Source organism: Notamacropus eugenii, chromosome 1, assembly GCF_028372415.1.
Source record: "Notamacropus eugenii isolate mMacEug1 chromosome 1, mMacEug1.pri_v2, whole genome shotgun sequence".
In the NCBI taxonomy this organism is placed as follows: Eukaryota; Metazoa; Chordata; class Mammalia; order Diprotodontia; family Macropodidae; genus Notamacropus; species Notamacropus eugenii.
The window spans coordinates 17,410,905-17,482,993 of NC_092872.1; the positions used below are offsets into that span (position 1 = coordinate 17,410,905).

Sequence of the window (72,089 nt, forward strand, 5' to 3'; positions counted from 1 at the left end):
GGCTAATTTTTCCACAAACTTATTCAACATGCTTGGTCAGAGGAGTCAAACTAGCTTTTAGCCTTGGGCACTTAATGCTTTATGAAACTAATTCTCTAGGGGAATCTTAATGAATATTTTTCCGACTTAAAATGCAGTTCACTTTAATCACAGTGTGCATATAAACATGAACATCAAAAATTATAACATTGTCAGTGGAAGGCTCTAAAATTCTTCTCTTTGCCACTAACATCTAATTCTTTTTTTGAAAAATCATACAGGTGGATCCTGCTTACTAGAGATCCCTGGGCTCTGGAATTTGTTTTCCTGATTAGTGTGTCCCTCTCTGCATGATAGTTACATGCAAATTCAAACATGAAATTCAATACTTCAGGCAATTATCAATCACTGATAACATTAATTATAATTTTGGAAAATTCTGGCTGTACAGGACACTCAGGTCAGTACACATATCTATCTATATCTATCTAAATGTAGATAGAGAAAAAATATTGACCAGAGTGTGTAGTACAGCCAGAATTTTCAAAATTTATATAGCGTGTGTATATATCTGTATCTATCTCTCTGTGTGTGTATGTGTGGGTGACTGTGTGTGTGGAAAGAAAGAAAGAGAGAGAGAGAGAGAGAAAGAGAGAGAGAGGGAGGGAGAGAGAATTGTTTTACAATTACCTACAACTAACTAATTTTTTTTTTAGAAAGGTATAGGTGGAGAGTTAGGTAGCCTTGGACTTTGTCCCATTTTCCCATACCCTTCACCTTTATTATTTAAAAATTATTCTTCAAATATTTGGAAAGTTTTTCTCTGGTAGAGGGATTGAATGTGTTGAGAAAGACAAGGTTCCTAGGTCTTAAAAATCAATTTATTAATTAGGCTAAACAAAAATCAATAAATTGATGGTCAGGGTCCCTTTTAGTAAGTAAGGAGGCCAAAGGAGACTCTGACAGACCTTAAATCACATAAGTGTCTTCTGACATAGAATTCCCTCGACAAGTAAAACTCAAACCTCATTAGTAGACATTCAATGAGAAGGTAAGATAAAAGTCTTCAGTTCCTCTTACTGAGAACATGGTTTGATCATAACACCCAGAAACCTCAAGGGATCTCAGCAGGGAAGCCATTTCCATCAGGACCTCTCTAGCTCCTGTTTTCTCTCATGAGCTAAGGGTCACCTTAAACTCTGGAACATGTGACTTAGAGGCTAGGAACAATCTTATTACTCAGTTATACCCTTTAGAGACTGACTGACCTCTTAAAGAAGGGCTCTTAACAAAAATAGGAGGAACAAGATGGATCACAAATTAATAACTAATTTTAATATAATAGTATGTATTAATTTCTCTCAGATATACCCTGTGTTCCTCCACACTATAGACCAAAAACTAAAGAACATAATTTACAAAGAGGTAAATTTCTGAACAATATGGAAAACATTTTCAGATAAAGAGAGTTCTTTGAAAATGGAATGGATTTTCTGATTGAGTAATAAACTACCTGGGCAGTGAGGTGGTATACTGGATTGAGTTCTAAGCCTAAAATCAGGAAGATTTATCTTTCTCAGTTCAAGTCTGACCTCAGACACATACTGACTGGGTGACCCTGGAACATCACTTAAACCTTTTTGCCTCAGTTTCCTCCTCTGAAAAATGAGCTGGAGAAGGCAATGGCAAACTATTCTCATATCTGTACAAAGAAAATCCCAAATGGAGGCACCAAGAGTCAGATATGACAAGAAACAACTAAACAACAACAAAGTGAAATCCCTGATGTCATATGTGTGCAAACAGAGGCAAGAATACTATAGAGAGGATCCATTCATCAGTGATGGAGTTAAAGCAGATTGACTCTCTGGTTCCTTCTAATTCTGTAAGAGTCTATGATTCTAAATCCATAGCTTCTGTTAATTGAGCATGGAATTGGTTCCTCTGTTCCTTTGGCATTCCCTTAATCTTCACCTTTAATTTACTTTCCTTGGTAATAGACTTCTTGCCTTCCATAAGGAATTCATGCCACAAATTCTAGTAGAAATTTGCAACATACTGCATATGAACCAGAAAAGGGCGTGGGATATTCTTATGTAGCACAACCTCTGGAGCTGTGTTGTCCAATTCGAAATTCAAAGTCCAGGATCCCTAGGGGGTAGTTCATTACTTTTTCTCACGATTCCATGGGTAATGCTGAGAGGTTGAGTTTCTAATATTGTAGGTCATAAATACCCAGTGCTGTACTTCCTATTAACATTCAGTCAGTGGAATGAATTAACATTTTAACACAATATAGATTTACTAAGATGACACAGGAAGAACAGTAGTTAGTAAAAATATATTTTTTTCCACAGAAGCCTGAAGCACAATCTCCAGCCAATGTACAGAGTCTCTGTGTGGAATGTGGGTACCATCTTAAATTCCAAAGGCAATGAGACAAACAAATGAGATTATACATATGGCAAAAGGATAACACACCTCCTTATGAGGGGGAGTCGTTTTCTCCTTCACAAATCTCCCTTCAGTGTATCTCTCTGTGGGGCTCCATGAATTGGTTCCTTTATAGAGTTAATAGCTGACACATCTCTTCAATAAAAATTCACATTCCCTAAAGATATCTTTTTTATATTCATTTTATTCATTTTTAATGTTCTACAATCACTACCATAAAACTTAGATTTTTCCCTCTACCTACCCTCCATCACCCTCCTCCCTCCCTAAGAGGGCATACAACTCTATATAGGATATACACACACATTCCTATAGAATATATTTTCTTTATAGTCATACTGTGTATAAGAACTAAAATAAATGGGAGAAATCATATAACAAACCAAAATATAATACACACACACACACACACACACACACACACACACACACAAATGTTCTGCTACATTTTGCTATTGAATTCCATAGTTCTTTCTCTGAATGTGGAAGGCATTTTGCCTCAGAAGACCATTGGGAATTTTTTTTTATTATGTTCTTTCATTGCTATGACAATCCAGGACTACTAAAAAACCTCTCACACACTATGGTCGTTGCTGTGCACAGAGTTCTCCTGGTTCTGCTCCTTTCATTCAGCATCAGATCATATAAGTCTTTCCAGGCCTTTCTGAAATCTTCTTGTTCATCATTTCTTATGGCACAATAGTATTCCATTATGATCATACACCATAATTTATCCAGCCATCCCCATTGATGGGCATCCCCTTGATTTCCAGTTTTTGACAACTACAAAGAGTTCTGCTAAAATTTTTTTAAACATGTAGGACCCTTTCCTATTTTTATGATCTCTTGGGGATACAGTCCTAGCAATGATATTGCTGGGTCAAAGGGTATGTACATTTTTGCATCCCTTTGGGCATAGTTCTAAACTGCTCTCCAGAATGGTTGGAGGAGCTCAGAGCTCCACCAACAATGAGTTAGTGTTCCAACTCTCCAACATCATCTCCAACATTTGTTATTTTCCTGTTCTGACATGTTTGCCAATCTCATAGGTGTCATGTGGTATCTCAGAGTTGTTTTGATTTACATCTCTCTAATCAAAAGTGATTTAGAACATTTTTCATATGATTATAGGTATCTTTAATATCTTCCTCTGAAAATTGCCTCTTCATACCCTTTGACCATTTATCAATTGGGGAAAGACTTGCATTGTTGTACATTTGACCTGGTTCTCTATATATTCTAGAAATGAGGCGTTTATCCCCAAGATTAGCTGTAAAAATTCTTTCACAATATACTACATCCCTCCGAATTTTGGTTGCACTGAGTTTGATTGTGCAAAAACTTTTCAGTTTAATGTAATAAAAATTATCCATCTTGTACTTAATAATGCTTTCTATCTCTTCTTTAGTCAAAAATTCTTCCCTTCTCCATAAATCTGATACAGACGCTATTCCTTGCTCCTCCAGTTTGTCCTTGGTATCAATATTTATACCTAGATCGTGTACCCATTTGGACTTTATTCTTGTGTAAGGTGTCAGGCATGGGTCTATGACTAGTTTCTGCTACACTGTTATCCAGTTTTCCCAATAATTTTTGTCAAACAGTGAGTTCTTATTCCAGAAGCTGGGGTCCTTGGATTTATCAAACAGGAGATTGCTATATTCATTGCCTACTGTGTCCTGAGTACCTATCTTATTCCACTTATCTACCCTTCTGTTTCTCAGCCATTACCAAGTGGTTTTGATAATTGCTGTTTTATAATACAATTTGAGATCCGGTAGCACTAAGTCACCTTCCCTAGCATTTCTTTTCATTAGTCCCTTTGATATTCTGGACCCTTTGTTCTTCCATATGAATTCTGATATTATTTTATCCAGCTAGAGAACATAATTATCTGATAGTTTAATTGGTATGTCAGTTTTATTATACTGGCTCGGTCTACCCATAAGCAACTGATGTTTTTCTACTTACTTAGATCTGACTTTATTTGTGCAAAAAATGTCTTGCAGTTGTGTTAGTATAGTTCCTGGGTTTGTTTTGGCAGGTAAACTCCCAAATACTTTATAGTGTCTACCCTAGCTTTAAATGGAATTTCTATCTCTTGCTGTTGGACTTTGTTACTAATATATAGGAATGCAGAAGATTTGTGCAGGTTTATTTTCTAACCTGCAACTTTGCCAAAGTTTGTTATTATTTCAAGTAGCTTTTTACTTGAATCTCTGGGATTCTCTAAATATATCGTCATATTATCTGCAAAGAGTGATAACTTAGTTTCTTATTGGCATATTCTTATTGCTTCAATTTCTTTATCTTGTCTAATTGCTACAGCTATCATTTCTAGTACCATATTGAATAATAGTGATGATAATTGACATTCTTGTTTCACCCCTGATCTTACTGGAAAAGCATCTAGCTTATCTCCATTGCATATAATGCTTGCTGAAGGTTTTAGATAGATACTGCTCATTATTTTATGGAAAGTTGCCTTTATTCCTATGTTCTCCAGCATTTTGAATCAGAATGGGTGTTGTATTTTGTCGAAAGTTTTTTCTGCATGCGATTTCTGTTAGTTTGTTGTTGATATGATGGATAATAGTAACAGTTTTCCTAACATTGAACCAGACCTGCATTTCTGGTATGTATCCTACCTGATCACAATGTATTATTCTCATGATAAGATGCTGTATTCGTTTTGCTAAAATCTTATTTAAAATTTTTGCATCTATATTCATCAGAGAAATTGGTCTATTATTTTCTTTCTCTATTTTGTCTCTTCCTAGTTTAGGTATCAAAACCATATCTCCATCATAAAAAGAATTTGGGAGGACTCCTTCCACAATTTTCAAAAATAGCCTATATAGTATTGGAATTAACTGTTCTTTAAATGTCTGATACAATTCACTTGTAAATCCATCTGGCTCTGGAGATTTTTTTTCTAGGGAGTTCATTGATGGCTTATTCAATTTCTTTTTGTGAGATGGGGTTGGTTAACTATTTAGCTTTCTCTTCTGTCAATCTGGGCAATTTGTATTTTTTAAAATACTCATGCATTTCATTTAAACTGTCGAATTTATGGGCATAAAGTTGGGCAAAATAATTTCTAATTATTGTTTTAATTTCTTCCTCATTGGAGGTGAGTTCACTCCTTTCATTTTTGTTATTAGTAATTTGATTTTATTCTTTCTTTTTTAAATCAAATTGACCAAAGGTTTATCAATTTTATTAGTTTTTTCATAAAACCAACTATCAGTTTTATTTATTAATGCAATAGTTTTCTTAATTTCAATTTCATTAATCTCTCCTTTGGTTTTCAGCATTTCTAATTTGGTATTCACTTGGAAATTTTCAATTTGTTCTTTTTCTAGTTTTTTCAGCTCCCTGCCCAAGTCATTGATCTCCTCTTTCTCTATTTTATTTATGTAGGCATTCAAGATATAAAACCTCCCCTAAGAGCTGCTAATGGAGTATCCTATAAGATTTGGTAGGTTGTCTCATTATTGTGATTCTCTAAAATGAAGTTGTTGATTGTTTCTATGATTGCTTCTTTAACCCACTCCTTTCTGATTAGATTATTTAGTTTCCAGTTGATTTTTGGTTTATCTTTCCATGGCCTTTTATTACATATAATTTTATTGCATTATGATCCAAGAAATATGCATTGATTATCGCTGCCTTTCTGCACTGGATTGTGAGATTTTTATGTCCTAGTACATGGTCAATTTTTGTAAATGTTCCATGTACTGCTGAGAAAAAAGTATATTCCTTTCTATTCCTATTCAATTTTCTCCAAAGATCTATCATATCTACCTTATCCAGAGTTTTACTAACCTCCTTAACCTCTTTCTTGTTTATTTTGAGGTTACATTTATCAACTTCAGAGAGGGGGAGGTTGAGGCCCCCACTAGTATAGTTTTACTGTCAATTTCTTCCTTCAACTCTCCCAAACTCTCCTCTAAGAATTTGAATGCTATACCACTTGGAGCACACGTGTTTAGTAATGATATTGCTTCATTGTCTATGGTGCCTTTTAGCAGGATATAGTTTCCTTCCTTAAATCTTTTGAGTAGATCTGCTTCTGCTTTTGCTTTGTCTGAGATCAGGATTGCTACTCCTGCTTTTCTTATATCAGCTGAAGCAGAATATATTCTGCTCCAGCCTTTGCCCTTTACCCTGTGTGTATCTCCCTGTTTCAAATGTGTTTCTTCTAAACATCATATTGTTGGATTATGGCTTTTAATCCATTCTGCTATCCGTCTCAGTTTTATGGGAGAGTTCATTCCATTCACATTCACAATTATAATTACCTTCTGTGTATTTCCTTACATCCTCTTTCCCATCGTTTGTGCTTTTAGCTCTCCCGTCTCCCTTCCCCTCCTCAATAATTTTCACTTTTCACCACCACCTCCTGCAGCCTTCCCTTCCTTCTTTTAGCTCCCCTCCCTTTTACTCCCCTTTACCCTTACTGCTTCTTCCCTCCCTTTTAGCTTCCCCTCCCTTTTCTTCCCCCTTCCCCTCCTACTGCTTACAGAGCTACTTAGAATTATATGCTTAAGTTTATTGTTCCCTCCTTGAACCAAATCAGATGAGAGTACCTCTCAAACAATGCTCATCACCCTCCCCTCTTTCCCTCTACTATAATTTTGTACTTCTTCCTGCTATGCAATTTACCATTTTCTGCTTCCTCATCTTTACAACTCCTGTTACAATCCCTTCACATGCTTTAGTCATATTTTTAACATGACATCACTTACTTTATACCCATTCCCTCTATGTATATCCCTTTTACATTTCATAATAGATGTACAGTTCTCAAGATTGAGAGGTATCATCTTCCCTTATAGAGAGGGAAACAGTTTGCCCAAATTGAGTAAAACGTTTTTCGTTTTGTTTTGTTTTTTCCCTCCTGTTTACCTTTTTATGCCTCTCTTGAGACCTGCGTTTAAAGATCAAATTTTCTGCTAAGTTCTGGCGTTTTTGTCAGGAAGGTCTGGAAATCCCTTACTTCATTGAATGACCATCTCCTTGCCTGAAATGTTATGCTGAACTTTGCTGGGTAGTTGATCCTTGGTTGTAGTCCTAGCTCCTTTGCCTTATAGAATATCACATTTCAATCCCTTCAGTCTTTTTACATAGAAGCTGCAAGGTCCTGTGTCATCCTGACTGTAGCTCCTCAATATTTGAATGGTCTCTATCTGACTGCCTGTAGCATTTTCTCCTTCTCTTGATAGTTCTGGAATTTGGCAACCATATTTCGTGGAGTTCTGAGTTTGGGATTCCTTTTGGGTGGTGAATGGTGGATTCTTTCGATGATGATTTTGCCTTCTAGATCTAGCACTTCTGGGCAGTTTTCCTTGATGATTTCCTGGAAAATATTTTCCAGACTCTTTTTTCATCGTGGCTTTCTGGCAAGCCAACTATTCTTAAATTTTCTCTCCTAGATCTATTTTCCAGGTCAATTACTTTTCCAATTAGATATTTTACATTTTCTTCTATCTTTTCATTCTTTAGATTTTGCTTGACTGATTCTTGTTGTCTAATAGAGTCATTAGTTTCTACTTACCCAATTCTAATTTTTATCAAGTTGCTTCCTTCAGTTAACTTTTGAATCTCCTTTTCCATTTGTCCAATTTTCCCGGTTAGGTTTTGTGCTTCCTTTTCCATCTGTCTAATTATTCCTTTTAAGAAGTTATTTTCTCCAGTTAATTTTTGTACTTCCTTTTCCATTTGTTCAATTTTCCTTTTCAAAGAGATGTTCTCATCAATGAATTCTTTTTTTATAGTTTTAAAATCATTGGCCAGTTTCTCTTCTATTTCCTTCTTCAGCTGTTCCCGGAGAACTCTTTGTGCATGCAAGCAGTTCATGGTCCTTTCTGAAGTTTCAGCTGGAAGTATGGTCTCACTACTGACCTCTCTGGTATTTGTGTTTTGGTCTTTGTCCCCATAGAAAGATTTTATGGTTTTTTCACAGTTGTTTTGCCTTTTCTTGTTCACGATGGTGATTGTGTGTGTTGTGGCTTCTGTTTCTTTCAGTTAGAATCTGTAGAACTTGGTGTTGAGTTGACTTGTGTGAAAAATGTAAGAGCAAGTGTCTTTTCATGTTTTTGTTTTGTGTTTCCCTGATCAGCCCTGGGGTTAGCTTGTTAAGTGTGGGGGAGGGGTGTTCTGGTCATGGGAGATCTCCTCAGCTGAACTAAGGCAAAGGCAAGCTCAGGAGATGGTGATCCCAGCTGCCCTATTGTCTTCCCATTTCCCCAGGAGTGCTGAGGCATGCCCAGATCCTAACGCAAGTTTCCACCCCTTCTGGAGCTCCTCTCCTACCACTGAGGTTGACTTGGGTCCTAGTGTGAGTTTCTACCACCCTGGTGCCCTTCTCCTTCTTATTCACCTCCGATGCAGTAGGATTAATCCCCCCTAGCTATTTTCCTAGCCTCAGGTGCTATGAGACTATTTGCCCCTTCTGCTGTTCCCAATGATTCAGGATTTTTCTGGGGAAATATTTTATGGTTCTTTTGAGGTCATCAGCAGGGGAGGAGAGAGCATTCGCTGATCACTCCACCATCCTGGCTCCTGGAAGTTCAAGTAGGTGACTTACCAATGTTTAATTTGTGGGCTGAAAGTGTCAGGAGCTGCTGTGACTGATATCTGGAGCTCAGCAGCTGTCATTCGCTCAGTTCTGTTGGTCTCTCACCCTGGGCTGCCACTCTGCTGGTTCTGCCTGCTGCTGTCTCAGGTCTCTCCCAGGCCCTCTCACTTGGCTGTGCTGGACAAGATGCCCTGTGCACTGTGGGCTCACCTCTGTGGAACATATCCTTCCCTTCGACCTTCCAGTCTGTCCTGGACTGTGAAGCTGCCACGGTCAGTCTCCTAGGATTCTTCACCTCCAAAATTTGGTCAGATTCCCTCTTTAGAGGTATGTGAAGGAGTTTGTCTAAAAGCTTATATGAGTCCTTGCTCTTGCTCCGCCATCTTGGCTCTGCCCCCCACCCCCACCCCAAGATATCTTTTTGAGAGCAACTATCACTCATAGTATTTTTTGCCTTTTACTTTTCTACTCTTCACATGTAAATCTGGTATTTGCTACTGATATAATGATTCTAATGATCTTGTCAATGGGAGAGAGAAGACAGAAAAGGATGTTTCTCTTATCTTCTGCCACCTTTTCCAAGAACAATTCCCTTTCAGATTGGCACATGATTCTAATGCTTAAACTGGAATCCTCCAAATTGGAACTCTAGATAGATTCTCTGCTTGATTGGTTGACTCTGAGTTAGCTTATTGTGTTTATATGTAGACTTGGGACTTCACATTATAAACCAGGAACAAGATGTCTGTTTGTGTCATTTGTTCTATATCCTATAGTCAAAACTTGTGCCATTCTTTTAAATTGATAAAGTGATTATTTATTTAGTTCAGAGTTTTGATTGCTAGGCTGTGCAACGTTTAGTACCTTATCAAACCCAGAGTTACTGGATCCCACGGAGGAAAATATCAAGTGCTCAGTCCCATATTCCCAAATGTCAGTTGGTCCATGTTGCTCTGCAAGTACAAAGCCAAATATGATTGGTTTCCTACCCAAATGATGAAGGAATGATTTCAAGTCAATTCAAACTATTTAATTTCTATGGAGAGAGCAATATGTGTCTGACTTACTCCTGAGATTGAAAGTTTGATATTATTTGTATTTTTGGTGAGGGAGGGTTGGGTGAGTAAGATCTAAAGACAAATATTTTTAAATATTAATCAGTATCCTTTGAAACCTTTTAATCACATAACTGTTTTGTAAGGTGATTATGATGTTCCTATTTAAATTTGAGACAGCATTTGACCTATGCCATGTTCAATTTTCTAAAATGCTTTAAAAGATCTCATGGCACAAGGTCCAGAAAAGCACAAGAACTGAAGCATTCTGGGAGCCCAAGTAACTTTTCTGCATGGATAATGAAGTACAAATCTACAGGCAATTGATTTTCTTATGACAATAAAGGTTAAAAGGAGAAAAGATTATAGATAGTAGGTAGACTGGCCTATGACTAGTTTAGTCCTTGGAATATTTGTAGCTATTTCCCAGTTTTTATTTTTCTTTGGTATTTTATATATGCTTAGTTATGTCTAAAAACAATTCTTAACATTCCTTTTAAAAATTTGATTTCCAAATTCTCTCCTTTCTTCCCTCTCCAGCCCACCCATTGAGAAGGTAAGTAATTTGATATGTCATACATGTGTAGTCATGCCAAACATAACCTTAAGTCATGTTGTAAAAGAAAACATAGGCCTCTCCAAAATTAAAAAAAGAATCTTCAAGAAAAATAAAGAAAGCAAATAAAGTATGCTTCAATCTGTATTCAGACACCACCATCTCTTTCTCTGGGGATAGCTAGCATTTTTCATTGTAATTCTTTCAGAGTTGTCAGACTGTATTGCTGGGAGTAGCAACGTCATTCACAGCCGATCATCTTACAATATTGCTGTTACTTTGCACACAGTATATTTCACTTTGCATCACCTCATATAAATCTTTCCACATTTTTCTGAGCATGCCACTCATTATTTGTTTTGTTTTTAATTTAAAAGAATATTCATTTATAAAATACTTGAATTTATCTAAAATTCCATACATAGGTATTCAATTTTAATAATCAGGGAGTAGCAGCAGAAACTTAAATATGATAAAGACTATCAAAAATAAATACAAATGATATTTTTAGTGCAAAGTGGGCAGCAGGATTTCTCAAAGACAATAAAAGGCATCGTAATTTGTAGAACATCAGGTCTAGCTCTATGCAACGGATACAGTTAATCTCTATTACATAATACAAGCACTAGGATGAAATTATTTTTTACAAATCACATCTTTAAAAAATGTTCTTAGTTGGACTGTGCATTCTTCTCTTGTCACTTCACCTGCTCAGCAAAATCTAGAGGGGAGCAGGGAACTGAGTGTGGGTGACTATAACCTGCTGAAGTTTCTCTTTATCTTTGTTACAATGGCAAATAGTTCTTTTTTTTTCCCATGAAGCTTCTGAGAAAATCATCTCTTTCCATTTATCCCAGGAGAAATCCTCTGTGAGTGTGTCTGATTCCTCTTCTGCCTCCTTGGTGGCCACCTTCAGCCTCACCTGGTAGGCACTTGCATGCCAGTTCTAGCTAAACTCACTCTGCCTTTGATTTTTTGGGTGGATAAGATTTTTGATGTTCTTTACCAGTCAGTAATGACCTGCTTTAAGCAGGGGCAGAGCTGAGAAATGCTTAAGGAATGCTACTTGTTGTTCATACAAATCTGTCAACTGTGACAAGCTGAACTCTGAGAGTTCTGAAAATGCATGAGGGATATCAGGCATCTTGTAAACACACTCATTTTGGCTTGTCACTATCGGCCTACCTCTGGTGGGAATAGGCAAAGACAGAATAGAGAGGAAACCATAGGAAGGAACAGTGTGGAATAACTTGAGGCTAGAGAAATGGTGTCAGTAAATGGGACAGAAGTCATGGGTCTCTTTCCTTCTTATGGAGGATATGAAGGGAGAAATGGAAAACCCTGAGCAGCATAAGGCAGCATTTCCATTGGATCACAGGTATGGAAATTCTGAGCTAGTAACAAAAACCCAAGGATTCTTCCAAAACTCATTCAAGAGACTGAAAATAATTTTTCAAAGGTCAGAGAGCATGGTAAAATTGTTTACTAATGGACAGGTAACAAATATTCCATGTTTGTCTATTAAATGATGTATTGGAGGGTAAAAAGCGATCAATGTTTTTTCCTGAATAAATTGAGGAAGAAGATATTAATGTTGTTTGTAAGGTTGTTTGCTGTGAATGGTAATTTGTACTCCTCATCTTTCTGTATTTCAGCTAGGCTGGCATGTCCACAGAGCAGGAATTCTATGACCTGCTGCATCTACTGCTGGAGGCTGGTGAGACGTTCCTATCCCCTTCTTCCCTCCCCATCTCCACTGTGATCACAAGCTCTGGTATGCTCCTCCTCACCCTGGGACTGCCACCCTGGACTGTGACTCAGATACGAGTATGGGCAAAGTAACAGAGTGGTGCCTTAGTTCTAGCAAAGAAACCCCTGTAATCTCATTCTGACCAGTTTTTTTTTTTCACGCCCTTACCATCTATGAGCTGAGAGATCCCAAAGCAACTGTTAGCACTGCTGATTCTATGAGTCACAAGGCATGCTTCTGGTTTGCTTGGTCTGTGCTGGCACAGCCTGTGATGAACTGGGTTCCTCTCTCACCTTGATGCATCAGACCTTTCCTGTTGACCTTGGGCTTAAAATTGTTTCACTCCAGTTTTCTACCACTTTAGAATTTGTTTAGACTCATTAAAGGTGGTTGGAGGTGTTTGGGGGAGTTCTCAGGTGAGTCTCTGCCTTTACTGAACCATCTTGGCTTTGTCTCCAGAATTATTTTTAGTTGGAGTTACCATTTGGAAACGTGATAAACTGGTTTTTAGTGAGGATCACTGATTGGCTTTTGCTGTTTTATAATGTGGAAACTGAACAACTGATGGCTCCATTGTTGCTGAGCCAGAATTGGGTGAGCATACAAAAGGAAAGTCCCAACCCACCTCTTCTCTATTTTGTTTTCTACTGTGGCTGCAAAGAGGCAAAACAAAGCATTGCACTCTAAAGGTGGACAGGGTAAGACCTCTACTCAGATAAACTAAGGTGCTTATTCCTTATAGATCTAAGGTGAATTATTATTTCAAGATGGAAATCTAAGGAACCTTGTGAGGCTAAGACATGCAAAGATTTTATTTCAAATTTCATCAGACCTAAATGGCAGTGATTTTAAGTGGGCAATAGAGCAGGAGTGTCAAAAGGCCATGTGAATGGCTAAAGAGATAAGAAGCATAAGAACAGCATCCCAAGAGCTATGACATCTCCAGGGAATTAGATCCTTGGTGAGCCCTCTAAAAGAGCTGGGTTTGAAATTGACAAGTTCATGGACCCTCCAATACAAGCTGGATCATCCACCCATCAGGGAAATTCAGCTAAGAAGATCTCAGTTGGGATTCCATGAACAGGAAAAAGGACTCAGTGCTAGGAGTTATAAGGTACCACTCATTTCAATGGACTCTGTACTTGTGTCTCACTGCCATTGATTTTTAAGCTTGAGCATTTTCCCAGAAGTGTGCTCTCTCTCTCTCTCTCTCTCTCTCTCTCTCTCTCTCTCTCTCTCTCTCTCTCTCTCTCTCTCTCTCTCTCTCTCTCTCTGAAAGAGTGACAGACAGACAGAGATAGAGAGACAGAAAGATGACAAAGATGCAAAGGAGAAGAGTGGAGGTGAAAGTAGGGAAGAGGAAGTGAGGAAAAAAGGGTAAGGAGAGAAAGGGAGGAGAAAGATGAGAATGGAAAAGGAAGAGAGTTCAAATGGAAAAATAAAAAATAAAATAAAGCAAGGGAAAATAAGTAAAAAATATCTGATTTCCATTTGGATTTATAAAAAAAAGTTAAATATACATTAAATCAAGTCTCTTACACAGCAAGAAGTATCCCCTCTTGGTAACTACTCACAGTCAAGAGAACATGCAATGTGTTTGTCACTTTCAAGTTTGCCCTAACTTTTGAAAGTGTTTTCCTGCATATGAAGTGGTTCAATGTATCGAACTGCTGAACCAAACTTCTGAAGTTACAGAATGCTATCATGACTTCTGCCTTCTCCTTCTCTCTTTGATGATTGCTATTTTTTTTCTCTTTATTCCCATTAGTGGTTGGTTGCTTTTCTCAGAGGAAGAAGATTGAAAGAATAGACTGTAAGTAGTGACACCTGCTTCAGATCACACTGGCAATGCAATTTTTTCATCACTTGCTTTGCTATTTTCTTTTCTTTCCTTTTTTTTAAATTTTGAGTGAAAGAGAACTATAAATTGAGGTAGGTTGGTTGGGCAGTAGTAGATGCGGATTGATTTTATTAATCCATGAATTTGTTTCTAAAATATTTTATCATTAATTAATAGAAAAGAGAATAATTTTACACAAATTTTTATTATTGTTGTGAAGTAGAAAGAATTTTGGATCTGTTAGTCATTGTCTCTATCACTTGTTTTCTTTTTGACCAAGGAAAGAGTCATAAAACATCTGAGTCTCTGTTTCCTCATCTGCAAAATGAAATGATTGGACTAGATAATACATGTGGTCAATTTGAACTCTATACTATATCATTGGAAGAGGAATATTTATGTAACACTTCAGCAGAAGGTAGTTGTGTTTCTAAAATATTCTCCCCCTCATCTAAAAGGAAACATCTATCTTTTTCTCTATTTTTCTTTCTTTTTTCACTGTTCCTTAGCTATTGTTTACTTCTTTATCTCCTTGTTGTTTATCTCCTATCTTCCCAAAGCTATAATGGTACAGAAGTAGGGAGTATGGTCAAGTTAGTGGTCAAGATCATGGATTTCGTTTTGTTTGGGGAGGGGGGAGGTCAAGGATAATGACTATGATATCATTCCATCACTTCACCTAAAAATCTTGATTTTTCTCTTTCTCTGTTTCTCTCTGTCTCTGTCTGTCTCTTTTATCTCTCTCTTTGTATCTTTCTCTGTCTCTCTGTCTCTGTCTATCTCTTTGTCTGTCTTCCTCTGTGTGTGTGTGTGTCTTTCTTTGTCTCCCTCTCACATACACACACCACAAAAATCTTGTAAAAAAGTATGACCTTTTTATATATAATACATTATTTTACATGGTTACTAATATTAGTTTCTAAACCAAAAAAAAATCTATATGACTGTCTGTGTAAACAGAACATTTAGTCAAATCATTTAAACATATTAAATTTTTTTGATTGATATAGCTGTTTTCAACAGTTATTCCAGTGAGCTCCTCATAAATAAATATTGCACTTCATAATATATTCCATTTCATGAATATTCCTTTTCATAGGATAATATGCATCATTCCACTGGGTTGGCTTCCTATGAGTGACTATTTCTACCATTTGCACAGGTGATATATGAACTGGAAACCTGGACCTACTTTGTCATATTGTATAAATCAGTTTTCAAGTCAATGTATTAAACAACAGAAACAATAGAATAGAGTATAAAAGGCTATTATAAAACCAAGATGTAAAATATTTCTGAAAATAACTCTATAAAACCGAGTGTGTGTATATGTGTGTATGTGTGTGTGTGTGCACGAGTGTGTGCGTGTGTGGAATAATAAGCACTGTGACACATGCAGGGGGGCCTACTATCACAGGTTCTTTGATCTACTTTTCTAAAAAGAAAGGCAGCTTTTGAGGGGTCAACAATACCCTTTAATCAAGAACATATATCATTCAGTTATTTCAGGGGAAAACATCAGCTCCCTGAATTTCAGAGAAATATAGATTAACAGATGTGGCTTCCAACTGTGTGACATAAGCAATACATATAAATCAACAGAGAGATCCAGCTGTCTGACCATTGCATACGTCCATACTCACCAGGGAGAGAAGCACCAACATAAAAGTTCTCAAAAGCAGGGAGTGGTTGTTGTTAGCAGCTTCCTGGAGTCTCATCTAGCCAAATAAACATTTCCAAACACTAAGCCCCAAAGTAAAACCACACCCTCAGAGTATTTATACATTTTTAAAGCAAAGGGGCATCACAATCCTTGAGAATCAGTACTTCATTAGAAAGCTAATGAACAGTGTGACCCTTCCTACAAATCTTCCCTAATCAAACTCTCTGGAGCTATTCCAGGAAACTGAATCACTTCCATTTGAACTGTCTTAGGAAGATTTTGAGGATCACCTGGCAGGATAAGGTACCAGATACTGAAGTGCTTGCTAGAGCTGAACTGACAAGCATTCAAACTATGCTTCAGAGAGCACAACTCCAATGGGCTGGCCATGTTGTTCAAATACAAAATGTATACTTGCCAAAAAGATGATTTTATGGAGAACCCATGTGGTGCAATTGATGACATGGTGATCAGAAGAAGCAATGCAAAGATACTCTCAAGGTCTCTCTAAAGAACTTTGGATTTCGGGGGCGGAGCCAAGATGGCGGAGTGAAAGCAATGACTCACCTAAGCTCCTGGAAAAACTCCTCTGGATATCTCTGGGGGGAGAGTCTGACCAGACTTTGGAGGTGTAGAATCCAGTGGGTGACGGACTTTGACGGATTCGGAGCCCAGGCTGGACCGGAGGGTCCACGGGAAGGATCTGTTCCGCGGGAGTAAGACCCCGGCACAAAGCGCAGCGCGGCCAGCGCGGCAGTGCGGAGGGGACCAGAGGAGCCCGAGAGTGGCGGGCGAGACCAGTGGAGCAGGAGATAAGCCAGGCAGAGCCAGTGAGAGCTGCTGAGTGCCAGACATCAGCTCAGCAGCCCTTAAAATCTTCAGCCTGAAGACGGACTTCGGTGGGTCACTACTTGAACTTCCAGGAACTGGGATGGCAGAGTGATCGGTAAGTGCTCTCGCCTCCAACCTGATGACCGTGAGGGAACCATAAAATTCTTCCCCAGATTAATCCTGGATCAGCGGGAACAGCAGAAGGGGGCGGGTGGTCTCATAACACCAGAGGCTGGAAAAGTGGCAAAGGGGGATTCTTCCTATGGTGGCAGAGACGGCTGGAGGGACAGACGACCCAGGGCAGAGAAAATTCACACTGAGACACAGGCAAGCCTCAGAGCCGGGAGACGAGCCCCAGGAGGGGCGGGAACACGCATTAGCTTCTAGGCGTGCCACAGCCCTCCAGGGGAAAAGGGAAGACAATAGGGAAGCTGGCATCACCATCCCCTGACCTTGCCTTTGCCTCAAGTCAGCTGAGGAGATATCCTGAGACCAGACCACCCCTCCCACACACCTAACAAGCTAAGCCCAGGGTTGATCTGGGAAACAAAAAACAAAAGCCTGCTTTTAGCCTAGACACACATCAGCTTAACTTAAAGATCTGTACCTTCTGACTGAAAGAACCAAAAGCTACAACACTCAGCCAACATCATGAATCGGAAAAAGCAGACGAAAAGTGAAAAAACCATAGAATCTTTCTATGGGGATAAGGACCAAAACACAAACACCAAAGAGGTTAGAGCTGAGACTGTACTTCCATCTGAAACCTCAGATGGGACTATGAATTTCTCGCAAGCACAACTAGATTACCTGGAATGTCTGAAGAAGGATATAAAATAAAAACTGGCCAATGATTTTAAAACTATAAAAAAAAAGAATTCACTGATGAGAACATCACCCTGAAAAAGAAAATTGAAGAAATGGAAAAGGAAGTTCAAAAATTAACTGGAGAGAATAATTCCCTAAAAGGAAGAGTTAATCAAATGGAAAAGGAAACCCAAAACCTAATTGGGAAAATTGATCAGATGGAAAAGGAAACCCAAAACATAACTGGGAAAATTGGTCGAATGGAAAAAGAAGTACAAAAATTAAATGGAGAAAATAGCTCCTTAAAGGGAAAAATTGGTCAGATGGAAAAGGAGATGGAAAAGCTAACTGAAGAAAACACTACAATGAAGATTAGAATTGGGCAAGTAGAAACTAATGACTCAATGAGGCAACAAGAATCAGTCAAACAAAATCTAAAGAATGAAAAGATAGAAGAAAACGTAAAATATTTAATTGCAAAAACAACTGACCTGGAAAATAGATCCAGGAGAGAAAATCTAAGAATTATTGGCCTGCCAGAAACCCATGATGAAGAAAAGAGTCTGGACAATATCTTCCAGGAAATCATCAAGGAAAACTGTCCAAAAGTACTAGACTCAGAGGGCAAAATAGTCATCGAAAGAATCAACCGTTCCCCTCCCGAAAGGGATCCCAAACTCAAAACCCCAAGAAATATAGCTGCCAAATTCCAGAGTTATCAAGTGAAGGAGAAAATACTACAAGCAGCCAGAAAGAAACAATTCAAATATCAAGGACACACAGTCAGGATCACACAGGACCTTGCAGCTTCTACATTAAAAGATCGAAAGAATTGGAACCCAATATTCCGTAAGGCAAAGGAATTGGGACTTCAACCAAGGATCAACTACCCAGCAAAGTTCAGCATAACATTTCAGGCAAGAAGAAAGTCATTCAACGAAATAAGGGATTTCCAGAGCTTCCTGACCAAAACACCAAAACTCAATAGACAATTTGATCTTCAAATGCAGGTCTCCAGAGAATCATAAAAAGGTAAACAGAGGGGAAAAAACAAAAACAAACACTTGCTACTCAATTAGGGCAAACTGTTTACCTCCCTATAAGGGAAGATGATACCTGTTAATCTTGAGAACTGTGCAGCTATTATGATAAAAGGGATATATGTAGAGGGAACGGGAATAAAATAAATGATGTCATGTCAAAAATATGATTTAAGTATGAGAAGGGAATGTAATAGGAGGTGTGGAAAAGGGGAAGCAGAAAATGGCAAATTATATCACAGGAAGAAGTACAAAACTATAGTAGAGGGAAGGAGGGGAGGGAGATGAGCATTGTTTGAGAGGTACTCTCATCTGATTTGTTCAAAGGAGGGAACAATAATCTTAAGTAAATAAGCCTAACTAGCTCTATAGGTAGTAGGAGGGGAAGGGGGAAGAAAGGGGAGGGTGGTTAAAGGGAGAAAAGAAGCAATAAGAGTAAAGGGGACTAAAAGGGAGGGGGGTCAAAAGAAGGAGGGGAAGGCTGCAGGAGGAGGGGGAGAAAAGTGAATACTATTGAGGAGGGGAAGGGAGACGGGAGAGCTAAAGGCACAAATGGTGGGAAAGAGGTTGGAGGAAAATACACATATTGTAATCATAACTGTGAATGTGAATGGAATGAACTCTCCCATAAAAAGGAGACAGATAGCAGAATGGATTAAAAGCCATAATCCAACAATATGCTGCTTACAAGAAACACATTTGAAACGGGGGGATACACATAGGATAAAGGTCAAAGGATGGAGCAGAATATATTGTGGTTCAGCTCATGTAAGAAAGGCAGGAGTAGCAATCCTAATCTCAGACAAAGCAAAAGCAGAAATAGATCTAATCAAAAGGGATAAGGATGGAAACTATATCCTGCTAAAAGGCACCATAGACAATGAAGCAATATCATTACTAAACATGTATGCTCCAAGTGGTATAGCATCCAGATTCTTAGAGGAGAGGTTGGGGGAGTTGAAGGAAGAAATTGATAGCAAAACTATACTAGTGGGGGACCTCAACCTCCCCCTCTCTGAACTCGATAAATCCAACCTCAAAATAAACAAGAAAGAGGTTAAGGAGGTAAATAAAACTCTGGATAAGGTAGATATGATAGATCTTTGGAGAAAATTAAATGGGAATAGAAAGGAATATACTTTTTTCTCAGCGGTACATGGAACATTTACAAAAATTGACCATGTACTAGGACATAAAAATCTCACAATCCAGTGCAGAAAGGTAGAGATAATCAATGCATCCTTTTCAGATCATAATGCATTAAAAATTACATGTAATAAAAGGCCATGGAAAGAGAAACCAAAAATCAATTGGAAACTAAATAATCTAATTCTAAAGAAGGGTTGGGTTAAAGAAGAAATCATAGAAACAATCAACAATTTCATTCGAGAGAATGACAATAGTGAGACAACATACCAAAACTTATGGGATACTGCAAAAGCAGTTATTAGGGGAAGTTTTATATCTCTGAATGCTTACATAAATAAAATAGAGAAAGAGGAGATCAATGACTTAGGCTTGCAGTTGAAAAAGCTAGAAAAAGAACAAATTGAAAATCCCCAAGTAAATACCAAATTAGAAATACTGAAAACCAAAGGAGAGATTAATAAAATTGAAATTAAGAAAACTATTGAATTAATAAATAAAACCAATAGTTGGTTTTATGAAAAAACTAATAAAATTGATAAACCTTTGGTCAATCTGATTAAAAAAAAGAAAGAAGAAAACCAAATTACTAATATTAAAAATGAAAGGGGTGAACTCACCTCCAATGAGGAGGAAATTAAAACAATAATTAGAAACTACTTTGCCCAACTTTATGCCCACAAATTCGATAATCTAAATGAGATGGATGAATATTTTAAAAAATACAAATTGCCCAGATTAACAGAAGAGGAAGTTGAATACTTAAACAACCCCATCTCAGAAAAAGAAATTGAACAAGCCATCAATGAACTCCCTAGGAAAAAATCTACAGGGCCAGATGGATTCACAAGTGAATTCTATCAAACATTTAAAGAACAGTTAATTCCAATACTACATACACTATTTTTGAAAATCGGGGAAGAAGGAGTCCTCCCAAATTCTTTCTATGATACAAATATGGTTTTGATACCCAAACCAGGAAGAGACAAAACAGAGAAACAAAATTATAGACCAATTTCCCTAATGAATATAGATGCAAAAATTTTAAATAAGATTCTAGCAAAACGAATGCAGCATCTTATCACGAGATTAATACATTATGATCAGGTAGGATTCATACCAGGACTACAGGGCTGGTTCCATATTAGGAAAGCTATTAGCATTATCGATCACATCAACAACAAAGCTAACAAAAACCACATGATTATCTCAATAGATGCAGAAAAAGCTTTTGACAAAATACAACATCCATTCCTACTAAAAACATTGGAGAATGTAGGAATAAAGGGAACTTTCCATAAAATAATAAGCAGTATCTATCTAAAACCTTCAGCAAGCATTATATGCAATGGGGATAAGCTAGATGCATTCCCAATAAGATCAGGGGTGAAACAAGGTTGTTCATTATCACCACTATAATTTAATATGGTACTAGAAATGTTAGCTGTAGCAATTAGACAAGATAAAGATATCCAAGGAATTAAAATAGCCAAAGAAGAAACTAAGTTATCACTCTTTGCAGATGATATGATGATTTACCTAGAAAATCCCAGAGATTCAAGTAAAAAATTACTAGAATTAATAAAAAACTTTGGCAAAGTTGCAGGGTACAAAATAAACCCACACAAATCTTCTGCATTCCTATATATTAGCAACAAAGTCCAACAGCAAGAGATAGAAAGAGAAATCCCATTTAAAGTTAGGGTAGACAGTATAAAATACTTAGGAGTCTACCTGCCAAAACAAACCCAGGGATTATATGAACACAATTACAAGACACTTTTTGCACAAATAAAGTCAGATTTAAGTAAGTGGAAAAACATTAGTTGCTCATGGGTAGGCCGTGCTAATACAATAAAAATGACAATTCTACCCAAATTAATATACTTATTTAGTGCCATACCAATTAAACTATCAGACAATTACTTTCTAGAGCTGGACAAAATAATATCAAAATTCATTTGGAAAAACAAAAGGTCCAGAATATCAAAGGGACTAATGAAAAGAAATTCTTGGGAAGGTGGCCTAGTGCTACCAGACCTCAAACTATACTATAAAGCAGCAATTATCAAAACCACTTGGTATTGGCTAAGAAACAGAGAGGTAAACAAGTGGAATAGACTTGGTACTCAAGATGCAGTAGGCAAGGAATATAGCAACCTTCTGTTTGATAAACCCAAGGACCCCAGCTTCTGGGATAAGAACTCATTGTTTGACAAAAATTGCTGGGAAAACTGGATAACAGTGTGGCGGAAATTAGGCATAGACCCATACCTGACACCGTACACAAGAATAAAGTCCAAATGGGTACATGATTTAGGTATAAAGATTGATACCATGAATAAACTGGAGAAGCAAGGAATAGTGTATTTATCAGATCTATGGAGAAGGGAAGAATTCTTTACTAAAGGAGAGATAGAATGCATTATAAAATGCAAAATAGATAACTTTGATTACATTAAACTGAGAAGTTTTTGCACAACCAAACCCAATGCAACCAAAATCCGGAGGGATGTAGTAAATTGGGAAAGAATTTTTACAGCTAAGCTCGGGGATAAAGGCCTCATTTCTAGAATATATAGAGAACTGATCCAAATGTATAATCATACAAGTCATTCCCCAATTGATAAATGGTCAAAGGATATGAACAGGCAATTTTCAGAGGAAGAAATTAAAGCTATCTATAATCATATGAAAAAATGCTCTAAATCACTATTGGTTAGAGAGATGCAAATCAAAACAACTCTGAGGTACCACATCACACCTATAAGATTGGCAAACATGACAGAACAAGAAAATGATAAATGCTGGAGAGGATGTGGGAAAGTTGGAACACTAATTCATTGTTGGTGGAGCTGCGAGCGCATCCAACCATTCTGGAGAGCAATTTGGAACTATGCCCAAAGGGCTACAAAAATGTGCATACCCTTTGACCCAGCAATATCGCTACTGGGACTATATCCCCAAGAGATCATAAAAATGGGAAAGGGTCCCACATGTACAAAAATATTTATAGCAGCACTCTATGTAGTTGCCAAAAACTGGAAGTCAAGGGGATGTCCATCAATTGGGGAATGGCTGAATAAATTATGGTATATGAATGTAATGGAGTACTATTGTGCCATAAGAAATGATGAACAAGAAGACTTCAGAGAGGCCTGGAAGGACTTATATGACCTGATGCTGAGTGAAAGGAGCAGAACCAGGAGAACTTTATGCACAGCAACAACCACAGTGTGTGAGAGTTTTTTCTGGTAGACTTAGATTTTTGTAATAACACAAGAACTTCTTACCAAAAAAAAAAAAAAAAATCCCAATGGAGGATCTCAAGGCAAAATGCCTGCCACACTCAGAGAGAGAAATATGGAAGTCACTCACATATTGTAGCAGATCATGTTTGTGTATGTGTATGTGTTTGTGTATCATGTTCTGATTTGTTATACGATTTCTTTCATTTATCTTAGTCTAACTACATAGCATGACTATAGTGAAAATATACTCAATAGGAAAGTATATGTAGAATCTATACAGAATTGTATGCAGTTGTGGGGAGGGAGGGGGGTGGTGGGGAGTAGGTGGAAAGGGATAAAATCTCAATTGTATGGCAGTGATTGTTAAACATTACAAAATTAAAAAAAAGAACTTTGGATTTCAATGTGCAACATGGGAGACACTGGCACAGGACTGCTCATCATGGCATGGTCACATGAGAAAGGGTGCTGTGCTCTTTGAGCAAAGCAAAATTGAGATAGCACAAAGTAAATGTAGGATGCACAAATTTGCATCCCTAGTATTCATGCTGACTATCTGTGCCCAACTAGTGATAGAGCATTCTGAGCTTGCATTGGTCTGATAAGTCACAATATGACACACTTTATCATAGTGATGGACAACAAACAACCAATCAAACTCTCCAAAATGGGCTAGTCCCTTAAAGGGTGGGGAAGATGCTTAATCACATTAAAATAAGTCACAATACAGGCACATATACTGTTTCTAATTAAAGAAACTCCTGTTTCTCTACTTCACTCCTGGACAAGACTTTTGGTTGATAAAGGCAAAATTCAATCAGAGGCACTTGAGTATACTAAAACAAAAACAGCAAAAGATTCTATTTTGCTTACCATCACAGTTTGTGTGTGTCTGTGTGTCTTTATGTACATATGTAAATATATATATATACACACACACACACGCATATGTATATATATATATACACACACACATATATATATATATATATATATATATATATATATATATATATATATATATATATATATATATATACACATGCATGTATTTGTATGTGTATATGAACAAATGGATTTAATGGAATTAAGAGCTACTCTTTCCCATTATCTTCTATTTTTTTCATTCTTTTGTAATTTCTTGGTTTCTCATAAAGTCATTAGCTTCCATCTGCTTCATTCTCATTTTTAAAGAACTATTTTCTTCAGTGAGTTTTTGAATCTCCTTTTCCATTTGACTAATTCTGTTTTTTAAAGCATTCCTCTCCTCATTGGCTTTTTGGACCTCTTTTGCCAATTGAGTTAGCTTATTTGGGGGGGGGGTCTCTTTTAACAAGCTGTTCTCTCACTTTTTATGATTTTCTTGCATCGCTCTCATTTCTCTTCCCAATTTTTCCTCCACCTCTCTTACTTGATTTTCAAAATCATTTTTGAACTCTTCCATGGCCTGAGACTATTGCATATTTATTTTGGAGGTGTTGGATGCAAAAGCCTTGACTTTAAATCTTCTGATGATACACATTGTTCTTCCTCATCTGAAAGGGTGGAGGAAAAATATCTGTTCACCAAGAAAGTAGCCTTCTATAGTGTTACTTTTTTTCCTTTTTTGGGGGGCATTTTCCCAGTCAGTTACTTGACTTTTGAGTCCTTTGTCAAGAGGAGGGTGTATTCTGGGGGCCTGTAAGTTCTCAGTTCCTCCAATGTGGCACAATCAAGGGAGAGGAGTTTACTCCTCTACTGGCCTGAACTCTGGTCTGGGAGCAAACACAGGCACTTTGTTCTGCCCAGCATCTGGTTGCAGGGTTTCCTCTCCAGAGTTTCAACCAGCTCCACAGCCAGCACTCCTCCTCAACCCAGGAGAGCCACTCAGCACTGTGATCCAGATCAGCTGCTCAGTTCCCTCAGGGTCATTAGGTGGAGGGCTCCAAAAATGGACACGGTTGCTGCAGTGGCTGCTCCTGGCAAGTCCAAACCGCATTCCCTTCTCACCCAGGTGAAAGAGCTTTCTCACTGATCTTTGAAGCTGTCTTTGGTGTTGGTGTGTTGAGTAATCTGGGAATTGCTGCTACCAGTGGTGCCCTGAAGCCTGTTTTGTGTCCTGTCCCTGCCACACTGTGTGGCTCACTCTGGGCTGCCCTCTGCTCTGTGCCCTGTGGAATAGACCTTTCCTATTGTCCTTCCAGGCTGCCTTGGGCTGGAAATCTCTTTCACTGTGTCATTTTGTGGCTTCCGATGCCCTAGAATTGGTTTTGAGTAATTTTTTACAGGTATTTTATGGCCTATGTGGGGGCACTTCTACAGGTCTGTCTTTGTACTCCACCATCTTCACTCTGCCCCTTAGTCTTTCCTCTGTATAAAATATTGGTTTCTTAAATCTGTCCCATAGGACAACATTTTTGGATTTACCTGAAGAAAACTGAGTGAAAATGCTTGCATTTATGTCTTGAGATTTATTTTCACAGTTGTTCATCACTCTTCTCTGCTCCTGTATGAAGAAAAATCATGTGAGTTTCTACAAAAAGGCCTTCCTGACTTTGAAAATGCAAATAAGCATGAAAAATTATCATTTAAAAATAATTAAAAGTAATCATTTGGATCTCACTTTCTGAATGATTTTTTCCATTGAAAGAATGGAAAGATTTAGTAAGGAAATTTTAAAATTTTATGTTAATGTCTTCTGTTCATACAAAAAGGATTTAAGAAATGGGTGATGGTGATGAAATCAAAGTAGACACTTATTAACATTATAATAGCTTTGTTTATCTTATATTCTGTGGTAGAATATAAATCATTGTCTCACTAAATCTAATAATAAAACATTTTATCCAGCTATATAGAATTATTTTTAAAAATAGTTAAAAACAGAATACATCAGTCATCTGAGATTGGAGGAAGAATGCTTTTTTTCCCTTGAAAGTTAGAAAACAATCTATTATACTTTAAACAGTTATTTAATATTCCCATTTACATTGAGATGTGGTACTTACACTGTACCTGTGCAAACATCTGCATTATATCTAGTTATAGTTATTACTGTTTGTATATTCAAGGCATAGCACATGCTGTATAAGTAAGGAGACAAAGCAATGATAAATGATTTTTATTAGCATTGTGACTCCTAGAGGTAAGGAGATAAATAAGCTGCAATAAATTGGTTCTGGAAGAAGAGGTCTTTGACAGGGAGATGCTTGTTACTACAAAATCTTGTTATATTTTACATAGCAAATAAGTTTTATATTAATAACATTTGCAAGGTGTGCATCTGTAAGGTCTGGGCTAGAAATTTAATTTACTTGCCTGACTTTACTAGGATTCAAACACAATTTCTGGATCCTCCTTTATGCCAGACTTTTTAAAAAGATGGAATTTAGTATTCAAATGGAAAAATTATGCCAAATAGCAAAGACTTAGTTACGTGCCCTCCCCCCCCGACCAAAAAACAAAAGCAAAAACAAAAAAAACAAATCTGCCAAACTAAATAGGTTTATTGAGAAAGAAAAAATGAAGAGAGAGTCAAGACATGGGTTCTAGTCATTTACAAACTCTAAAATTTGTCTATATCATTTCATCTTTCCATCCAAAACTATTTCATTAATATTTTTAAATAAAAAAAATACTGAATCTTATGCTGAGAAATGCCTTCTTCAGCTTAAAAAATCTGAGTTTGTGAGTTAAAATGTAATGGTCCAAATTTCCTTCCTTGAGTATTGTAAATGCTTAATACATTTTTGCTGAATTGAATTTTAATTGTTGTGTTATTTTTGTTGTTGTTGTGCTGAATCTTGTTACTGCATATTGGTCACAGGTGTTGGGAAATATCTTCTATGAAAACATTCTGTGTCTTCCATGATCTGAAACGTTTTTTGTTTGTTTGTTTGTTTGGAGACAGACAGCTATGTGGATGGTACCAACAGGAAAGTTGTCAATAGAAATTTTATAAATCAGGTGATTGTTCTAGCTACAAGCAGTCACCAGAGGGTATCAAAAATGGGAGACCAGAGTTAGAGTGAAAGTTTTTGAAGCTTAATTTAGGTACATCAGTTGTACTTGACAAGGGATCTTTTTAAGTGATCAAATGTAGGTACACTCACAAAAAGATGGAAAAGAAGCACCAAATTTAAAATTTATTATAAAAGAAAGAAGCATTAGGAATTGGCAATAGCTAGATTGAAAGGAAGGAAGTTGAAAAGGTAAAAAAGGTCAAGGAAGCTTTAGTCATTGAAAGGATGTAAGATAGATAAGCAGCACATTTGAGGGCTGCTAGCACAGATTTGTTCTTGATTTGGTGAGACAGGAAAGACACTAAAAAAGGGTTAATAATTTTACTTTATTCTAGTCTAGTTTTCTCAGAAGAGGATTACTAATAACAGGAGCACCAACTCTTACAGCATTCCTTAATTACCCTTCTTACAGGGGCTGGTGAGAAGGGAGGTGGCAACTCCCCCTGAGGTTCGATGGGGTCAATCAAGACAGGCACAACTTATGCTTCCCCTGAATCCCCTCAAGCCTCAATAGGGGCCAGTGGAGGCAAACACAGATTCCCCCCAAGTCTTGATGGGGCTGATTAAGGCATGCATGGCACTCCAGTTTGTGCACTCAATCTTAAGTCTTCTCCCCAACATCAATGGGGTCCAGTTGAGGCACACACAGTATTTGTGCATTCAACCCTAAGGGTTCCCCTTTCACTGTCTAGTGACCATATGTTTTAAAGATCAACAGACAAAGAAGGCGTATTGCCAACCATAGCCTTACAAGTTACATCACCTCATCCCTCTGTCTCACTGTGCAACCGCACTGGATGTTTATATCATTTACCATTTTGTAACTCTGCTCAAGCATGATGGGGATGTTTTGAATCATAACTGTGGGAACTCATATCTAGTATTTGGAAACTGGAGATTGTTATGGATATAGATCCTGGGAAACTGAACTCTGAGAAATAATAACAAAAAATCACTTAACACATGCTAAAATCCACCTTACTTACACTAAAATTCACCTTGCATACAAGAGATTGGGCTGATGTTGGTGGCTATATGTGGCAGTTCATTGCCATAACTTGTGCTTCAGAAATCAAAGCTGTTTACTCACAGAGCTCAAGTACAATTTTGAAAGTTTCTCACTTTTTAATACTCTACATAGCTCATTTTTTTCCCTCCAAGAGAAATCCTAGCAGTGGCAGAATTTGACTTTATATCATTCCCTTAAAGGAGTGTCAGTTTCCATGTTACCAAGTTTAATGTTGGGGAGAATAAATGTGTTTATTATGTAAAAGAGAAAACATGAAAAGATTTTACAAATAAGACAGTCAAGAAACATTTCCCCTTGAGTAAACCACACTTGTTTTAGAAAACCTCTACTGTCATTCCAATGTGAAAAGAATACATAAAAACACAATGCAGATTACAAAAGACAAACTTGACTGTTTCTGTCATATAATCTTAAACATCAAAAATAATCATTAGAAGTAGAATTAAAAGAAAATATATAGATTGGAAAGAATCTGCAATAACTATTTGATAAGATACTGGTGTTTGAAATCTAAAAAGTGAAGACTCATGTCTCCATGAACAAGCAAACAAAAGACATAGTTTTCCAAAGAATATAGATGGTCAACAGCTGTCAAGAAAAAGCAAAAGTGCTTGAAGTCAATGGCAATTAGAGAAATGCAAATTTCAAAACTCTAATATATGACCTCACACATGTCAAACTGATACTAATGAGAAAGATAGGGAATTTCAATGTCTACGCATCTATCAGGAAACTTGTATTTGCTGCTATTGAATTGTGAATTAGTCCAATGTTCTGGAAAACAATTGTTAATTAAGTGATAAAAGATCCTAAATCATTTGTACTCTTTCCTCCAGAAATCAGAATGTAGCATTGGATTTATACTCTAATGATTTTAATGGCAAAAGGGAAAAAAAAATCTATTTGTTCCTCCACCTACAACCCCCCACTGCAAAAATTCAATTCTTTAATCTCTGTAAGAGTAGAGATTCAGGATTCTTGTCTCAGTAAGAAAGCATAAGGGATTCAGGGGTTTTTTTTTTTTTGTTTATTTGTTTGTTTTGTTTTGTTTTATTTTTGCTGACAGCAACAATCCAAAGTGCATCTACAATACCCTGAAAGCTATTTAAGGGCCGAAGTTCTGGTGCATCTCAACTACTCAGCACTGATGAAGGCATGCTGATCAGTGCTAAGGATAAGATTCTAGAGAGGCATACTGAAGACTTCTGCAGTGCACTGAATGGACCATCATCAATCAAAGTTGAAATCAATAAACTTATACCTCAGATTGAAGTCAATCCCTCTCTAGTCAAACTTCCAAATGAAGATGAGATTTTGAATTCCATTAGGCTCCTCTCATGTGGTAAAGTGCCTCATGCTGATTCTGTTCCAGCAGAGATTTACAAGATGGGTGTCTACTGCTCGTATGAATGCTGATGGAAAATTTCCAGGTTATATGGCAAGAGGAAATTATCCCTCAGGAGTTCAAGGATGCTTCCCTTCTCCAATTCTATAAAGGGAAATGAAACTAGATGTTCTGTAAGAATCACAGGCGATTCTCACTGGCAAGATTCTTGCCAGTGTCTTTCTTAATTGACTACTCCTTCACTTGGAAGATGGTCAACTGCCTGAGTGTCAGTGTGGCTTCAGAGAGGGCTGAGTATTGGTCAATATGGTGTTTGCAGCCCAGCAAGTTTGGGAAAAATACCACGAGCAGAATAGAGGTCTGTGTACAATGTTGCTCAACCTGACAAAGCATTTTTATACTGTTAGTTGTGAGGACATGTGGAAGATCATGGCAAAATTTGCTTCCAAGAGAAGTTCTTCAGTATTATACACAAGCTTCACAATGCCAATGTTTGCACTGGTTATGAATAAAAGATGATTCTCTCACAATTCCATAATCAAGAGTGAGGTGAAGCAGGGCTGTGTGCTTGCTCCCATATTTCTTAGCATGATGTTTTCTGAGATGTGAGATGTTTTCTATTAATATGAAAACATTATTGAGTTCATCTCCTGTACTTAGGGTAAATAATTTAATTTGAAAATGCTATAAGACAAGAATAAAGTGGAAGGAGAGTTGGTGCATGACTTTTTTTGTTCTCAAATGATTGGGTATCCAACACAGACTTTAAGGCTGAGATGGAACAAAGTACGTATCAATTCTCTGCCACTTGTGCTACTTTTGGATGGACAATTAGCATCAATAAAATAGAGATTCTCTGCTGCTCAGCACCACATTGTCTCTACATGGAACCATTGGTTAAAGCAAATAGAGAAATTTTGAAAGCTGTGGATGTGTTCGCTTACGTTGGCAGTATGCTTTCCAGAGACATCCATATAGATGATTAAACTGATTCACAAATCGCAAGAGTTAGTTAAGCATCTGGGAGGCTCCAGAAGAAAGCGTGAAGAGGAAGACGTATTAAGATCCCTACCAAACTGATGGTGTACAGAACCATTGCACTGGCTTCATTGTTATATGCCTTGGAAACCTAGACAGTTTATCAGCACCATGCCAGAAAATAGAACTGCTTCCATTTGAATTGTCTTGGATAGATTATGAACATTACCTGGAAAGACATGATACTAGACACTGAGGTCATCCCTGAAATTGAACACCAATGGGTTGGCCATATAGTCCAAATGCCAAAAAAACACCTAAAAGACTATTTTATGGGTAATTCATATAAGCACTCAAATGGAGGTGAGAAGAAGAGGATGTGTAGTCACTCTCAAGGTATCTCTGAAGAGATTTTGTCTGACTGATTGTCAGACGTAAGAAACACTGTGAGCAAAGTAGAATTGCAGCAGCTCAAAAGAAACATGTACAAATCTAGATATATCTTTATACTGAATTTTCAAATGAACTGTTTGTATATGACCTATAATAGAGCCTTCCCAGCTTTTTTTGGTCTGATCAGCCACAGTGGCACACTCTGTTTCTTGACTTCAAGGGCTGCTTCGAGTATGAAGTACAAAGAACTTGTCTTTAATCAAAAATTAGACACAAAATATGTGACTGTGGTTGGGGGAATTGTTGAGCAAACGTATGTGTAAAATGTGATATTATTGGTTGATAAGGAATGATTTCTTCTGAAAGCTGAGCACTCATATTCTTTGAGCATTTATCAATTGCAGAATGGCTCCTCTTATAATTTTTAATCAGTTCCCTATATAAAGAAGAAATGAGAATTCTATTGGAGAAAACTGTTGCATTTTTCTCATTAAATTCTTCTGATTTGTTCTCATTTGTTTTACTCATGCAGAAAGGTATCTAAATGGTCCAATGTATGGAGCACTATATCTACGGTCAAAAATATTTGAGTTCAGATTTAAACTCAGATGCTTAATATCTGTATAACCTTGGTCAGATCATCAATTCTCCCTGTTTGCTTGAGTTTCCTCATCTGTAAAATAGGGATAATGATAATAGCACCTACTTCTCAGAGTTGTTGTAGGGATCAAATTAAATTGTAATTCTAAAGCACTTAGCACTGTACCTGGCATATAGTAAGATAGATAAAGAGAAAAATAGGTAAATAGATAGATACACACATGTTTACACACATATATATGTATATATGAATATGTATCATCATATACATATGCATGTGTGTGTGTGTGTGTATGGTTTGTTGTCCATTATCAGAAAGTACCAAAATGACACCACTATATTGACTTTAAGGTACAATGTGTACAGCTATGGCTGATCAGAGCAGTATAAACTGGGAAGACTGCTACAGGTTGGGAACAAATAATCTACATGAACATTTAGAGTGGAGATGTTTCTAAATTTGCCCATTTCACATTTCTTTTGAGCTGCTGAAATTCTGCTTTGATCACAGAGTACAGCAACTACTTTGATATGCAGCATGCTGTGCCGGATAGTCTTGTGCCAGTGAGTCTCATAGCTCACAACTGATTCTAAAGAGAATTTAGAAATTTAGAAAATTTAGAAAAAAGAATTTCTAAAGAGATTCTTCAGAGAGACTTTGAGGGTGTCTTTGTATTGCTTCTTCTGATTTCCACAAGAAAACTTGTCTTGTGTGTTGTCCATAAAATCGCTTTTTAGGGCAATGTATGTTTGGCACTCAAATACTGTGGACAGTCCATCAGAATTGTACCATTTTCAGTGGACTTTGAATGCATGGCAGTTCAGCTTAAGAAAGGACCTCAGTGACTGGTAACTTATCTTACCAGATGATACTCAGAATCTTCCTAAGACAATTCAAATGGAAGCTGTTCAGTTTTCTGGCACGGTGCTGGCAAACTGTCCAGGTTTCACAGACATACAACAATGAAATCAGAACAAGGGCTCTGTAAACTTATAGTTCAGTAGGAAGTCTAATACTTCTCTCCCACACTTTCCTTCAGAACATCCCCAAAACTGAGCTAGCTCTGCAAATTCATGAATAAATTTCAACAATTGTGCAAAGATCTCTGAAGAGTATACTGCCAAGGTAAGTGAACATGTCCAAAACATTCAAAATTTCTCCATTTTCTCTAACTGATAGTTCCATGTATGAATGATGTGGTGTTGGATGAAGGAGGACATTTGTTTTGGGGGGATTTTTTTGGTGTTAACTTTCAGTCCAAAATTAGTACAAGTAACAGAGAATTGATCCATTTCCTGTTGAATCTCAACCTCAGAGCCTGTGTTGACTGAACAATCAACTGAGAACAAAAAGTCATACATCAACTCTCCTTCCACTTTAATACTGTCTTGTGGCCTCTTCAAGTTAAATGATTTACTGTCAGTACAGTAGTTTACCTTGATTTTTTTCTTTTTTATTTGAAGATATCTGACAACATCATGGAAATCATCATGGTGAAAATAAGAGGAAGCAAGAATGCAACTGTACTTCACTGCACTGGTGACTAGGACAGCATGAGAGACTTACCTAGAACCTGGGCAAGCATGCTGACATGAAACTTGCATACAATATTGATGAATTTCTCTGGACAGCCAAATTTTGCTATAATTTTCTACAAACCCTCATGACTTGACAAAGTCAAAAACCCTGGTTAGATCCACAAAAATTGTGTACAGATCTCTGTGCTGCTAATGTCATTTCTCTTGAAGTTGTCAAGCAGCAAACAACATATCATCTGTTCTTCAGTCATTTCTGTTGGCTAACTCTCTGGTAGATGACCATCTTTGAGGTGAAGGATCATCTGAATAAGGAGGATTTTAACAAGAATCTTGCTGACAATGAATGAGAGATAGCCCACTTCAACCAACTATGATTGTCACAGGATATCCTATCCCTCCTTTCCTTTATAGAAGCAGGTAATGGAGACATTCTTGATCTCCTGGTGCATAATCTTCTCTTGCCAAATAGCTTGTAAAACTTCTGTCAGTTTTTGAATGAGTAGTGGAACCCTTGCCTTATAGATCTCAGCTGGAATAGAAATAGCAGTAGGAACTTTGTCATATAAGAGGAGCCTAATGGCTTCAAAAACTTCTTCATTTGGAAGTTTGGGTAGAGAGGGATTTACTTCAACCTGAGATATAAGGTCAATGACTTCAGCATTGATTGATGATGGTCTGTTGAGAACACAATGGGAGTGTTCAGCCTGCCTCTCCAGGATCCTGTCTCAATTAGTAATTACTATGGTTCCATCAGCACTGATTAATTGAGCTACACTATGTTAGGCCCATAAATACCCACAGGGTCATTGTAGATCCACTTTGGATTATTGTTATCAACATAAAACTAAACTTCAGCTACCTTCTTACTGAGCCAAGAACCTGCATTTCTATAAACTTCATTTGCACTTTATTTTTGATAGAGCTAAACACTACCTTATTGAAGACAGTTGAACTATCTTGCTGGCAAACCCTGTGGAGTTCTCTCATTTTCATTTAGCAGCTTCTAAATTTCCCTATCATATTTAAGAAACCATTGTTGATGTTTGAGAGTGATCTGACCTGGATGAGAAAATGTGGTGCTGTACACCAAATCTCTGAAAGTTGCCACTCCTGCTCTACTGTTGCCAACCATATGTGTTAGCTCAGCTTTCTCTGTTCATGATCAAAAATCACTCTAATCTTTTGATATTAAACTTTCTGATAGTAGTCTTCCTTTGGAGCTACCACTTTTGTTGAATGCAAATGTTTAGTTTGGAGAGGATATGTCTATGATTGGTACAGCATTCTGTGCTGCACATCACCTTTATTACTCTTACATCCTCTCTATCTCTTCTCCTTGCATTGATAATCTATTAGATGTCAATGTTTGCTGTGAGGGTGCATCCATGAAGTTTTATTATATTTAGGTAAATGGAAGACAGGGGTGGTGATGAGAAGGTCATGGGACATGCAGATATTCACTAGAGAATGAGTATTGTTTTTCTGACACCATTCCTCCTCCAAGGATTCCTTGTCATTTCTGATACTCTATAACTAATCTGCCATTAAAGTCACCCAGAATTTTATGCTTGTTATCTTTTGGCACATTGTGGATAAGGGTTTCCAAGTCTTCATAAAATTTTTCTTATACGTCATCAGAGTTTGTCATGATGGGAGCATAGGCACCGATGATGGTGGCATGGTTCTTTCCTTCAAGTGGTAAGTCACATTACTATGAGTCTGCTCAAAGGGAAGGGAAGGGAAAGGAAAGAAAGGAAAGGGGCGGGAAGGGAAGGGAAGGAAAGGAAATTAGTCAGTAAAACTCAAGTCAACTGGGTATCTTTTGGCCATCCAAATTTACCTTCCTTTGGAGAGACAAAGGAAGGGGAGGGGGCGGCAGACAGGAGTGGAGAAGTTGAATTACCCAGCTAACTGGGTCCCCATTCAGTCAGCTGTATCTACTCACAGGATTGTGTTTGTCCTTCGTTGCCAAAGAAGACCATGCCATCAGAGAAATGATGACATGACTTGTACTTGACTTTGTTTTGAGTGAGGGAGGGCTGTGCAAGATCATCATCCTCAATTCTCCAGACTAATGATAATGAAGACATTGATGAAGATAAAGAGGTTGCTCTTTTAGTGGTATATCTTTCAGATGTCATTTTCCATTGTGGATCTTAGCACACCAACATCTATATAACATTTACTTATATGCCATTTCTCAATCTTTTTTTGTTATGTAGAATCAGTCTGTGTAATATCTATTTTTATTGAGTATCACTCTATTTATGATGGCAAGAATGCTTCCTTAACCAAGCAAAATAAACTGAAAAAGCTCTACAGGTATCTTTGAATTACATTCCAAAAGTTACTTTGTATATCATTTGACAGCAACTTGGAATGCATTTTTTCATATAAAACAAAACAAAAACAAAACTTTTGAATGGTTGTGGCTACACCTGCTGCTTTGTTACTTGTCTATTTCCACAGGACTTTGAGGTAGGTAAAAATGGTAAAATGGTATGGTCTTATCTTTTGACTAAAACATTAATTGGAATTAAGTTAGGGAGAGTTGCTCAAAGGTGTCAGCCTCATTCTTCCAGAGTCTTCTGAGTTCAGCGGCAAGACAAAAGTTAATACAGCTGGTGATGGCCTGGAATGCAGTGAATATCCTTGGCATTTTCAATGTCTAACCAAGTCCTAAGTGCTCCACAGTTCCTGCTTAAGCTGCCTTCATGGCATTTAGAACAAAATTTTCTCCTTTTCCCATTTCACCAGGGGAAATATTTACATGCTGGAGGTAGATGCCCCTCCTAAGTCTTGCCTTGTTTACCAAAATTGTTTACCAGGATGTATCTGCTGCATATGTTGGTGCCATAGATATGAGCTGGGTGAATCTGGTGAAAACCAAAGGTGGAAAGGAGTCCCAAAAAGGGCTCAATAGCCCTCACACCAGAGGTAATAGTCTTCCATGAACACTCTGCACTATACAAAAATACACATATATAGAGAGAGACATAAATTCACACACCAATATATGTTTATATATCATTATTACTGAGAATGAATTAATGATAGTTAACCTATATATGTTAGCTAATATGGGTATATGTATATGTGTGCATAAATATATTATATATATAATATATATGCACACATACATATGTATATAATGTCAACTATTATTAATTGATTCACACTAATAATTGTTTATTTTCCTTCATCCTATTTTGGATAATCTTTCTTCTTTTTGTTTCCAGCTCTGTAGTTATGAAGGAAAGGAGGAGGAGGAAGAAGAGGAGGAGGAAAAGAAGAAAGGAGGAGGTCTTAAGAGATCATAATATTTTATTTTTGTTCAGTTGTTTGAATCATGTCCAACTCTTCATGACTCCATTTTGTGTTTTTCTTGGCAAAGATACTGGAGTAGTTTGCCATTTTCTTCTCCAGCTGAGAAGAAGTCGATTAGGAAACTGAGGCAAACATGAATACATGACTTGCCCAAAATCACATAGTTAGTATGTATCTTAGGCCAGATTTTAATTCAGGAGACTAGAGTATATTCAGTGTCAATATTCTAGGTTTTGTATGATCTACTTCCATTCTCATGTTTCCCCTCACTTTGCCTTACCCAGACCCCAATACAACTAGTGTTTTCTTTTATTATAAATTCCTCTTGACATCCACCCTCCTCAGATATAATTAACTTTACTTAAAATTAATCCCTCTCAAATCTCATCTTTTTCACTTCTCTTCTATCCCTTTGTTACCCTCCAGTTTCCTTGCTGAATGCAAAGTATTTTGGGGCCCAGTTCTGTATATATTATTCTATTCCTCCATATTCACATATTTTTCTACTGATGCAATCCTGTTTTGTGAATTATTTTTCCTACCCCTTTTCTCCCTCCACAGGATATTATTTTTTCCCTCTTTTTCATTTGCTAAGATAGTCCTTAAGTCAATAAAAATTTATTAAGGGGCTGCTATATGCCAGGCATTGTGATAAATACTAGAGTGACAAAAAGGAGGAAAAGACATATCTTGTTTCCAAGGAATCTTGCAATCTAATGAGAGAGTCAATAAGAAAACTAATATATACATTCAACTAATATACAAGATAAATAGGAAATTATTAAGAGAGAGAAGGTGCTAGAATTAAGAGTGATTTGGAAAGGTTTCCTGTAGAATATGAGATACTAGTTAGGACTTAAAGGATTCAGGGAAGTTGGTAGGCAATATGGAGAGGGAAAACATTCTAGGTATGGGTAGAGCAGAGGAAATGGCAGGACACAAGAGATGGGATGACTTATTTATCAAAGAAAAATGAGGACAATTTCCATGGATCAAAGAATGTGTATCAGGGAGTAAGGTATTAGAAGACTGGAAAGGTAGAAGCCTTGGTTTTGGATGCCAGTATATGTGTGTGTGTGTGTGTGTGTGTGTGTGTGTGTACGTGCACATGTATATACGTATGTTCATACAATACACATATGTGTATATGTAATATGTGTATATGTATATATAAACACATATGTGCATGATCTTTCCATATTATTATATTAAAAGTTTATCCTTTTTAGATTCTTATTTTTATCTATTCTTAATCATTTTAACTTCTACATTTCTTTGCAGCTCTGAATTTTTCATCAGGAATATTTATAATTTTTTTTTTTATTTTTGGGGGGCAGAGTCAAGATGGCTGAGTGAGAGCAGCTATTCACCTCAGCTCTTAGACATACTCCTTCAGACACTTCTAAAAGAGAATCTGACCAAATTTTAGTGTTGCGTAATTCAATAGGAGATAGACTATGGCAGATTCACAGACCAGGATAGACTGGAAGGTCGATGGGAAGAATCTGTTCAACAGGGGTGGAGGAGCACACAGCACACAGTGCACCGCATCCCCACTGTGGACCAAGCAGGAAAACCCTGGGGAAGTCTGAGGCAACAGCAGCACAGTGATAGAGCAGCAGCCCAGGGTGGAATCCAGCAGAGCCAAGTTAGTGAGAGCTGTGGTGCCCCAGGTACCAGCAGCAGCTACTCCTGAGATTGTCACCCACAGATTAAATGTCTGTAAGCCACCTATTTGAACTTCTGGGAGCCAAACTGGCAGAGTGATTGGTAAATGCTCTCTCCTCCTCCCCTTGTTGACCTTGAAAGAACCATAAAATATTTCCCCAGAAAAATCCTGGATCAGTGGGATCAACAGAAGAGGCACACAGTTTCGTAGCATGTGAGACTGGAAAAATCACTAAGGAAGATTCCTCCTACTGTGGTGAGGACCAGAGCTGTCCCAGACAACCCCACATCAGTAAAGCAGGAGGAGATACAGAGTTCCAGGGGAGTGGAGCCTCATAACTGCCAATAGCAGGACCCCAAGCATGCCTCAGCACTCCAGGGAAACAGGAAGACACTAGGGCAGCCGGGATCAGCAGCCACTGAGCTTGTCTTTGCTCTAGCTCAGCTGAGGAGATTGCCCATGACCAGAACACCCCTCCCCACACTTAACAAGCTAGCTCCAGGGCTAAGTGGGGGAAACATAAAAGGAAATAATTCACTTGGCCTCTGCTTTCTCACACTAGCCAGCTCAGCACCAGGTTCTTTAGTTTCTGGCTCAAAGAACCAGAGTCCACAATATACAAAGTATCATCATCATGAATAAGAAGCAAAGCAGAAAGGAAAAGACAATAGAATCTTTCTATGGGGACAAAAACCAAAACACGAATGCCAAAGAGGTCAGTACGAAGATTGTACCCATCTGAAACTTCAGAAGGGACTATCAACTGCTCCCATCCACAAAGAGCGCTCTTGGAAGAGCTGAAGAAGGAAATAGAAGAAAACCTGGCCAATGACTTTAAAAATATGGAAAAAAGAAGAAGTTTTTTATTTCAATAAAGGTCTTACCCCACCCCATTGTTGAAATATGCTCAATTTGATTTAGTAAATTTTTTTGTCTGTAACATCAGATTCTTTTTGTTTCCTGGATTATCAAATTATAAACTCTCTAAAATTGTACCTGCAACATCTTGTGTCATTCTCACTGTGGTTCCTCAGTATTTGAATTACTTATGGTGCTCACAATATTGATTTGGTTTAGTGATTAACTCCAGATTTGACTATAATATTTCTGAGAGAGTTGAAAGTTTCTTTTAAGAGATGAACAATGGATTCTTTCTATATCCATTCTGCACTCTGGTTGTAAGAGACTTAGGAAGGTTCCTTTAATGATTTCTTTAAATATTATGTATAATATTCTTCTTCTTCTTCCTCTCCTCCTCCTCCTCCTCCTTCTTCTTGTAATGGCTTTCAGGTAAGCTGCTGATTCCTAATTTATCTCTCTTTAATATGTTTTTTTATGACAGCTGATTTTACGGTGATCAGATACCTTATAATTTCTTCTGAGTTGTTTAAAGAAGGACAAGTATAAGCATGTGGCATGCATATACATACACCCATGTCTATCTATCTATTTATCATCTATCTATTTATGAACCCACAAAAACATATGTAAATGTGTGTCTGTAAGTGTGTGTGTATGTATATGTATATATTCTCATAAATTCAGCTGAACATAGAAATGCATCTTACCCATTAGGAAACTAGGAGGGGAAGGATATTTCTGATGATTCTGGCTTCACATGCTGCTGAAGCTTAGCTTGCAGAATCTTAAGCATAACCTTGCTGGTTTGTGAAATGAGTGCATTGTTTTTAGTAATTTGACATTCCTTGGCATTGTCATTCCTTAGAATTGGAAAGTAAAACAAATGGTTTCCAATTCCATGGCCAGTTTTCCAAATTTGCTGGCATGTTGGATGAAGCACCTTAATAGCATCTCCTTTTAGGATTTAAGTAGCGCAGGTGGAATTCCATCATTTTCACTAACCTAATTGTTAGAAATGCTTCCCAAATCATTTTTCTGGATATCTTGCTATAGATCAGTAACCACACCATCATGGTTATGAGTTGTAAGTGAAATTAAGATCTATCTTGCACAGTACATCAATGTATTCTTCTCATCTCTTCTTAATCTAGACTTCTTTTGTCCCCCTACCACATTTTGGTTTTTGCCATGTCTTTTTTGCATGAGAATTTCCCTTGATATCTCTAATTTTTGAAGAACTCCCTTGTGTTTCTCATTCTATTATTTTCTTTTCTTTTTTGCATTGTTCATTTAAGAAAACTTTTTCTCTTCTTGCCATTTTGAGGATATGTATATATATACATACATACACACACACGGATATGTATATATATACATACATACACACACACGGATATGTATATATAGTTAGTTACTTAGAAGTAGTTTTCCCTTTCTCTTTCATTCTTTGTGCAGCTATATAAAAATCTCCATCAGACAGCCATTTTGATTTCGTCCTCTTTTTTTCTTTAGAATTTTTCTTGTTCTTCTTGTTATTGCTGTTTGTATCTCCTATACTATGCTGCAAACTTCTGTACATAGTTCTTCACGTGCTTTGTGTACCAGATTTAATCCCTTAAATTCATTCATCACTTCTACTTCATATTCCTGAGACATTATTTAGATTTTGCCTATATGGTCTGATGGCTTTTTCTACTTTCTTTAGGTCTGAATTTTGCAATAAGAACCTCATAATGTGATAAACAACCATTTTCAGATCTTGTTTTAACTCACTCTATAGAGCTCTCCACTGTGCTTCAGTTTACATTCCAAAGCCACACTTGTCTGTTATTACATTTATCTTTTGATTTCCTGCTGTAGCACTCTTATATCCAATGATAAATATGACATTTTGGGGGTGTTATTTCAGGAAGATTTTGTAGGGCTTCATGCCATCAATGTTTGGAACATAGATTTATATTTCTGTGATGTTCAACAATTTGCCTTGGATTTAAACAGAAATCATTCAGTCATTTTTGAGATTGTATCAAAGTACTGCTTTTCTTACCCTTTTGTTGACTATGAGGGTTATTGCATTTCTACTAAGGCATCCTTGTCCACATATACCCTTAGCATATGAGTGCTCATCTGAATAAAATCCACCTATATTTGTCCCATCCTCTGTTAGACTCATATTAATTTCATGAACCTGGATATCACACTTAACATCCCTGACGTGATTTTCTCACTTGAACAAAGGTATAGTCAAAAATCCTATCATGAGGGATTGGTGGGATAGTAAAACAATAATTTGTATATCAAGCACAAAAATGCCTGAAAGAACTACAAAAGTATGAATTGCTAATAATCATGGCATTTAATTCTCAGTGATGAATTCAATTATTCTTTCAGCTTTTAGCTATTTATTTACCCTATTTTCTATAAATATTTTACAGCTTTTTTTGTTCCTTGAAGTTCTCTCTCTATCTCTGTCTCTCTCTCTCTCTCTCTCTGTCTCTGTCTCTCTCTCTCTCTCTCTCTCTCTCTCTCTCTCTCTCTCCCTCTCTCTCTCTCTCTCTCTCTCTCTCTCTCTCTGTCTCTGTCTCTCTCTCTCTCTCTCTCTCTCTCTCTCTCTCTCTCTCTCTCTCTCTCTCTCTCCTCTCTGAATAATAGAGGAAAGCTAAGATCAATTTTTTTTTACATTTTAAGCTTGTTGATGTATTTTATGTTGCCCTTATTTCCAATTATATCCTTCCCTTCTATCCTGTCCATTGTGCTACCTTTTGTAAAAAGAATAAAGAAAAGTAAATCCAAAGGCCATTTTCACAAAGCTAAACATGCCAAGCTTAAAGTACACGTATTATTTCAAACATATAGTCCCAATTTCTGTAAAGAAAGAAAGAAATTACATTTTCCTATCTCTTTTTTCCCCTTAGGAAAATATACTCATTAGAGTTCTAATACATTTGGTTCCTTTTGTTGTGTTTTCTTTACACTGATGTCGGTGAATTCTATAGTGATGCCTTTGGTCAAATGATAAATGCCCTGTGCTGCAAGTAAACATCATGTGATTACTACATCATAAAAACAAAACAGATATACTGGGCTTTCTTGTAGCACAGAATATAGTCCTGTTATCCTCATCCACTCTACCTCAAATAACTTCCTTTATATTTTTTTTCTGAGTCAACAGAGTTGAAAATAATAAGAGAAGCAAAGATAAACGAATAAAAAAATACCCTAAAATAAATAAATAAACCCTAAACAAAAGCATTTTATTCTTGTTGCTATGGTTGTCATTGCTGTCATAGTCTGTCTTTGCTATTTATCACCTTCCTTGCACCATTATGAACTCTAGTAGTTTAGGGAAAATTCTTATAATCACCATCATGATTATTTTCTATTCTTGGTCAGTTACTTAACCTTTTTTCTAACAACTAACATGGTGTATGTGTGAGCCCAGTTTATTCTTTATCTTCCTCTCTTCTTCTTTTCATTCTTTCTCTCCGTACCTTCCTTTCTCTCTTTTCTTCTTTATTTTGCTCATTTTTCTCTTCGTTTTGATTCATTCCAAAATTGTATGCTTCACATTAACATTTTTAAGACATCATGACACATATTATGAAGAAAGGTAGTATTGTAGATAAAGAACCATCAAGGAAGTCAAGAAGACTTATATTCACTTCATACCTTTAATTTAATAACCATGAGATCTTGGATAAGTCAGTTAATTTCTTAGTATCTTCAGGCAACTCTAAAACTTTAACTAGCAAAAATTTGCTATTCTTCTTGGGGGAAAGGAATTTCCTTACCAAGAGCTCCCTAATATAGCCGTTGTAGTCTGGTACAGTCATTCCTTAAAGGTTGTCCTGAATTTAATTTCTAAGATCATTTGGGAGTATGAACATCTTTTTACATGGCCATTAACCATTTCTCTTTCCTTTTTTATAAGTTGTTCTTGCCCTTTGATCTTTTCTCCACTAGAAAGAATCTTAGGTCTATAAATTAGTCTTATAAATATACATCATTCTCTATAATCTTCATATGGAAGACCTTTACTTGATAGATTTACTTTCAATTTTTAAATTATTTTTGTTTTGCACAATCCTGTTATCAAAAAGCACTAAAAACTATCAGTTATATATCCAGTGATATTGTACATAAGTTTGATGAATAAATATATCTCTCTTTTCTACATCTGGGATCAATAGATAATTTCACTTCCTTCCTAATTTTACTTATTTGTTTCTTTGTGGAAAAGAGGTTTCCCTGAAAGTATATAACCTAGGACTTCCAAGAACCAAGATGGTGGAGTAATCAGTAAATCACCATAACTCTTCCATGTTCACTTCCAAACAACCACAAAATAGTATCCCCCAAGAAATTCTGGAATTGCAGAACCAGACAAAAGATTGGGTGAAACAAGCTTTTAGCCCAAGAAACTTGGAAGACTGGGAAGAGAGGTCTGTCTCACTTGGGTAAAAGGGGAATGAAATTCAAGACAGGAAATGTCCCAAGCTAATCAGCAGGAAGCCCCAGCTCAGCAAACCAGCAGTAAATCCTGAGGCTCAATGCATTGGAGCAGACAAAGGTCAACATCAGGACTCCTTCCACATGCCTCAACATAGTCAAAGGAATGGGTAGACTCTAACTCCGAGAACTGCCATGTGCTTCAGCATAGCCCTGGAGTATGACAGGGGCCAGCAGCCAGACCACAACATGCTTTAGTGTAGCACAAGGTAAACAAGGAACTTCCATTAGCCAGAACTTCCACTGGGCAGACCTCCAGAAGATTCAGCATAGCTCAAGGCTAACAGGTAGACACTAAACCTACAGGTGGCTAAGCAAACATGCAGCCACCAGCACCAGACTCTGCCATGTAATTTAGGATAGCCCTGGGAAAACAGGCAGCCATTAGCCAACCTCCATGTGCTTCAGTGCAGCCTCAGGAAAATGCAGAAACACCACACTGGCCTCAGCCATGGCACACACTAGCTTTAGGACTCAGGTTCAGTGCTAGGCAAGTTGCCAGAACACCTACAGAAGCCAACAGTATTAGCCAGCACCCTCACCACACTCTCCTTAGCACAGCACCAAAAACGAGGATTCCCTGTGGAGCTCAGTGCAATATTAGTACGTAAACAGCTAGGACATGCATCCCCTGACACAAGAAGACTGAGACAGTATAACTGCAACCCCAGGAGCAGGGCTCCTAATTTAAAAGAAAGGAAAAAAGGCCCAAAATGAGCAAACAACAACCACAACAAAGAAGTAGACAATAGAAAGTTATTATGGTGAAAGGGAAAAAAAAACAAAAAACAAAAAACTTTGAAGAGGACAACAATGTTAAAACACCAATGGGGAAAACTCCAAAAAAAAAAAATGGGAAGTGGTCTCAAGCCTAGAAAGACTCACTAATGAACTCAAAAAGGAGTTTGAAAATTACATAAGATACATAGAAGAAAATTTGGAAAAATAAATGATAGTAATGGAAGAGAATGATGAAAAAATAGTCAACAGCTTTGAAAAGGAAAACAATTGCTTAAAAAGCTGAATTAGCCCTTCTACACAACATGAGAAATGCAAAAAATATATTTAATAAGAATGTATGTGTAGAGTCCATAGAAGATTGAATGCAATCTCAGGGAGGGAGGAGGAAGAATGAAGGAAAAATTTAAAACTTTTAGAGTAACTGTTGAAAGCTGAAAATGAATATATTAATTAAATAAAAAGAATAAATACTAGAATTAACTAAATGAAAAAGGAGATAGAAAAATCCACTGAAGACACAAACTCCTTACGAAGTATAATTGGCCAAATAGAAAAGAAAATACAAAAGCTAACTGAGGAAAACTGGAGGGAGACTGAGGCTGGTGGATCACTTGACCTTAGTGTTCTGACTTGTAATAGGACTACAGTGATTTGGTGTTCAAAATAAGTCCAGCACTAATATGGTGAGTCTTGATAGGGAGAACCAGTCTTTTAAAAAAGTCCCTGACACTTGTGGGCCCTCTTTGGAAATGTTTAAAATGTTGCAGAAAATGATAGTGGGGTGGAGCAGAAACTGCTGGGGTGGACTGAAGCAGAAGCAGCAGTGTATATTCTCAAACATATCAGCCTAGAATTGGAGTCCAGTGGAACTGAGTGAGTGAGACGCACAGGGCCCTGGCTAACAGCAGCAGTCACTCCTGAGACTATCAGCCCACGGATTAAATGTTTAAAAGTCTCCTACTTGAACTTCCAGGAGTCAAGATAGTGGAGTAAACTGTAAATGCTCTCATCCTCCTCTCATTGACCTGAAAAAAATCAGAGAATAATTTCCCTAGGAAAAATCCTGGATCAGCAGAAGGGTCAAAGTAGCCTCTCAGCTCAAGAGGCTGAGGAAATCGAGGAGAAGAGTCCCTCCTGCTGTGGCTGAAGGGGAAGAGTGCAGGACCAGCGATGTCCCAGAAAGTCTCACCTTAGCAAATCAGAAGGAGAGGTTGAGTCCCAGGGTGGGTGGAACCTGCCAACGCCAGGACCCCAGGCATGCCTTAGCACAACCAGGGAATTGGGTAGACACCAGTGCAGACAGTTCACCAGTCATCAAGCCTTTCTGTGTTGTAGCTCAGAGGAAGAGAACTCCAATGACCAGATCACCCGTTCCCCACATCTCTCGACAGGAGCTTGGTGTATAATACTCCAAGACCTATGGTCTTTTAGTGTAGCTACTTCTAGGTCTTGTGTAATATTTGAACTTATTTTTTCTTATTTTTTATATTTTCTCCTTGAGTGTGGAAGGGTTGGGGAGCTTGGGAATCTAGCCATGATTTTCCTGCAGGTTTTCCCAATAGGATCACTTTCAGGTGGTAATTAATGGATTATTTTCTATTTCTACTTTCCACTCTTGTTCCAACATTTCAGCACAATTTTTTTCAATTATTTCTTTTATTAGTGCATCAAGATCGTTTTTTATCATAGATAGTTTGATTATTCTTGTTTTCTCTTCTTCAGGTCAGTTGTTTTTCTTATAAGATGTTTTACTTTCTCTCCTTTTTTTTAATCTTGATAACTTGTTTTGTTATTTCTTAGGTGTTTTTATAACTTTTCTGGCTTTCTCTTGCTCAATTGTAATTTTCTAGGAGTTGTTTTCTTCCTTAAAATTCTGGATCTCATTTCCTAATTGGTTGACGTTTTTTTACAATTTATTTTTTTCTTGGATTTTTATATTTTTTTTTAAAAAACTTTCCTCCATCTTTCTCATTAGATTTTAAAAGTATTTTTTAAAATTTCTTTTATGAATTCTTTTTGGGTAGGTGACCATGTGACATCAGGATTTGGGGTACAGAGGCTTTTATTGCTTCTATGTCTCTAGTCATCTTGTCAAATATCTGGTCACTGGATGCAGATGGCTCAAGAGGAGAAAGTGATGCTGGTGACCTTGCACAACCCTTCCTCACTCAAAACAAAGTCCAGTGGAAGTCATGTCATCATTTTTCTGATGTCATGGTCTTCTTTGAAAATGAAGGATGAACCCAACCTTCTTCTACACCCTCCTTTCAAGATGAACCATGGTCTTCTCTTTTCCCATAGTAGCTTTCTTTGGTTGGGTTCTTTCTCCTTTGCCTGCTCACTTTTTAAAATTTGGAGTAGCTTATATTTTTGCAATCATCTTTCGTCCTGGGACATGGGGAGGGGATGTATCTAGCTTCAGATCCTCCTCCAGTTCTTCCCTCTGAACTGGAACCTACACAAAGTATCCTTTCCTCCTGTAAGTACCCACAGCCAGTGTCATACCCACCCCATGGCTTCTACACCTACTAGGCTTGTGTTGATTCCTTCTCATCTAGGGTTCTGTCTAAGCAGCAGAGCTAGATCTGGTGTTCCTTATCAGTAGGGGTTCCCTTAATCTTCCCCTCTGAAGCAAACTCCTGACTCTGTCCTGGAAATTTCCTATGACTGAGGCTGAGATTACCTCCCAACCCAGCTAGACCCATGGCTTGCCTCTTGCTGTTTTAGTGGGACTAGCCTAGAGGTGTTTGTACTTCAAGGGTACCAAAGCTGGGTCCTGGGATTTTTCATCTGTTTCTCCCAGGAGGACCTCCGTTCTGTGGCAACTCATGTTTATTTTTACTGCTCTATGTTCATACTGAAATGCTGTTTTGGCTTGTTTGTGGGGAAAATCTGGAGAGCTTGGAATTTTCTGATCTACTCTACCATCTTCTCAGAATCCTCGCTTCAAAAGCCTTATTTTAGAGAGGGTTCGCAACTATTCTAGTAAGTCCATTCACCATCAGCACCTCTGCTTGGTTTATGAAACAACATGTCCCCACACTGGGTACTCCCTGGTACCCATTGCCCTCCTTTTCAACTTCCTTTCGTGTTATCTTCTTTCAGTAAATTTCAACCTTCTTGAGGGCAGGGATAGTCTCTTTTTCTTATTTGTATTCCCAACATTTAGCAGAGTGTCTCATATATCACATTTGCATAATAAATATTTACTGGATCGAATTGAATAGGGTGTCCTTGTGGATGGTGTCAAAAAACGAAAAATATCTCTTTTAAATGCTTTTCCATAGGAAAACTCATCTGTAATATATCACAATTGACAGAAATATGTAGATGATATGAGTTTGTTGACTTTAATTTTTTTATTTTTTAAAATATTATTGTACAGCAAAACTGTGCCTTAAAAGTTTTGCAACAATGTTCTCTCAACATTTTTGTAAGAGCAATGACCTACACTTTTCACCTCAAAGTAATGTAACTAACAAGATGTTTATTGTTCTAATACCTTTATCAAGTGAGAATACCTTTTTGTTTATTAGTCAGTTATAAATAAGGTATAAACAAGTTTAAGCATCTATCAATCAAATGTTTAAACTAGTTATAAATTCAATGAAAACAGATGATACCATGCAGGAAATTTCCTGTGTTCCATTGAGAAGAATCAATCACTTTGATAAAACAATAAGCCAATTCCAATGACAAGTCAGCCTCCAGGTGAAACAACTGTAGCCTTGAAAGGAAAAAATGAACTTTCATAAGAGAAAGGTATTCTATATACTTCCCATTCTTGACCAGAGGATGATTTGGGGGATTTTGAAAGCTCAGAAGTTTTAGACGTCTCATATATCAAGGTTAGTATTGGTGTCCATGAAATAGTAATGGCTGACAGCAATGTTTTTATGTGAGCCAGATACAAAAATAAGACATCAAAGAATGGCATTGTCCAGGAGTATAAAAGAGCACCAATTTCAGAACTCATCTGAAAACTACTCACATCCAATGAGTATTTGACAAATAGAGAAAAAAATATCCAATAAGCAGGACTTGTGAGTTTACTCTTTGGTTACATGTACTAAACCTGAGCTTTATAATTGATCAGGAAGGAGAAAATAGTTTGGGTTTCTTTTAGGAAATTATAAAATTTTTTAAATGACTCAAAATTTCTCCCAGAAAAAAAGTAATATTCCTTGGTAGAGGGTACCAATTCTAATGTCAGAAAATGTACATTCAAATATTCATTTTGTTGCTTAATTCTTATATGAATATCAACCACTTAACCATGCTAAGTTTCCAATCTACATACCTTTCTAAAACCTGTTCCCCAGTTTTCTCCCTTTTCTATATGTTCAGAAGGTTTCTACACATCTCCAGATGTATACAGTCTTTCCTCTTCTACCCGGATGACAGTAAGGTTCCAACATTACCAGCCTCCACCCCAATCTGCTTCCTCTGCTTCAGTTCTTCCTTCACACCCTATTTTATAAAATATTTGCATCCTTTTACCTTTTTCCTACTCACTTTTGTTTTTTTAGAATCACCCCATTGTACGCAACTCAGCCACAACCTTTCTTTCAAATTGAGTAATGATAGTTTTAAGAATACTGATAACATTTTCATATACATATATAGAGAAGAATCTCATGCATAATATTTATATACACATACATGTGTACATATATGTATACACACATGCATGCATGTATGCGTATGCATGTGTATGCATATTGCATATACATACATACATACACATAGTTTGACTTTAATGATTTCCTTATAATTAGTCTTTAATATTTTCCTTGTATTTCTTCTGGATGTTTTATATCAAGTTTTCCATTGATTTCTGGTCTTTTTGTTGCAAATATCTGAAAATCTTTTGGTTTGCCATGTGTCCTTCTTTTTCTTCTTCAGGATTATACTCAAATTTGTTGGTTAAATTATTCTTGGATGCAATCCTACCTGTTTTGTTCTTTGAAATATAATGTTCCAAGACCTTTGTTCTTTAAGAGTGGAAGCTGCTAGCTCTTCTGAAATCCTGCCTGTATTTCCACAATATTTATTTATTGTTCTTGTTACTTGAAGCATTTTCTCCTTAACTCAGCAGTTTTTCAAGTTGACTATGATATTGTTGTGTTTTCCACCTAGGACCTCTTTGAAGTATTAAATGAAAGACTTTACTTTTCTTCTTTAGCTTCTTTTAGAAGTTCAGGGTAATTTTCCTTAATAATTCCTTATAATATTTTGTCCATATTCTCTGTCTCTCTCTGTCTCTCTGTCTCTCTCTCTCACTCACTCTGTCATATAACTTTGAGGTAGTATGACAATTCTTACATTGTTGTCCTCAATCTTTTCTCCACATCACTTGTTTTTAAGGAGATGTTTTAGATTCTCCTACTATTTTTTTTTACTTTTTTATTTCTTGGTGTCTATAAGACACCACTCAGTGTACTCTTTGCCCAATTCTGTTTTCAAAGAGTTGTTTTCTTCCTTAAGATTTTTGCATCTCTTTTTCCAGTTGGTTTAACTTTATTTTCATTACTTTCTTAGATTATTCTTATTTTTTTCCTATTTTTTCCTCATCCTCTGTTACTAGATTTTTGAAATCCATTTTAAGTTATAACAAGGACTCTTTGGGGGCTGCTGATAGTTTGGTGCCATTATTAGGGATAGGAATGACTTTTTTAACCTCAGTAAAATATGAACTTCTGAATATGAACCCAGATCTTCTTTTACACCAAAGTAGCTATCTATATTCAGGTTCTATTTCCTTTGTTTACTCATTTTTAAAATTTTTGTTTTATTTTATTTTAACAGCTTAACATTATAATGATTTTTATTATAATCAAGTTATAATCCTAACTTATGGGTAATGTTGAACTAGGCCTCAGGTTCTCCTTTCTCTTATTTTCTGAAATGTATCCCACTAGCTAAACTGATTATGAACTTACATGAAGACATGGATGAGCTATGAAGAGGGTCTCATGCATTTTGAGTTGTCATTGATCCCATTGATAGGAATGAGAATATCAATGATCTCAGAAATCCCCTGATTATTAGAGCAACATTTTTACGTTCATTGTTTATGGTTTATGGTTTTTATATTCTGCTCAACTGATATATATTTCTGGTGTTTCTTTCCAATACCAGAGACCTGCAAATAGTTTCATTGTACATTTTGAAATCTAGTAGTATTCATTCCACTTTGCAAGATTTTTTTGTCAAACTTGGTCATCTTCTTTCCAACTTATCTTACCTTGTGGATTTTTTATGATTTTATATAGTTATATGTTGGTATTTTAATTGACACATCATTAAATCACTAACAAAATTTGGGAAGCATTTCCTTTTGCATATATTTGTGCAACCTAACTGTGAGCATGGGAAATACCACTAAATGTTCATTTTTTCCTTTTTTACTGTCAAAAACATTGTAAAGTTGTCCTTGAAATAGTGTTTTAAATTCTTTGATGCTCTAGTTATTTAAAAGAAAGAAAAGAAGAGAAAAATAACACGTCAGATTTTTTTTCAGCAGTTGAGAAGCAATCACATTTGCAGCCTTTACAGTCAGACCAACATCGCATTTCATCTAGTCCTGCTCCCTGATAAGCATTTGTACTCTGTAATTATGTGCCCTGGTTTATTAAGTTTTGCTGGGAAAGATTGCAGTGAGTGCTGATTGGCATATCAATATGCTTCACCTTACCTTTGAGAGAGAATGAAATTTTCAGAACTCAGCATGAGCACTAATGACTCTGACCATTCATTTTGAGAACAGCTGTTTCAGACTGATTAATAGCACTATTTTCTATCATAGAAAAAGTTTCCTGATGGATATGGTCTCCTTAAATATACTGGCTTTATTTTTGTTTTTGGCTTACAGTAAAAATTTCAAAGATTTTAGTTCTATTTATGAAATGATTTAGTGAATCTTATAATCTTCCCACAAATCCATCAACCCTCAGAGAATCAGAGTTCCTGAAATGTATTTGATATAAAATTCTTGTTACATGTTAATCCATTAAAATGAAGCACAATAATGGCAAATCTTTACATCTTTATCCAGATAGTCAGAATAAGCTATATCTACATTAAGTATGATCAATTACCTTGACTAATAACTCATAAAATCTAGTAGCTGAGGTATTTATATGGTTGTTTTGTAATAGGGCTCAACTGTGGCCTTTTCCAAATGAAGCCAACATATTTTATTTCTGATAATCCAGAAATTCTTTATGACTCCTGCCACTTTTCATTTCTGAGAAGCTGGACTAAATAATTAAATGTCACATCATAAACACCAAACTTGATTTAAGTGAAGCAATAAAAATTAAAATGGTTTTATACCATATATATTTCCCAAATTGGCACAAAACTGATCCAAAACTCTTTCTCTGCATGTAGACATGTTATTAAGAGCAAAAAGACATATAATTAAAGGCAGATAATTGCCTTTTCCTTAGTTGTATCCTTAAGACCTAGCAGAATGACCAATACATAGTTAGCAGTCCGTCAATGTTGCTTGCTTGTTGATGAAAAGAAATGTTTATGGTGGTGAGGATTGTCAGGTAGCAATTTAATTTTTTTTTAAAATCTCACTTACAACCTTAATATTCTTTCATGGCCATAACTTATGTGCTTAATGACAGAATCATTGACAACTATTACTTTTGATCAGATACGTTAACCATGACCTGACATGATGTTTTATACAAGAGTTTAATATTTCTAGGTCTCTATATAGGGTGATCTTGTTGAATGACTATTAATGATCTGTTGAATCAAAGACTATGGCCTGAATAGTTCACTGCTCTCTCCGTGATGTCAATGTGAAAATATTCACAAGATAGCATAGTCCCAGGATTCATTAAAGAGTATTTTCCCATCATGTATATTACAATACACTAGCATTATATGAAAGAAAACAGCAAAACAAATCTTTTGCTATCACACGTAGTTTTGATTAGCTCTAAACTAGAGGAAAAGTGTCTTAGATGCTTTAGTTTTCCCATTTGTTAAAAAATAAAAGAATAACAAGCTACCTGAAGGTGAGAATGAATCCTTGGGGTTTATTAGGTTTGTTCTGCCTCTACATAAGAATTTCCTTTTAAAAACAATTGTCCTCTTTTGTTTTGATATCATTTACATTTTCAAATATATATTTTCTCTTTTTCTCCTTCTCTCTCTTTATTTCCCTGAGAGGCATCCCTTATAACAAAGTATGAGAGACAGAGTTAGAGACAGAAAGAGATAGAGAGACAGAGAGAGACAGAGAGACACAGAGAGGGAAGAGAGGAGAGGAGAGAAGGGGAGGGGACGAGGGGGGAGGGGGGAGGGGAAAGGAGGCAGAAGGGTTTATTCTTTTAAGAGAAGCAGAGATAGGCAGTGAGAGAGACAGAGAGACAGAAGCAGACAGAAGGAGAGAAACACAATTCAATAAAACTCACTCTTTTATTATGTGCAAAATTTCACACTTGCAGCTCCCTACCTATTCAAAGCAATGTAGGCATGACATTTTTCATTTTTCCTTAGTAGTCAAGCATGATCAGTATAATTAAACTACTTATATTTTTTAAAAAATATTCTTGAAATGTCCATTAACATTCTTTTACCCATTTTGTGCTTATTTTTGCTGGCAAAGTTAACTTCATTTTTTCGTTAGTTCGTATGTCTACCCATACCTCTCTCTCTTCCTTATGTTTAATATTTTTATGCTACATTAACATTCTATTTTAATTATATACAACTTTTTTTTAGCTTTTCCTCAGTCAATGGGCATCCAATTTATTTTCAGGACTTTGATATTACTAAAAATGTTACTATAATTATTTTAGTGCACATAACACTGATCTATATACCTTTGATTTTCTTGGAGTATACGCTTAAAGCATTCACCATCTTAGCCTTAATATAATATTAAATTATTTCTGATAATTCTTGGATCAATTTTCAGCTCTGCCAACATCATATTAGCTTGTCCGTCTTTCTACAACCACCAATTATTACTATATTTTGTCATCTTCAAAATCTGTTGGTATGAAGTAAAACCTCAAAGTTGTTTTGATCTTATTATTAGTGCACATAATTTCACAGTATTTTCATAATATATTGCTTTTTGAGAACTGAATATTCTTAGCTTCTGCCATTTATTTAGTAGTGAATCTTAGGGACTTGCACAGGAAAGGAGATAGTGCACTTCTCTTTAGCTATCTATTTGGAAAGTCAACATTTTTTTCTTGAAGTTTATACTGTTACTTTTTGCCGGTTTTCCAAGCCAATTTGATAATTAATATTATCTTGCCATTCATCTCTTGGACACAAACCTGCAAGAGTTCTTAATACAAGTACCAATCACAAAAATTTGTAAAAATTTTGGAAGAGAGAAGACTAATGCAACCAGATACTTTATGAATATTAGGTTGACCAAAATGTTTCAGAATTTATCAAGTCTACTGACTCTGACATCTTTCATTCATGCTAAGTCAGCCTAAATCAATTTGACTAGGTTTCCACTTTCTTTGGGCAAGACCAAGTAGCTGAAATTGAGTAAAAATGTGGCAATATAAAAAGTAATTACAATTATTATTCAATTCTCTCCCTTACTCCTGCCACACAGTTCTTTCAAAAAGTCAATTTGTCATTTTGTGTAACATCAGCTTTAATAGCCTCTTTCAGAGAAACTATAGTTACAGCTATACAGCTACTATAGCTTTTAGAGTCAGAGAAATTTTGAGGCTAAATGTCTCAGAAGATTTAAAATAATATTTTTGGCTTCTTTTCTACCTGATAAATTAAATGTTCAGACTATGGAGGGTTGGTACGAAAAAGTTTATCAGAACTCCCCCAACCTGTGGAAATGTCTTCTGATACTTTCTGCTGTTGTTGAGGTGGAAGAAATGTAGTATTTTACCCAAGTTGTTGCCCAGTCATTTCAGTCTTGTCCAATTCTTGTTGACTCCATTTGAGGATTTCTTGTCAAAGAAATTGGGGAGATTTGCCATTTCTTTCTCTGATGCATTTTACAGATTAATAAACTCAGTCAAACAGGATAAAGTGATTTGCTCAGGGTTGCACAGCTTGAAAGTGTGTAAGGCTAGAATTTGGAATCAAGAAGATGAATCTGACTCCAGCCCAGAGTCTCTATCCACTCTACCACCTAGATGTATTTTTATCCAAATTACCAATCGTTAATTGCATTTTTTTCATCATATTGTAGATAAAGGTGTTTTTATTTCATCTTGTAGTATGTATTTCATTGGATTCTATTCCCGAACTTATATTAGTAGACTATCATGAGTTAAGTCTGGCCAAGAATAACTGTCATGGAGGAAGAGAAAATGATTAAAATACAAGAAGAGGAAGAACATATTTTTCCCTGAAAGATTTTCACAAAAAATGTTATAAACATCATAATTAAAAGATTCTAGGTACTCTCAAGGGAACTGAATGTTGGGAAAGTATTTCAAAATTTAAAAGTAAGTAGTTAAAATTACATTTATATGTAACTTGAAATGATAGTTTAAGGTAATAAAATATTTTTCATAACTAACATATAATAAATAATTATTAGTATTTTATTTTTATTATTAAATTGTACTAAACTTTTAGTAATCTGAATTTTTATTAAATTATATAGCTGACATGTTTGATGTTTAATTTAGTGCAGTAAATTCCTTAAGAGTTCTATTAAGATTATTTTTCCAATTTAATAAATACATAATATTTAATGAAGTGACAGGGGACTCAGAAATAATTATTTAATAAGAGAGATCACATACATATTTTGTAACAAAAGAGAAATTAAGCAAGCTTTCCCAGGGTCATAATAGTAGTAAGTGTCAGATTTTAACTCAATAAGATGATTTTTCCTGACTCTAGTCCCAGCATTCTATCTATTCCATCTCTTAGCTGTCCTGTCCACGGACCAGGTGGAAAACAAAAGGCTGACAACCAGAGTATTAGCTAACCTAGAATAGGAATTTAGGCTGTTGGTGATATCCTTCTAATTTTATACAAATTTAATCTATGAGTTTTACCTTTGATTTTCTCTAATTAGTTCTTATTTCAGATATTCCATTTTGCTGATTTACTTGTGAACCTTAACATGACAATGACCTCATACGGATAAATTATAATTATATGTCTTTGACCACGAACCTTAAAAAGAAACTATTTGAAATAGGAATATACAGAAAAATGCCAGACAAAGAAATTATAAGTGCATTTTCTGTTTATTGCAAAACAAACCCCTGAAATCTAAATCCAAGTCCCAGACACACTTTGGATTAATAAATGGTGATAAACATCAGGAAACTACAGCTCACAAGCTGACACTTGGATCTTTTTAACTAGATACAAAAAGAGGACACGATTTCAGAACAAAGGTTTTGATTTCAGATGAAAAACAGGGTAAATAATGAGGAAAATTCATCTCTCATATTACAATTAGTAGTACATTCTTTGACATATTTCCATACCACCTGAGGCAGAAGAAATATGAAACTTAGAAAATTCATGTCATTTAGGTAATATCATAAAAGAAAGGTTTCTCTTTTTCAAAATCAACCACTTGCCCTGTCCCTGAAGAGTTGCTGATGTCATATTCTAAGCTGCTGCTATTATTTGCTGGGCTGCTTTTTTCCCTCCTGAACTTTCCCCTTTTGGCTGCTTTTTAACTGTTGCACTGCCATCTAACCCACTGAGCTGCGTCATCTGTTGGTTCTCCTCTGACCTTCTACTGCCATCTGTTGTTTCCCCGCTGAATTATGCTAGTATACATCCTTTTACAAACAGGAACATTCTGATAGCTCTTTTCTGAGCTAATCTGATAGGCTAAAGGTAATATCACCTTTTCTGAGTCACATACATAGACACCCATAGAGTCACACATACAGAAAAAATAGGATTTTCTGTCCAAGTCTATGTTTTGATTTCCATTGACTCCCCTGAGGAACAACTCTCCTGTCCAACCTGAATTTCCTTTCAGCTCTCATCATGCCATTGGCAGGTAAGATTAAATCCATGCAGACCATCCTGGAACTTCACTTTGCAAATCTTATGGAGAAACAATGACTTAAAGATGAGAGCCAAGACAGTCACGGTTTCAAGAGACTTACAATCTAATCAGGGGAAATAATATGTACATATAAAGTTAAATACAAAATGGATACAAGATGCTTTTGAATAAAAAGCTGTTCCACCAAAGGGGAACAAAAACACTACCTACATAGAATACAAAATGCGAAAATTAGATGGAATCTCTAAGCATAGTAGCATGTTACATTTCAGATTTAATTTCTTAAAGAAAATCACCAGATATAGTGATAATTAACTCAGACCAGTAAAATATTTTAAATATATTTTACTCTGATTTTTAAAGTTACCAATATAGACTCTAATATCATAAATATCGCTATGTTAGTAACCAATCTTTTTCAGAATTCATGTTATTACTGTTTTTATTTTTGTTTTAGTGAATGCTAATTAAAATTACCTCCAAGAAATTTCTGACATGGCTCCAGATCAAAAGAGCAAAATAACAAATTATATGAAATATGATTTAGCTCAGAGTTTACACAAATAAAATTTCAATAGGCATGGGGCTTTAATCAAGGCATCTAATGAAATTTATAGACCAATTTGTGAAAAGATATGCTTAAATTAGAACAGTGATACAAAAACAAGATAGTGCAGCTTTTAAAACATAGACATGAAATTAGATAGACTTGGCTTGGTAGGATCAGAAAATTATTATCTTTCTGTTCTTAGTCAAATCATTCATAAATTTATACAAGTTACACCACCTCCTAGACATTTGACTTCTTCTTTGATAAGACAATGGGTCTAGATTATGTGATTTCTAAGGTCTCTATCAAATGGGATGTTTTCTTTATTAAGTAGAAAGCTTAACAAAGGAGAAAAAAGTATATCATTATATTTTTAGAATTGAAAAGGAAGACTATATAAGATATCTAGGCCAAGCATTTCATTATATAGATGAGGGTATCAAAACTCAGAGTAGATAAATGAATGAACTAAATAAGTAGAGTAGTAGCAAGTCACAAAGGCAGTATTTGAACTTAGCTTCTCTTATTCGAAATCCAGCACTCTTCCCACTTGACCCATTTCATTGATTTTAGAATTGAAAAGGATGCTGGACAACACCTTACTCAGTCTGTTTACTTTATCAGAAAAACAATGAAATATTGTCAATTCAATAATTTGCTCAGTCATCTAGGTAGGTAGCAGAATTGCTTTTTTTTTTAAAAATCAGTTCCAATGTACCCAAAACTTTGGTACCTGAGATACTTCTTGTGAAACTGAAGGATGAGAAGAATGGGGGAAAAGGAGTGAATTTGGAATTGTGTTTCTTCATTTGAGGGATGAGGATTATGTCCGAGAAATGTCAATAATGATAGAACAAAAAGGGACTATAAGTTTTTGGAATAGCTGACTCCAAGATCTATCTTAATGACGATCTCTTAAAGAGAAAAAATAGGTTAAAAAAGACAGAATAAATCCTAGGATGAAAATTATTTGATTAATCAATGCAATATTCACTTGGATTATTTTGTAATCATGTAGTTATCAGAGGTAAAACTTGTGAAAACAGCTTAGAAGTGTGAATTATCTTGGGAAGTGTGTGTGTCTGTGTGTATATGTACATGTATGTACTGGGCAAGGGAAGGAAGTAATGAACCAAAATTCATGTAAATTCCTTTGGATACATGGAAATATGAAAATCAAGAGACAGACAAAGGCCAATTAAGCTTGAAAACTCAGGGAGATTTCAGGGAGGGAAACTCAGTGAATGAATGGATGGATGGAGAGATAGATAGCTGCATAGATGATGGATGGGTGGATGGATGGATGAATGGATGGATAAATTATTGAATAAACAAATAAATAAAGGAATGACTGGTAAGATAGAGGAATAAATAGTTAAAAAGTACTACTACAACTGCTGATGATAATGATGATGTGTTGAGGTATTAGAAAAGCTTATTCTGTACCACTTTGTACAAAATATAAACAGCTTGCTCAGCAAGTAAGATTAATAAAATGGTTTCGTAACAAAAGCTAACTATTACTTTTCTTGAAAACTATCTTTGAGCAGGTGGCATAATAAAGGCAGGGGCTTTCCCGAGCTCTTTCAAATTCCCCTACAAATAACATTAAAATAATGCCTTAAAATGAATTCTAGAGTGGCAAAATGAACAAAAATACTGAGTGAAACAACTTTCCATCCCAAGACAACTTAGAAAGGCAGCAGGAAATGTTTATCTCTGTGGAGTGACAGTGCAGCACAGTCCAGTGCACATTGTGCCAACACAGGTTGCAACTTGGCAATTTAGGAGGAGGGCTAGGGAATATCTGAATTTACAGTTCTCAATCCACAGACAATAAGGGGGTTGGACAACTGGAGAAGTTAAATTACAGGAGGAAATAAACACTAAAGTTATGGTGGTGAGGAACCTCAGCTTCCCCCTCTCAGATAAATAGAACAAATAGAAACATAGAAACATAGAGCAAAAAAGTAGTTAAGCAGATTAATATGACTTTAGATGTTAGATAAGATGAACCTGTAAAGACAGCTGAATGTGAATATTAAAGGACATACTATTTTTTTAAAATCATAGTAGTACATGGAACCAAAACATAATCATATATTACGGTATAAAAAATTCACAAACAAATACAGAAAACAGAAATTTAAATGTATCATTTTAAAATCAATGCAGTAAAATTACATTTAATAAAATATTGAGGAAATAGATGAAAATTAATTTTAAATTAAATAATCAAATCCTAAAGACAGTAAATCAAAGAAAAATCACAGAAATAACCAACAATGTCATTTAAACAAATGATGAGACAACATACCAACATTTATAGGACCCAGCCTAAGAAATATTTAAGCTCATGTTTATATTTGTAAAGGGTTACATCAGTAAAGTAGGGAAATTCCAAATCAATCAATTGACCATGCACATAAAAAAATCTAGATATAGAACAAATTTCAAAATTCTCAATTAAACACCAAATGGAAATCCTGAAAATCAAAGGCAAGAGTAATAAAACTGAAAGTAAGAAAATCATCCAACTAATAAATAACACTAGGAAATGGTTTTATAAAAAAAATAGAATAATTTCAATAAAACATTGATTCAATTGATTTTTTTTTCAAAAAAAGAAAACCATATTACCAACATCAAAAAACAAAAAGGTAAATTCACTACCAATGAAACTGAAATTAAGATATTATTATGAGATATTTTGCCCTATTATATTCTAATAAATGTAATGATCTAAGTGAAATGGAATATTAAAAAAGAGAAAGTAAAATATTAAACTCTATTTTAGAAAAAGAATTTGAACAATCCATCAATGAACTCTGTAAGCAAAACTCCTTAAGACCAGAAGGTATCACAAGTGAATTCTACCAAACATTCAAAGAAAGCAATTCCATTCTTGTATAAAGTATTGGTGAAAATAAGCAAAGAATTCATTTTATGACAAAAGCAAGGTGCTGACACTTAAACTAAGAAGAGCAAAAACCTAAAGAAAATTATAGTCCATTTTCCCTAATGAATATTGATATAAAAATGTTAAATAAAGCACTAGCAAGGAGATTACACCAATATTCAACAAAGATCATATATTATAATCAGTTCAGATTTATCCTGGGGATGCAAGACTGGTTCAGTATTAAGAAAACTAAAAGTATAATATTAAATGAATACAAAATTCCAGAGAAGACAAAGGGTATTTAATGAGGTTTTATTAAATGAACAGCATAAATAAATAGAAAGGAACAATAAAGATCTCTTCAAGGAAAATAGAGATGTGAAGGGAAAGTTTGATGCAAAAGAATGGGCATGATAATGTACACATACACACATGCATACATATACACACATGTACATTTAAATAAATACAACAGAAGAAGAAGAGATTAAGATGAGGTAGCAAGAATACACGGGATAAGTATACAAGAAAGATCTTAATATTACTGAAAAGCATAATGGTGTAGCTATTGATCTAGAGCTTTGCATCTTGGGAATGAATTCAAGTGGGTCTTAGGAAGCAAGTTAACAATAAGTCTAGTGGAGCTGATGAAATTCCAGCTGCGGTATTAAAAAGCCTAAAAGATGCTTTCAACAAAGTGCTGCACTCAATATGCCAGCAAATTTGGAAAATTTAACAATGGCCACTGGATTGGGAAAGATCATTTCAGATTCCAATCCTAAAAAGGGCAATACCAAGAAGTGTTCTAATTACAGGACATCTGTACTCATTTCATATTCCAGCAAGGTTATGCTTAAGATTGGGCAAGCTAGCATTCAACAATATGTCATCTGAGAATTACATGAAGAGCAGACTGATTTTTAAAGAGGCAGAGAACTAGAAAGCAGCTTCCTAGCATTTCCTAGATTATAGAGAAAACAAGGGAGTTTCAGGAAAAAGAAAACAATCTGTTTCAGCTTCATTGATTTCACTAAAGCCTTTGACTTTGTTCATCACAACAAACTGTGGCAAATCCTCAAAGAGATGAGAGGATGAGATTATCCTGCTTATGGCCTGAGGAAACCGGTATGGAGCTCAAGAAGGAACAATTTAGAACTGGACATGGGACAACTGACTGGTTTAAGATGAGAAAAGGAGGACAAGAACATATATTGAGACCTTATTTATTTAACTTATGTGCACAGTGCATCATATGAAACGTCTGGCTGGATGTATCAAAAGTCAGAAATAAGACTACTAGGAGAAATGTCAATGATTTCATATGTGCTGATGATGCCAGTCTGTTTGCACAAAGTGAAGAAGAGTTAAGAACTCTTGCTGAGGGTGAAAGAGTAGAGTGTAAAAGGTAGCTTGAAGTTCAACATAAAAAAAAGCTAGGATCTTGGCTATTGGTCCTATCACTTCCTGGCAAATAGAGGGAGAAAAAATGGAAATAGTGTCAGATTTTACAGTCTTGGGCTCAAAGATCACTGCAAAAGGCAATTGCAACCATGAAATAAAACATCTTCCTCCTTGTAAGGAAAGTTATTGTAAATCTGAATCGAAAACTAAAAATCAGAGAAATCACAAATAACAAATAACCCTATAGTTAAAGCTATGTTTTGTTTTTCCAGTAGCAATATATGACTGTGAGAGCTGCACTATAAGCAAAATTAAGTCCTAAAAGTAAATAAATAAGTAAAAAATAAAAACTCTTTTAAATGAGGGTGTTGAAGAAGACTTTTGAAAGACTTTTGGAAAGTAAAGATATCAAATCAGTCAATGTTTGAAGAAATTAATTCAGACTACTCACTGTAAGATGAAATACTGAAGCTGAAGCTTAAATACTTTTGCTACATAATGAGAAGACAGAGCTTTCTGGGAAAGATTGAAGACAAAAGTGAAATGGGGTAGTAGAGAATAAGATGGATAGATATTATTATGGAAACAATGAACATGAATTTGGATAGACTTTGAAGGATGGTGTAGGATAGAAGGGCCAGGCACGCTAAGGTCCATGAAAAACCTGACATGACTGAAAATGACTCAACAAAATTAGATCCTTTGATCTATCAATAGCATTACTAGATTTGTATCTCAATGAGATTGCATTAAAAGGAAGGAGAGAAGGAAGGAAGGAAAGAAGGAAGGAAGAAACAAAAGAAAAAAGGAAGTGACATGTATGTATGTATGTGTATGTATGTGTATATATGTGTGTGCATATATGTGTATATATTTGTGTATATATATATTATATATATAGAGAGACAGACAGACAGACAGACAGAGACAGAGACAGAGACAGAGACAGAGACAGAGAGAGAGAGAGAGAGAGAGAGAGAGAGAGAGAGAGAGAGCAGCTCTTTTGTGGCAATAAATAACTGGAAAATGAAGGATTATCCATCAACTGGGGAATTGCCAAATACATTGTGGTATATGATTGCGAAGTAATACTATTGTACTATAAAAAACGAGTACCAGGATCCTTTTAGAGAAACCTAGACTTACCTGAACTGGTGCAAAGTGAAGGGAGTAGAAACAGGAGAACATTGGATACAGTAATCATAATATTACACAATGATCAGTTGTGAATGACTTAGCTTTTCTAAGCAGTAGAATGATCTAAGAAAACTAAGAGGGACTCATGATGAAAAATAATATACATCTCTTGAAAAAGATGTAGTAGATTATGGGTACAGATTGGAGCATATTTTTAAAAAAACTATTTTTATTAATTTTTCATCTGTTATTTTTATAACAAGTAATATGGAAATGTTTTGCATAACTGAAAATTTATAACCTATGTCATATTGCTTACCTCAGGAAGAGGAAAAGATAGGGAGAAGAAAAGGGAATTTGGAAATCAATTTTAAAAATATGAGTGTCAAAATTTTTACATAGAATTGGAAAAATAAAATATTTATAGTTTTTAAGAATCATCTTTGAATTCATAAAACAATGAAATAGTTATGTGATAGTCTTTGGTAGCTATAAGTACACATTTTATCACTAAACAAGTAAACATACCATATATTGACAAATGCTTCTTATTTAAATATTTTATAAAAGCCACTTTTATTCAGTAATTATCAAATGCCAACTTCACGCTAAACATTGGGGAAATGTTCAGATAAAATACAGTCCTTAGACAGTTTGCCTAGTAAACTGTATAGATCAAAACACAGATATATATATATATATATATATATATATATATACACACACACACATAGATATATGTATAGATATATATATATACATATATGTATGCATATATATTATATATACATATATATGTATATGTATGTATATGTGTGTATGCAATTATGAATGCATTAGAGATCTCTCAAGCAATGGAATAACCAGGTCAAAGAGGAAAGGAAATGTTTTACTTCTCATGAATATCCAGAAAGTATTTGTCAGGTCACATTTAAGTTGGGTTATTATAGACAGCATCTCAGATTTAGCTTATTTCTACCCACATCAGAAGTTCTAGATTACAAATATTCAGACATAAAGGATCTCTCCTCCCATTTTGGTTGTTTGTCTTATTTTATTGTGGCTTTGTGTTTTTGGAAAACATTTTATAGTTTTAGGTTTTTCAGCTCTGTGATGTGTCAATGGACCACTTTAGTTCCATAATTCAGTGCGAAGTAGAATGTTGTGCAATGGACTGTAGTAAACCATGTACAATAAGATTCTCTGTCTCTCTCTGTCTCTGTTTATCTCTCTCTTTGTCTCTCTCTCTTTCTCTCTGTGTGTGTCTGTCTATCTTTATGTACCTGTCTCTGTCTCTCTCCCCTCCTCTTCTTCCTCATTCTCTTCCTCCTCCTCCCTCCCTCTCTCCCTCTCCCCCTCCCCCATCTCTCTAGTATCTCTAGCACTAGTTGCCTTGTCACACCTTTTCTGAGAAAGTGTTTCATTGAAACACACAGCTAGTTAAATTCTCAGAAATGCTCAAGTAGCTAATTATTTATAGACTATAGAATATTGCAGGATTTTTTTTCCAGAAACCATCACTTGAGTTTATGAATGACTGATATTTTAAGAGATCCCTTTGAAAAAAAAATTCTTTAAGTAACGTTTTAAGACATATACAATCAAAAGACAGGGAGACAAATCAACCACATACAAAAAGAAAGAGCTTTTACGAGAATCAACAAAGGGAACGAAAAATTCAAGCCCCATTGACCTTTGGATTATACCATTATGATAAAAATTAAATTAAAATGTAAGCTAACACTCACTTATTTCAAATCCTTAGTAAATAAGGATCACCTCTGTCATATCACCAGAAATCTCTGCTTCCACTCTAGCAGTGATGTCTGAAGGAAGCTTCAACACAGAAAGATATAACTATCAATATGAATGTCTTATATTTTGTGCCAGAGAGAACTTCTACTGATTGGGTCAAAGGTTGCAACTAGAACTGTGAAATCAGTATTAGAGATGATTAGATGGGTCACATGCACATGGCTGGATTAAGTAAAAGATATGCAGTGAGATACACAGGAGCATACACTTGGTAGGATCTTAAGAGGTCATTTAACATAAATTATAAATAAAAAAGAATATGATTTCCAACACCATTGACAAGTAATGAATTGTCATCCTTCTTTTCCTTGAAGAACTCTAGTAAGGGAAATATATGCCACCCCCATTCCCAACATCAGCCAATTTATCTTTGGGATCATCTTGAATTGGTAGAAAGCTTTCTCCTACCCTATTCAGCCAAAATCTGTCGTAGGACTTCCATTCTTTGCTCGTACTACTCCCTTCTAGGACTGAACCAAATATGCCTAATCATATTTCCACATGAGACACATTTAAGTACTCAAAATGAACTATATTCATATATATAAACCATATATATATGTGTGTACATACATATATGTATATATATGTATATATATACATATATATATATATATATATATATATATATATATATATATATATATATATATACATACACATATCTCTGTGTGTGTGTTTGTGTGCATTCTCCAACATATAGCATGATCTCAAATGCATTTACTTTCATAGTCACTTTCCCCCAAATGTCCTACAGCCTATCAGGGCCATTCCTAAAATATGGTGCCTGAAACTAAACACAGTACTCCATTTGCACTCTGAAAAACCCAGGATGTGGTAAAAACATAACTTTCTTCAGTCTGGGAACTATGTGTATTCTTATCAACTCTTCTTTTTTTTAATTAATTATATTTTTTTTTGTTTCAGTTTTCGACAATCACTTCCATATAACTTAGATTTTTTCCCCATCCTTCCCCCACCTGGCTACCCCCATTCATCTGCCCTCCCTGACACCAAGTGCATTCTTCTATAGGTTCTATGCATACATTCTATTTTAATGCATCTTGAACTTAGTCATGTTGTGCAGAAGAAATAAAATGAAAGGAAGAAACTATGAAAACAAAGCAAAACATAACAGAAAAGAAAATGGTCTGCTTCATTCTGTGATCTAATTCCATAGTTCTTTCTCTGGATGTGGAAGGCATTTTACCTCGAGTCCATTGGAAATCTTTTAGGTCCTTGAACTGCTGTGAAGGGCTAAGTCTACCAGAAAGATTGCTCACACACTGTAGTTGTTGCTCTGTACAAAGTTCTCCAGGTTCTGGTCATTTCACTCAGCATCAGTTAATATAGGCCCTTCCAGGTATTTCTGAAGTCCTCTTTTCATCATTTCTCATAGCATAATAGTATTCCATTACATTCATTACCACAACTTGTTCAGTGATTCCCCAATTGATGGGCATCTGCTCAATTTCCAGTTCTTGGCCACCACAAAGAGAGCTACTATAAATATTTTTTATACATGTGGGACCCTTTTCCATTTTTAGGATTTCTTTGGGATACAGTCCTAGAAGGGATATTGCTGGGTCAAAGGGTATGCACATTTTTGTAGCCTTTTGGGCATAGTTCCAAATTATTCACCAGAAAGGTTGGATCATAGCTCCACCAAAAATGAATTAATGTTCCAACACACATCTTTTCCAACATTTATCATCTTCCTGTTTTGTCATGTTAGCCAATCTAATAGGTGTGATATGATACCTCAGAGTTATTTTGATTTGCATCTCTGTAATCAATAGTGATTTAGAGCATTTTTTTGTGTAACTATAGATAGCTTTAAATTCTTCCTCTGGAAATTGCCTGTTCATATCATTTGACCATTTATCAATTGAAGAATGACTTGTTTTCTTGTAAATTTGACTCAGTTCTCGATTTTAGAAATGAGACCTTTATTACAGACACTAGCTGTAAAAATAAATTCTTTTCCAGTTTTCTGTTTCCCCCCTAATCTTGATTGCATTGGGGTTGTTTGTGCAAAATCTTTTCAATTTTAATCAAAATTATCTATTTTGCACTTCACAATGCTCTCTCTTGTTTAGTCAAAAATTTTTCCATCCTCAATAAATCTGACAAATACACTTTTCCTTGTGCCCCTAATTTGTTTAAAGTATCAGTCTTTATACCTAGATCGTGTATGCATTTGTACTTTATTCTTGTGTACAGTGTCAGGCATTGGTCTACACCCAGTTTCTGTCACACTGTTATCCAGTTTTCCCAGTAATTTTTGTCAAACAGTGATTTCTTATCCCAGAAGCTGGGGTCCTTGGGTTTATCAAACAGTAGATTGCTATATTCATTGATTGCTGTGTCTTCAGTACCTAACCTATTCCACTGATTTACCCCTCTAATGATTGCTGTTTTCTAATACAATTTGAAATCTGTTAGGGCTAGCCTACCTTCCCTGACATTTCTTTTCATCGGTTCCCTTGATATTCTGGACTTTTATTCTTTCAAATGAATTTTGATATAATTTTTCTAGCTCTAGAAAATAATTTTCTGGTAGTTTGATTGATATGGCAATGAATAGATAAATTAATTAAGGTAGAATTGTCATTCTTATTATATTTGCTCGGCCTACCCATGAGCAACTGATGCTTTTCCATTAACTTAGATCTGACTTTAGTTGTGTTAAAAGTATTTTGTAATTATGTTCATATAGTCCTTTGGCAGGTAGACCCCCAGATATTTTAGTGTCTACCTTACCTTTAAATCTTTCTATCTCTTGCTGTTGGACTTTGTCAGTAATATATTGAAATGTAGATGATTTATCTGGGTTTATTTTGTAACCTGCAACTTTGCCAAAGTAGTTTATATTTCAAGTAGTTTTTTACTTGATTCTCTGGGATTCTCTAAGAATATCATCATATCATCTGCAAAGAGTGATAACTTAATTTCTTCTTTGCCTATTCTTATTCCTTCAATTTCTTTTTCTTCTGTTACTGCTAAACCTAACATTTCTAGCATCATATTTAATAACAGTGGTGATAATGAACATTCTTGTTTCATCCCTGATCTTATTGGAAATGTATCCAGCTTTTTCCCATTACATATAAAGTTTGCTGATGGCTTTAGGTAGATACTTATTATTATTTTATGGAAGGCTCTATTTGTTCCTATGTTCTCTAGTAGTTTCAATAGGAATGGATGTTATATTTTATCAAAGGCTTTTTATTCTCCTTCACTCAAATCAAAGTCAACTGCGAGTCATGTCATCATCTTTATGTCATTGTCCTCTTCAAGAACAAAGGACAAACACAACTTTTGAGTGAGTAGCAGCTCTCCTCCTGTTCCTCCTTTTCATCCTCCTTCTCCTCCTCATGATCCTCCTCCTGTGTTCCACTCCAAAAGCTCCCCTTTTTTTCCCTTTGGGTTTACTGTTTATATATCTTGTTCAAAGATCAAGCCTCAAACCCAATTTACTCTGGAACTCTTCCACTGGACAACGAATCCCGACCCATCTAGCATAGAGTGTATTTAAATAGTAAATAGCAATTGTTTCTCTTTTACCCAGGAACCCTGAGGGTCTTCTTCTCCCAGTTTGATTTTTTTTTGTTAAAGGGGGCATCCCTTGAGCAACTATTTAAAGACACCTATTCATTGAATTGGTGTATCTATCTCTCTCAAAGTGTGAATGCTATAATACCTTACCTGAAAGGACAACGGTCTCACATTGTATCCTGAACCATCTCCAGTCTTCTTAATGAATATCTGGGCACTGGATCCATATGGCTCAGGAGAAGAAAGTGAGGTTGGTGACCTTGCACAGTCCTTCTTCACTCAAATCAAATCTACTGCAAGTCATGTCATTATCTCGATGTCATGATCATCTTCAAGATAGAAGGACAAACACAACAACAACAACAACAACAATGGTTTCTGTTAGTTTTGTTGTTGATATGGTCGGTAATACTGATAGCTTTCCTAATATTGGACCAGTCCTGCATTCCTGGTATAAATCCTATCTGATTATAATGTATTATTGTCATGGTAAGTTACTGTATTCTTTTTGCTAATATCTTACTTAAATTTTTTGCTTCTATACTCATTAGAGAAATTGGTCTATAATTTGCATTCTCTGTTTTGGCTCTTCTGGGTTTAGATATCAGCCCATATTTGTATCGCAAAAAGAATTTGGTAGGACTACTTCTTCACCAATTTTCCCAAGTAGTCTATGTGGTTTGGAATTAACTGTTCTTTAAATGTTTGATGGAATTCACTTGTAAATCCATCTGGCCATGGAGATTTGATCCAAGGGAGTTCATTGATGGCTTATCCAATTTCTTTTTCTGAGATGGGATTGTTTAAGTATTCAACTTCCTATTCTGCTAATTTGGGCAATTTATATTTCTTGAAATATTCTTCTATCTCATTTAGACTGTCAAACTTACGGGCATACAGTTGGGCAATTTAATATCTAATCATTGTTTTAATTTTCTTCTTGTTGGAGGTGAGTTCACAAGTTTCATTTTTGATACTGGTAATTCAGCTTTCTTGTTTTTTTTTTTAAATCATATTGACCAAAGGTTTATCAATTTTGTTGTTTTATTCCTAAAACCTACTCTTAGTTTTATTTATTACTTCAATAATTTTTTTAATTTCAATTTTATTAATCTCTCCTTTGGTTTTGAGTATTTCTAATTTGGTATTTACTTGGGGATTTTCAAGTTGTTCTTTTTCTAGCTTTTTCAGCTGCATATCCAATTCATTAATCTCCTCTTTCTGTATTTTATTCATGTAGGAATTCAATGATATAAAACTTCCCTTAAGAAATGCTTTTGTACTATTCTATAAGTTTTGGTAGGTTGTCTAATTATTGTTGTTCTCTTGAATGAAGTTATTGTTTCTATGATTTCTTGCTTAACCCATTCATTCTTTAGGATTAGATTATTTACTTTCCAAATTAATATTTGGCTTATCTTTCCATGGCCTTTGATTGCATATAATTTTTACTGCATCATGATCTGAGAAGGATGCATTCACTATCTCTCCCTTTTTGCACTGAATTGTGAGGTTTTTATGCTCTAGTACATAGTAAAATTTTGTGTATGCACCATGTGCCACTAAGAAAAAGGTATATTACTTCCTATCCCCACTCAGCTTTCTCCAGAGATCTATCATATGTGTCTTATCCAGAGTTTTATTCACTTCCTTAACTTCTTTCTTGTTTATTTTGAGGTTAGATTTATCAAGTTCAGAGAGAAAGTCTTTGAGGTCCCCCACTAGTATAGCTTTGCTGTCTATTTCTTCCTGTATCTCCCTTAAATTCTCCTCTAAGAATCTGGATGCTATTCCACTTGGAACATGCATGTTTAGTAATGATAATCCTTCATTGTCTATTGGGCCTTTTAGCAGTATATAGTTTGCTACCTTATCTCTTTTGATTAGATCTATTTCATCTTTGACTTTCTCTGAGACTAGAATTCCTACTCCTGCTTTTTTTTTTTTTTACATCAACTGAAGCATAATGTATCTTGCTCCAACCTTTTACCTTTACCCTGTGAATATCCCCCTATTTCAAATGTGTTTCTTGTAAACAACATATTGTTGGATTATGGTTTCTATTTCATTCTGCTATCCACCTTTGTTTTATGGAGAAGTCTGACTCTAGGACCCCTGGAAAGTTCCCTCCTTGAAGCAAATCAGGTAAAAGTAAACCTCAAACAATGCCCTTCTTTCCCTCTACTGAAATATGTTTTTGTGCCTCTTCCTGTAATGTAATTTACCTTTTTCTTCTTCCTCATTTTTATATCTCCTGTTACAATCTCTTCTCACCCTTGCATCATATTTTCATCATCACATCTTTTAATTTATAACCACTCCTTCTATCTGAGTATATCTCTTTTATATATGACAATAAATATGCAATTCCAAAGATTAACAAGTATCATCTTCTTTTAAAGGGATGTAAAAAAATTGCCCATATTGAATTAAAAAAAAAAAATTGTTTCCCGATGTTTACCTTTCTATGCCTTTCTTGAGACTTGTGTTGGAAGATCGAATTTTCTATTGAGCTATGGTTGTTTTATCAGGAAGGTCTGGAAATCCCTTATTTCATTGAATGTCGATCTCCTTGCCTGAAATACTGTGCTCACTTTTTCTGGGTAGGTAATTGATCCTTAGTTGTAGTCTCAGATCCTTTGCCTTATGGAATATTATATTCCAATTCCTCCGATTTTTAATGTAGAAGATGCAAAGTCCTGTGCGATCCTGACTGCAGCTCCTTGACATTTGAATTGTTTCTTTCTGGCTGCCGGCAATATTTTCTCCTTCACTTGATAGTTCTAGAATTTGGCAACAATATTCCTTGGTGTTTGGAGTTTACAATCCCTTTCAGGACTGGGGATTCTTTTGATGACTATTTTGCCCTCTGGCTCTAGGACCTCTGGAAAGTTTTCCTTGATGATTTTTTGGAAGATATTATCCAAGCTCTTTTTTCATCATGGCTTTCTGGTAGACCAATACATCTTAGATTTTCTCTCCTGTAGCTATGTTTCAGGTCAGCTATTTTTCCAATGAGATATTTTACATTTTCTTCTATTTTTTTCATTATTTAGATTTTGTTTGACTGATTCTTCATGTCTCATAGAGTCATTCGCTTCTGCCTGTTAAGTTCTAATTTTTAATGATTGTTTTCTTCAGTTAACTTTTGCATCTCCTCTTCCATCTGTGCAATTCTTCCTTTAAAGGAGTTATTTTCTCCAATGAATTTTTGTACTTCTTTTTCTATTTGTCCAATTTTCTCACTTAGGTTTTATGCTCACCTTTCCATTTTTCCAATTTTCCTTTTAAATTTTTCTGTGATTTCTTTCTTTTCGTATTTTAAAAAAAAAGACATTGGCCAGTTTTCCTTCTACTTCCCTAATTTGACTTTTAAAATTTTTCTTGATCTCTACCAAAAATGCTCTTTGAGCTTGGGACCAGTTCATTCTGCCTCCTGAAATTTCAGATGGGAGTACAGTCTCAATGCTGATCTCTTTGGTATTTGTGTTTTGGTCCTTTTCTCCACAGAATATTCTACGGATTTATCTCTTCTAGTTTGCTTCTTGCTCATGATCATCACCCTTTTTCTGACTTTTAAAGTAGATCTCTGCTTTTGGAGCACATGGTACTCCGTCCCATGGTTCTCATGTTTAGAACTTGAGGCTTTGTGTATTCTAACCTCTGGTTCTTTCACCTAGAAGCTAGAATGCTGTAGCTTACCTGGTGAACTGACTTGTGTGCCAAAGTAGAGGCCAGATGAAGTCTTTCTGAGTTTCCTCAGAGTTACACTGGAGCAAGCTGTGTTAAGTGCTAGGGAGGGGTGGTCTTCTTTCTTGAGCACAGGCAGAACTTAGTGGTTGGTGAACCTCATTTGTGGTAGTGTCTTTCTGATTCCCCTGCCTGTGCTGAGGCAGGCCAGGGGTCTTGTTGTTGATGATAATGGGCTCCACCTCCCCGGGGCTCAGGATCTCCTCATAGCTAACTGAGGTGAGTCTGTCTGGGATAGCACCAGTCCTGCACTGATCCCCTTCTGCCACCACAAGAGGAATCCCCCTTTGCTATTTTCCTTGCCTCACAGGTGAAGAGACAATTTACATTTTCAACTGATCTCACTTTTCCCAAATTGTTCCTGGGGAAATTTTCTCTGGGTTTTTCAAGGTCATAAAAGGATGCAGGATGGCATTACCAATTACTCTGACATCTTGGCTCCCAGAAGTTCACGTAGGTGACTTACAGACATTTAATCTGTGAGCTGACAGTCTCAGGAGGGGCTGCTTCAATTACCTGAGGTTCTGTTGTTTTCTCTCATCCAGTTCCACTGGACTCCCATTCTGGGTTGATATATTTGAGATTTCACAGTGCTGCTGCTGATTCAGACTGCTGGGGTCTTCCTGCTCAGTTTTGCTATGGTGAAGTCTGTGCTGGTACAGCCTGTGTGCTGTGCACTTCTCCAGCCCTGGGTAACAAATCCTTCCTTTTGATGTTCCAGTTTGTCCTGGGTTGGAAATCTGCCACAGTCTGTCTCTTATTGGATTCTGCCACTCTAAAATTTGTACAGATTCTCTTTTAGAGGTATCTGGAAAAGTTGGTCTTAGAGCTTAGGTGAGTAGTTGCTCTTACTCCACCATCTTGACTCCACCTCTCTCCTCCTTCTCAACATAGCATGCAATGTACATGTACAATCATATTGAACATATTTTCACATAAGTTATATTGTGAAAGAAGAATTAGAACAAAAGGGGAAAATATGAGAAAAAGAAACCAAAGGGAGAAAATTGTATGCTTCTGT

At 36.0% G+C, this 72,089-nt stretch overlaps 1 pseudogene; it reads right to left on the reverse strand.

Annotated features, from left to right (window-relative positions):
* Positions 1 to 11,636: 11,636 nt before the first annotated feature.
* On the reverse strand, positions 11,637 to 32,888 carry LOC140498902 (vacuolar protein sorting-associated protein 37A-like; annotated as a pseudogene).
* Between the last annotated feature and the right edge of the window lie 39,201 nt (positions 32,889 to 72,089).